This window comes from Macaca fascicularis, chromosome 1 (assembly GCF_037993035.2).
Source record: "Macaca fascicularis isolate 582-1 chromosome 1, T2T-MFA8v1.1".
Lineage (NCBI taxonomy): Eukaryota > Metazoa > Chordata > Mammalia > Primates > Cercopithecidae > Macaca > Macaca fascicularis.
The window spans coordinates 166,210,283-166,282,371 of NC_088375.1; the positions used below are offsets into that span (position 1 = coordinate 166,210,283).

The following is a 72,089-nucleotide window of genomic DNA, read 5'->3' on the forward strand; positions in this document are numbered from 1 at the left end:
CAGGCTCATTATCCTCACTGCCTGAAAGTCATGTATATCTCATCTCATCTTTCTCTTGTCTGCTGTTCCTTCTCCACACCAGCAGAGATCCACTCTTTACTAAACATTCTTACCAACTCAAGATTAAAACTATTTCCCCTTCTCTTCCCCTGCTTCTTCCTCTCCTAATTAACTGATAAACCGTTTCAGTGATACTCACATGTTCAATTAACATTTCTTAAACCCTTAACTGTGTGCAGGTATTTTGCTAAGTGATGGGGCTAGAAAAATGAATGACACCTTCCCTGCCCTCAAATAGCTTTTTAACTAATGGAGCAAGACAGGCAACACCTAAACGGATCTATATAGTGTGATGAAGTTGGTGGTAGAGGCAGGCACAGAGTCTTTTGAGAGTAAATGGGAGAGGCCCCATTTCTTAGACAAGGTGATGCCCTAGCTGAATATTTTCCCAGACAAAGGGTGTAGAGATGTAGGGAAGAGGAATGTGGGTGTATGGCCTGGCAGACAGCTGGAAATCACGAGGGTGAGAAATAGCAGAGGTGTTCTGAGTTGGGGAGGATAATAGAAGAAGGTCAGGATGCTGAACTATGTATTTGTAGTAGAGAATTACTAGAGATAGGGCTAGGAAGAAAGAACATCACAGAAATTCATTTGAGTCATATTCAAGAACTTCAACTTTATTCTGTACAGATGAGCTTTATGGCCAGGTGCGGTGGCTCACACCTGTATTCCCAGCACTTCGGGAGGCCAAGGCAGGTGGATCACCTGAGGTCAGGAGTTCAAGACCAACCTGGCCACCATGACAAAACCTCGTCTCTACTAAAAATACAAAAATTAGCCCAGTGGGGTGGCATATGCCTGTAGTCTCAGCTACTGGGGAGGCCGAGGCAGAAGAAACACTTGAATCTGGGAGGGGGAGGTTGCAGTGAGCCGAGAACACGCCTCTGCACTCCAGCCTGGGTGACAGAGAGACTCCACAAAAAAAAAAAAAGAAAGAAAAGAAAAATGAGCTTTACTAAAATATAACCTCCTTTGGTAGGTAGAATAATGGGCCCCCAAATCAGTCCACATCCTAATGTCCAAAACCTGTGATTCTGTTACCTTATGTGATAAAATAAAACTTTGCAGAAGTGATTAAAGTGAGAATTCTGAGATGAGGAAATTATCCTGGATTATCTGGATGTACTCAATATAATCACAAGGGTCCTTATAAGAAGAGGACAGGAGGATCAGTCAAAGAGAGAAGGTGTGGAGATGGAAGCAGAAATCAGAGAGGACAGAAGATGCTGTGCTGCTGATTTAACAGAGGGAGGAGGGTGCCACAAGCCAAGGACTATAAGCAGCCTCTAGAAACTGGAACCAGCAAGGGAACATCTTATCCCCCAGGGGCTTCAGAAGGAGTTTGTTGTGACAGCTGCTGGGAATTTGCCAGATGGACAAGGGAAGGAAGGGAGGTCCAAGAAAAGGTCTCGATGGGCTAAAGAAAGGGAAGTCTGAAACTATTTTAGACTTCTGAACCCCAGAACTATAACATAATAAATCTGTGTTGTTTTGAGCCGCTTAAATGTGTGGCAATTTGTTACAGCAGCAATTGGAAACTAATAACATTCTTTGCGAGCAAGAGTTTTTGTTTTTTTCGCTGCTGTATCTCTAGTGCCTAAACAGTGTCCGGCACATAGAAGACACTCAATAAACGTTTGTGAATTGAATGAGCGAGGGAGGACTCACAATGAGGAACCACAGAGAAAACCTGAGACCTAACTACTGAGTCCTCAGTGCATAGCATGTGACTGTTTTGCCCCACCATCTTGATCTAATGTGCTTTTCCATTAGCATTCAAGGTCATATGCCAGGGAGTAAGTGAACACACAGGACAGAAAGGACCCATCTTTCTGCAGAATCAATTTATCATAACATTTTAGAGAAGAAAAAGTGTGTACTCATATAAACATAGTATTTTATGTGGTAGGCTATATGAATTTTTAAGAAACTTCAAAGAAATGTGGTCCCTCCGGCCAGTAGCCTCTGGCTATGGCCTTAAACATGGAGCATATTTTGGTGAAGAGAGTTGAGAAGCACATGAACACTGTTAAAGATGGGAAAATCCCCACTCAGGCAGAGCTGCTCTCTTAAGCTCTCCACGTATCATTCTCTTCTGTCTCATGAGAGGAGTTTCTGAGCGTTTTTCTTTACTGTGTTTCCAAAATTGACATTCATTTGCTATGGTTTGCCTTTTTTATTATTCTGCTACCACCCTGTAAATCAAGGTTTACAATGATCTATATGATCTTTTACAAATCACTTAACCTCTTTGGGTCTCAGTGTCTTTACCTGTAAACGGAGTATTTTCCACCAAGAGACCTTTAAGGTCTACTTCAAATTTTATTATATGATAATATGTTCTATAGGATTAGTTAACTGCTAATAAGAGGTGACTCACAGCAAATAAGCAAATATTTATTACTTAATGCCTGTCCCTTATTTTTAATTATAGCTTGTATCAGGTAAGTATTTTTGCATTAAACAGCCATCCCCAAATTTAGAGACTTAAAAATAATGAGCACTTATTTAGTTCACAATTCTGTAGGTGATCAATTTCATCTGGAGTCTGAAGGGCAAGTTTTCTGGTCTTGGCTGCTGTAGAATGGTCTCAGCTGAAATGTCTCATTTCTGCCTCATGTGGTCTGTTATTCTCTAGCAGGTTACCCTGGGCTTTTTCTCAAGATAGAGGCAAAGTCTCAAAAGACAGAGTGGAATTGTTCAAGGCCTGCAGAAGATTAGGCCCGGAACTGGTGCACCGTCCCTTCCACTGCATTTTACTGGCCTAAGGAAGTCACATGGACAGCCCAGATTTAAGAGTTGGAAAAATAGATTTATCTCTTGATAAGAGGAGTTGCCCAGACACATTGCAGAAAGCATGGAAACAGGGAAAACATAAATTTGGGTCACCATTGTTGTCAATCTTCCCCATTGTCCAATGATTTTTTCTTTCTTCCCCTTAGTATCTTAGATTGCTTAACCAACAATAATAATAATAATAGCTAACGATTTACTGAGAACTTGTTGCCAGACACTATTTTTAGCACTTTATATTCATAATTTATTTTTTACAAGAATTCTTTGAGGTAGGTACAATTATTCTTGCTATATTACAGTGAAGAAACTGAGGCACAGGAAGGTAAAACAATTTACTAAGACCTTTGCACCAGGAAACAAAAGGCCTCAGAGGATAAACTATGTGATGGTAATGATAATTTCATAGCAATCTCTGGATCATCTGAGAACATGAACACTTTACAGAGCTCCTGTCACACCAAAAGGCATATCTTTTCCACAAGATTCAGAGGCTAAAGTACTTGAGGAAGTGAAGTTTTCCTATCATTGTTAAAGAGATATTTGTACATTTACCATCTCAGCCAGAAAACAAAAACAAAATAACAACAACAACAAGAAAACCTTTTCAATCATTTGTAATGGGAAGAATTCCTCTGCATAAGATTTCCTCACCATCTTTATGGAATCTGTTTTATTTTAATTTCAGCAATATGTATCAAGTGACAATGGTGTCGGGCACTGGGCATATTAAGATCCACAGGGACTTTGGGTTTGATATATTAAACTCAACTGATTAGACAATTCTAGAGGAAGCACCAAATAGGAAAGTCGAGAGCAGTGAGCCTGTCCTCAGAGCCACTAACGTCACTCAACAACCTCAACTTTGAAGTCCTCACTGTCCAATAAGTCTAAGATCCTCTACCTTTATGTCTGTTCTGCTTCTGTTTAGAGCTTGCCTTTTAAACTTTTCCTTCTTTGAAACAGCCATCTATACACTCTACTCTGTCTGCCTTGTTTCAGTTAGCTCACATATCCTATTCTAGTGTTTTTCAACCTTGCATAACATATTAAAACACACCTAAGGAGTCACAATCTTCAGGAGAGAACCTGTATCTCTAACAAGTGCCCCTGGTGAGTCTTATAATCATGTAGATTTGGTAAATCCTGCCATACCTATTAACTAGATTGACTTTAAATACAGTCTAATTCTGATGGACTTAACTGAGTCCTAAAAGCTGGGTTCATGAAAATTGGTTTCGTGGTGAGAAATAAACTTTGCCTGGAAACTCAGTCTGGGCATTCTGTTTCAACATGTTGGGTATAGCCCAAACAGGAGGCAAGACCTAGGGTTCCCATTCCTAATAATTAAATGTGATGTGGAAAATTGCTATCTAGTATCCATATGGGCTACACATCAGCTGTTGGAAATAAACATTCTCTGGTGGCAGAAAAGAATAAGACTGATAAATAGAAAAACAAATATGCTCTAACATGCCTAAAATCAAGTTGCTATATGCTGTAACAATGCCATTTCAATTTTGACTGAATTGAAAGTAAAAGTAATGATACCCCTCAGGTTTTTACTAATAGGTTAGATTACTATTCTTTTTGAAATTTAATTTCCCAATATGTACAATGGGAGGTTTGGATGAGATTATCTCTAAACTCCTTTAAAGACAAGAATCTTGGATTCTTAGAGTCAGTTTAGTCAAACAAAATATAACAAGTCATGGATATGACTGAAACGTTTATTGAATTGATTGCAGTTTTACTATACTGATTGATTAATATGATAAAGACCAATAAATAATGTGTTTCTACAAGCCCAGCTAGTATTTTTCTTTAATCCAAGTTTGGATATGGAAGTGGAAAGAAGAAGGAATTCCTTGTCATTCCTTTACTTCTTGTTCCAGACCTGAAATGGTCCCATGCTCCAACGATTGTTGAAATAGTGCTCACTGATTTCAAAGTGCAGAAATTCCCTTAATGCCCTTCAGAAAATAGGCTGGGCATGTTGGTTCATGACTGTAATCCCAGGACTTTGGGATGCTGAAGTGGGAGGATCATCTGAAGCCAGAAATTCCAGATCCGCCTGGACAACATAGAGAGATCCCCATCTCTACAAAAATAAAAATAAACAAATTAGCTAGACATGATGGCATGTGCCTTTAATCCTAGTTACTGGGGAGGGTGAGTCAGAGGGATTGCTTGATTCCAGTAGTTTGAAGCTGCCATGAGTTATGATCACCACTGTGCTCCAGCATGGGCAAAAGGGCAAAATTCTGTCAGAAGAAAGAAAGGAAGAGAGGAAGACGGGAAGAGAGAAAGACAGGAAGAGAGGAAGACAGGAAGGGAGGAAGGAAGGGAGGGAGGAAGGGAGGAAGGAAAAGAAGGAAGGAAGGGAGGGAGGAAGGGAGGGAAGGAAGAAAGGAGCCACCCTGCTTCTTCTTCTACCCCATTTCAAATTTTAACTTTACTGATTCTTCCAAATCTGTTATCATCTGCTAATTATGAATTTTGCAGCCATAATAATCTAAGGTAGATTTTTTTAATGTAACAGTTGAAATGTAATTTAAGTGCAATTGGAACCTTTCTAAATCCAGTTGTTAAAAAAATTCCTAGTTAAACAAAACATCTCTAATTAATGAATGCAAAAAATAATAATTTTGGTATTCAAAAACTTGTCCTCACAAAGAGAAATGAAATGTGAACTTAATACTAGATTATTCAGACAAGAAATAAAGTGTTCATTTAGAAGTATGAACATTAGCGATCAAAGTGTTTTTTAAGGCCAAGATTCTTTGGGTAATTACCTTAACTGCACACAGCCTGTGCAGATATGATTAACTTAGCTAAAGAAAGATTATGAAGGATTTACAGTGGAAAAAAAAATTGCTAGCAGATCTGATTGAGTGTGAATTTCTGCGTTTACAGATTGATGTCAGAGAATGACATTGTAGCGGTTTCATGAAATACTTCACAGCTTTAATGCACATATCAGCAGCTGCAAACTAATCATCACAGCTTGCATGGTAAACTATTAGAATCTACTAATCTGCCCACCATCAAGCTTTTTGAAGTCTCCATATGCAAGATAAGCAGATTCTGGAAATAACTAATTTAACAAGTCTGATTTAGGCATCTTTAATGGATTATTGTCTGCTATTTTACCTTTTCATAATTACATTTGATGTCTTATCAAATGTTTGACCAAATGTTTAATTATAAAATAAGATTAAAGCCTAATAACTTATGCATAACCTTACCACATTTTCTCTTATATGTGACTTTTCTCCTTCTCTTCTCCTGTGTGTTCTTGTCCTATTTTATTGTTTGCATACAAGGACCTTCAAGATACAACTAATTCTGGCAGAGGTTTTCAAATCGAACTCTCTTTTATAAACTTGATTGAAATTTAAGGTATTGAACATGACTTGAATAGCTTGGCCTGAGCTAAAACATTTTATTCCACAGATTTTTTTTTAAAAATAGCCTGCTTGCCCATTCTCTATATAGTAGCCCAAGTCCATCCATTTGGTTATAAAATACCCACTTTGCTGAACAGGCAGTTTTAGAGGACACCTGTTGGGAAATGGGAATTGTCTTTATAAACCATGATAAAAGCATCCTCATCAGATGTAGATATTTCTATGGAAAATGGCTTACCCTTCCTTTTTCCAGCTAGCCTTTCAGACTCATTTTACTGACGGTGAATTAGCCTTGAGAAGGATACCTGAGGTACTGTCCATTCATCTAATTATTCATTCATTTCGAAACATTATTTGAGATCCTAGAGACAGGTTCAAGGATCCTGCTGCCATGGACATGGTACACAATTAGTTGCTGTCCTTTTTTGCCTTAGCATTTTTTGCCACATAGCTGTCTTGACCATATTGTGAAGTAAGTACTGAATAATACACAAGTAGACACATAATTAGCTTCTGTCTTCTTTGAATTTAGTGGATTCAAACAAGTGAATAACTGTTCACTTGTTTAAATGTGAAGGCAAAAGAACTAGAAAAACAAAGTCGTCACTAGAAGATTATTATTAGAACTTTAGAAAACATATACAGAGACTTAACATATTACAACACACCACCCTCAGTGGGGGTTGAGAATGAATGCATTGGCCATTCAACTCTGAGATGTCAGGGCAATTAGCTAAAAGCAACCAAAAGACCATTTATCCAAAATAACTTCCTTGACCATCAATTTTGATACAAAAAATTCGTACTGTCCATTTACCTATTCATTCACTGATACCTACTATACGCTCTGTACTGTGCTAGACAATGGGGATAAAAGACTAGATAGGATTCCCTGGTCCTGACTCTAGAGAAGTATACAGACTGGTTGGAGAAAGAGATGAATACATTGCCAGTTACAAAATAATGTAACAAGTGCTATAACAGGGGCAGCATAAGGCTATAATGTAACATAAGTCATATGTTGTGTATTTTTTGGTTATATTGTCTGTTGCCTGACTAGGATGAAGTTTGATTTTAAAAAAGGACTTTGTCTTCTAATTCACTGCCATATACACAGTATATGACAGGAAACTTTTATAATTTATGAGTCTAACAGTAGTCTTTCTTAGGTTTCTTGCCTCCTATATTATTGAACTTCCACTACCACCATATCATACCTAATGGTTTTAGTCATGAAACTTTATCATCTCATTTTCTCATATCTAAAGATTCACAACATAAATGCTTCCCAACCCAACCCACTGTTCTATATGAAGGTCAGACAGTTCTCTGAAATTATTTCAAAACAAGTACTTATCAATTTATGAACTTCAGCTTCCAACTAAGATTGAGCCCTAGGGACCATAGTTGGCCTCTGCCTAAAATAATTTAAAAATAAAACAACAGTGTTTAAGATACAAGACATCAGCGAATAAAGAACAATAATCACTAAACAAGGTGAAAGCCATCCAATTGCAACATCTTAGTGTTATAAAAAGTTTCCAGGCTGTGATATGCAAGAAGTGAGCGTAGATAAAGCCAGGCAACACACTTTCTGAGTCGAGGAGATGAAACTGAGAATCTAGAAAGAATGGGATGACTAGGATTTACTTTTTAACTAATGGGTTCTACAATACAGTGACAAATTAACAGGGACACTACTCTCAAGAAACTCTCTAGGTAGGGAGTCAAACATAAAAACAGATAATAAATACATGCTGGTAGAAAGAAAAATAAATATAAGTGTGGATATTCAGTCAATTTATTAATAACTATCTCCTATTAGGAAGCCTATTGTTTATTGTCTGAGAAGGCCCCCCCCAAGCAATCTAATAATTCCAAAAAATTCCATAAACTGGCTCAGCATAACCAGAATTCCTAATGCTATTAGAATAGCTCTTTGTCTGATACCTACAGTCAGAGGTTAAGTGGTTTTAATCTACACTTGAGGTTCTTTGATCAAATAAACCAGTTCTCTGGTCCAAAGAGTCAGGGAGAAGGGTCTCTTTTCCTAGAAGATTTCAGCTGCCCATTCTTCTTTGCATTTGCACCGACTGTCATGACCTGAGAACTTCAATAGCTGAGGTACCACAGGCCTTCAATAGCTGAGCCACCATTAATCCAACAGGGCTGACCCAGAATCCTCTTTTGTGCTTTTTTTTTTTGGTGGGTGTGAATCAAGAGCTGATTAACTAAAATCAGAGTACAATCAAGATTTTAAGTAAAATATTTCAAATTCTCTAAAAAAAAAAAAAAAAAAAAAAAAATCCTTAAGCACTCACTTATAAACAAAATTTTTACTCTTGCCTGCTCAGTTCACTCAGGCAGCTCTTCTAGTGGCCTCTACTAACTTAGTCAACCATCGACAAGTTTTAAGCTCTTTAAGTACTGATGCCCTGAGCGTAATGCTCTACATTTTCAAGATATCAAATGTCAATACATATCACACCCAAGCCAGAGACCACAAGTAATTTTGATGTTTATTACACACACAGGCATGTGGAAGGCAAGAAGGATTCTCTAAATGAGGGATGAAACCCACCAGCAAGAGGGCACTCTGATATCCACTAGAGGAGGGGAGATAGAAAGATACGTGGCCGGGGCTATCCCTAGGTCCCTCTTCCCCATGACATTTTTGAATCATGCCAGGAGAGACTAAGTTCTGGCAGTGGTGGGGAGACAAGAGGAGCAAGGAAGGTTGCCTTGCGTGTGATTTATAGGTGTAAAGCAGAAGTGAGTGCAAAGCTTTGTTAGTCTGTCCATTTTCCCCTGGGGGAACAGGTGGCTGTCTCCAGTTTCCAGCATGGCAGATATTGAACAATTTAGCCAACTATCAATGTGCTAGGGATGACAATTCTATTTCTCTACAATAAGCAAGAACAGCAAGACAGACATGCTTACAAGTGAAATAATATAATGGGATCTATACAAAAATAGGCATATATGAGTTTCAGAAAAAGAACAAAGGATACCATCCTGTCTGAGGCATCCCAGCAAGGTTGTACTCTATCAGGGTTGTGACAGACACTGGGAATTTGACAGATAGACAAGAGAAGGAAGTGAGGCCCAAGCAAAGGGCTAGACAGAGTGAAGGGAAGCCTGAAACAATATGCACTCCATGAGAGACAGTGGCCAGCTTGGTCCTTCTGGAGCACAAAGGAAAGGGGAAAATGGCAGATGATGGCACTAAGAAGCCAGCAGGGGACAAGATGGGCAGGATCTTATAGCTGTGCTTTATCGAGTAAGTTCTGTAGAGCTCTTAAAAACCTCAAGGAAGGAAGATGGTCAGATTTTCCTTTAAAAGAATGCCTCTGGCAGTATGGTTGGGAAAGGGTTGAAAAGAGATTTCAGCCCTTCCCAGCTAACTTCCCAGCAAGACAGCTGGGAAGCCTCCAGGATCATCTGTCTATAAGGAGTACTAAAGTATCATTGAGCAGGTAATGAAACCAAGAAAATTATATTTGCTAGAATTTCTATATGTGGATGGAAGAAATACTTACAAAATATAGGCTCAGACTACTTTGGGTCAAATCCTACCTCTACTGAGAAAATTCCTTCAGGGAAGGGAGGATGAGGGCTGCTATCAGGGAAGGAGCAAGAGGGACAAGTAAGTGTCTTGGAAAAGATGAATGTCTTACAGGCTTCTCGCATCTGGTGTTTGACCGAGAATTCGTAATATACCTATTTCCGCTCTGCCATTTCTCCCCTAGTCCTGGAGAGTAGTGTGACAGTCATTCTATTGCTCATTCTAAAACCTAGAAATCAAATTTGGGTCTCCCATGTGCTAAGCTGAAACAAATGCTTTCAATTCTACATCCTTCCCTATTTTCATGACCTCTGCAGTGTGACACTGTAGTTCTTCTCACTAAAGACTACCAAGCTAGAAGCTATTTTCACCCACCTCAAAGTCTAAGCTGGCCGCATGACTTGTTTTGGCTGGTAGAAAGTGGTGGAAGTGACAGTAGATTAGTTCTGAGCCTAGGCCTTAAACGGCTTCTCCTGTTTTCACTTGCTCTTTCATCTGTCATTGCTAGGAGAATAAGCCCAGGCTGGCCTGCTGGAGAGGAGAGGTATAGCAGAGCCAAATAACCTCACTTATCTCAGCCAGTATCTAGACAGCAAGGTAAACTCCAGTTATGAAAGTAAATCAAGACACATTGCAGATATACCTCGCCAACCACCCCAGAAACTTACTCTTGTGTGACACTGAGGTTTGCTGTCTGGCTTTTATGCTACAATATTAGCAATAGATACATGATGACCTTTAACTCATTTTCTTATATCCCAGATATATCAACCTATCCCATGTGTCCTGTAATTTCTACCTACAAAACGTATCTCAAATCTTTCCATCTTTTTTCCATATGCATTGCTCTACTCTAATCCAAGCACCATCATCATCTCACCTGAAATGAACTGCCAGTTCCCTACTTCCTCTCTAGACACTTATAATCCATTCTGCAAATATCAGTGGGAGTGATTTTTTTCCAAAACATAAATCAGATCCCTCAGTCATTCCCCTGTTTAAATCCCTGAATATCTTCCCATAGCTCTCAGAACTCAATCCAAACTCCTCACCATGACCTGCAGGCCCCAGCTGATCTGCCTAATATCAGGATGAAAAAGCAGCTTTTATAATACCCTCAAAACCAGTTTCTTCAAAGAAATGTGGAATCCATTTCTATTTAGAAACCTCTGTAGAAAGGTGTTTTGCTATTTTAATTCATGGAATATTATTTTGGTAAATGTACCAAAGTATATCAAAATGTACCAAAGTATATCAAAAACAGTTTCTTAGGCAGACACAGAAATTGGACATAAAGATCTGATTTTACCAAAAGGCAAAAAATTAAGGTGGGGAAGGAATAAAAGGAGAGGATGAAAGGAAAAGTAACAATACATTGGGGATCCAGTGAATCACACTGAAACCACTGAAAGATAAAGTAAGACCTAGAAAAGAGGTCTACATTTGAGGCTATAGGAGCAAAGAGGTCAAAATCATGCTTTGAAAGGATGTGGATATCTGATCTTTAACTTCACACCAATGGCAGAATACGAAAAAAAAATGGGTTACTTCTGAGGTAGGAAGTATAAGCCAGAAGATTAGACACTCCCAAACTTCCTGAGAATTGACATTAATAAGCATTACTTAATATTTGTATGGAATACTTCTGGCTAAAGAATGCTTTTGCATATTTTCCCTGCCTAATACCTGAGGAACTCAGGGTTCAATGAAATTTAATACACAGAAATTAGTTTTCATCCTGAATTTCTCCAAGCATACTAATTTGATGATTCATAAGGCCTATGAGTTTGTGAGCCTTCCTAGAATGAATTGCCATGATTTGCACTTTTGAAAGAAATATCCTTCAAGAAGCTGACTTCTAGGATCTATACGTTGAAGCATAAAGGATACCACAGATGCAAAACAATGCAAAAAGTGCTAAAACTGGTTGCTGTCGTTAAACAATGTGTTTACAGCCCCAGAATACCAAAGGCAGCACAGAGATATCTAAGAAAGGCACTTGGTGCAGTCATGGACACCAGTAAGACAGGATTCTCATCTCCCAGGAAGTGATGTTAAATGCAGTTTGTTAATGCTCTATCGCTCAACTAATAGACGCTTTCTTTCCGACAGAGCCTTCTCTTTCAGCCTCTTGTAATGGGAGGGGAGAGGTGAAAATTTTAAAAAGCTGCTGGATCTGGATATTAGTGGAATTTCTCTCCAATGAACTGACAATGTACAGGTATGACAACATGGCCTGTAGCTCTTCTCGAAGAGAAGAGACTCTGCTGAGAAAATAAAATACAACAAAAATGCTGCAGGAGAGTCTTTCTAACATGCTCATTCCTCTGCCTTCTCTCACTCTGCATCTTTCCCTAGGAATGCCACCTCCATCTTTTTTCTGTGTCAACATTGAGCTTATCCTTCAGATGCTAACTCATTCAGCCTCCCTATTAGGCTCTCAAATGATTACAGGCCCCGAGGATTTTCTCCTTTAATAAATAAGTTCAAATCACAATCATAATTCATTTTCTCTGTATCCCTGAAACATCACACACACACACACACACACAAACACACACACACACACACACACAGTGTGCATTATCTCAATGAATTGTACCAGAAACTGGAAACCTACTGGTAATCCTTTTTTATGCCTTTTATTTCCCCAACACATTTACCAGTGCCAGAGTTAGATTAGGCTTCCTCTGAAGTATCTCTTGAGTTTGACTATTCCTATCCATCCCTCAGTGTACCTGCTTATAACAGCTATCTCCACTTGTTTGATCTGTGCCTCCCTTTAAAGTGTCTTGCCCAAATCTCCCATTCCAGTATATTATCCACAATGCAGTCTAAGTGGTCTTACTAAAATGCAAATCAGATCACGTCACTTCTCTGAATAAAATATTTCAGTGATTCCCCTCTTCTCATGACAAGGGTCTGGATTTCTGTACGTGGTTTATGATGTTCTACACAATCTGGCCTATGATTATCTCTAGTCCAGTTTCATCTCTAGCTATTTTCCCACCTTACGTTAGCCTCTAGACTTTTGTAAATTCTACAAGCTGTGCCTGAACTCTTCTACCTGCCCTTTGACTGGCTAACTTTTATATATTTATCCTGTCTCAGCTTAGATACTTCCTTTTTTTCCTGGAGCTTCCTAATGCTAGTATCAATATTCTTCCTGGGTGGTACCACAGCATCCTACAGTGATGAGGAGGAGGTGGCCTAGATCCTTCCTTTTCTGGGTAAAGGGTGGAAGCAGTGTGGATTGTTACCATGGTGTGTTCTAATATCCATGTGTCACTATGCCCTTGTTCTGTGTGTCTTCACATCTCCTCCTGTTGCCTTTTAAAGCACTTTCATAGTATGTGGTTTTGCCTAATAAAGCATTCTCATAGCAAAAAAATGTATATATGGTATTGTGCAAATAAATGCTCACTCCAAATTAGCAATATATTTATTGAAGTTTAATATTGTGTTTATGATACAGAAGTATTTGCTTTAATTATAAATAAAAATTTATTTTTTTATTGCTGTTTAAGAAGATTTGGATTATCCTTGTACTTTGAGGAGAAGTTTCTTATTTGAAGTATTTTGGAAATAGGTCTTTTAACGTGCAAAGATAGATATTAATCTCCCCTTCTAGCTCTCCAAGACTCAACAAAAGTGATTATACCCCCCAAAAAAGTGATGGTAGTATTTTATACTACCATCATTTTATAGGTATAGGGTTCTTAGCTGCAAATAATGGAACTAACTCTAATAAAGCAGAATGCAAATATTTTAAATATTAGGGAGGTAACAGAATCTCTGGGATGGCTAAAGGATGGAGCTTGGAGGCTACCCAGCCAGTAACAATTTTCTAGGCTCCACGGTGGAATGGAGACACTACAATTTCCCTGGGTGGGCAGAGATATTATGGAAGCTGATCCCCAGGTGCTACCACTAGGACTTCTACCACTCTCCCTAATGGGTGGAGCCCATCACATGACTATGCCCTCACTGTAAGGAAATGAAGTATTGTTTTATATCTTGGGAAGCACTTGGATTAATTGTTATACAGTTTTGTTGAAGAAGACCCCTAGGGTAAGTAGCCATAACTACTAACTGAATTTAAAATTGTTAATGAGTTTCTCAAAAAATATTAAGGTTGTCAGCTGGCATAGTATATATCTTGCCTGTTTTCCAAGGACTTCTTTGGGCAGCACCATGTCTGTGCTGGCAAACAACTGAGACTTAATGAAAGAGTGTGGGGATATGAATGAATTAGTGCTGCATACTCTCTGAGTGCCAAATATATACCAATGGACAATAAGGTCAGGCAGAGAACAGACAGGCATAAGTGACAAGCAAAGATATGCAGAATTTCATTCTCAGCAAATCAAAAGTCCTCAACCTGGTTGGAAGAATATTGGTACTGAATGCTATCAATAAGGTGGCCAGAGAGGGTTAGAGGTGCACAATGTGCTTCCATAACATTCTATACTTCTCCAATCTCAGCACTAATCAAAAGTTGTTGAATAGTTTGTTTCCTGTAACTCTTACAGAGTTATAAGACCTGTGAAGACAGGGACAGGCACAATACCCATCTCTGTCTGGTTCATAGATAGTATGTTTATAGATATTTTTAAACATAAGTGAGTGAATGAATGAGGGTGAGAATGAAGGCACAGAGGCATTACAGGGAGGTGGGCCCCAGAGAACGGTGCCAAGGTCCAGTGGGGTGACTGGGATCAGCTCAGGCCTGATGCTGGCCACTCCCACCCGGGTCCTTTCTTTCTAATCTGTTCTCATTCTCCTTGGGAAGGATTGAGGTCTCTGGAAAACAGCCAAATAACTGTTATGGGAACAGCAAGCCCAAATAAAGCTCAAGTATCAGGAGGATCTGAGAGCTGAAAGCAACTTCTGTTCCCCCTCCCTCAGCTGAAGGGGTGGGAAAGGGCTCCCAAAGCCATAGCTCCTTTTAGGGGATTTAGAAGGCATAAAAAGGCCCCTGGCTGGGAACTTGCTTCTTCATTCTGCAGTTGGTGCCAGAACTCTGGATCCTGAACTGGAAGAAAATGTCTATCCAGTAAGTATTTCTGGGAGACTTTTTAAAAACACCTTAGTGGATTCATGATAAATGCGCTATATCAAGAGCTCCTGAAGAGAAGGCATTGATTCACGACCTGTTTAGGAAAGACCCTTAAAATTTGGTGGGGACATTTTTTCCTGCTTATGTATTAAAGCAACTCTCTAGAATTCAGGTCCAAATTATGGGGGATTTGTGTGACTTAGCCCAGGGTTTGGAAGCAGTCTTGAGTATGGGGATTTCAGACAGACTCGGGCTCCACTTCTTGCCCAGTCATTTCCTAGCATGTGACTTTGGACAAATTACCTAACTTTTTAAGTCTAGCTTTTCCCGTATATAGAAAGATGTCACAATAGCTTTTACTCCATTATGTTACTGTGAGATTTAAAAGAGCTAATACCATGCAAAGTTCTTTTTATGGTATGCAGGACATAGTAATTGCTGAGTAAAAGGTAATTATTATAATTGAGTCTGGTCAGAGATTCCACTTTTTTAAGTTATAAAATAAAACTGAACAGAGGAGGTAGAAAATAAACAAAAATAAAGAACCTGAATCTCCTGGTCTGACTATGATGAAAAAGTACTGTAGGTCTTGGGGACTGGTAGAAAAATGAGATCATGGGGAAAAATTGTGGTATAATATGAGTGAATAATGAAAGATGAGGTACCCGACCCAAAAAGCTGTCATCTCCCAACCCCTAGGAAGGAGATAAATGAGTCTCTCCTTGAGGCAAGAAAATGAATGACGCAGTGAGCTGAGCATGTTGATAGGGTGAGAGAATACTGTGGGAAGGACCCTGTTTAGTAACAAATTTTAGGAAGTGAAGTGATGGCAGTAGGATTGATTGATTTGTCTTCCGAAGTAAGGAAAAACTGCAGAGGACAGGATTAAGTTCACTGTGACCATTGACATTAAAAGAGAGATCATTTCTCTTGACATCAGAGCAGTGATCTGGGACCCCCTTCCATACCTGAGTAGTCTTCCTCACCCCTAGCCTCATGTGCTCCTCCCTCCCCCGTCCCCCCTTCCCCGGCTCCCATGCCTCCGTCCCCTCCACCGACCGACCGGCTGAAACTAGACTGGCAGAAGAGAACGGGCTTTGAGCCAGCCCTAGAGTGCCTTGTCTCCTGCAGCTCTGCCTCTATCTCTGCAGACTTGGAGCGTCAACATGGGCTTCTTCCTTATTCTTCCACTATTTCAGGGTCGAGCATCCTGCTGGTGGTTACAAGAAACTGTTTGAAACTGTGGAGGAACTGTCCTCGCCGCTCACGGCTCATGTAACAGGTTGGTCTCGCCCATCTTTAAACCATCCTCTTTTATGTCAAAGTCTCTCTTCTCTGGCTTCCTATTCCTTGGCATCTCTCAATGCAGACTCCCCCTGTGGGTCACAGGGAGAGAGATCAGGTGGTTTGGGCTTTTTATAGCAAGAACCCATTTTCTTTCATTTGCCTTTACTTTATTTCTCTAAGGTAGAAAAACGCTACCTAATTGGAATTCCGTAAGGATCAGGATTACACCTTTGTCATCTTCAAACTGTCAGTGCCTAGTTCAGTGCCTGGCACATAGTAAATGTCCTATAAATATCTGTTCCATAGGTGTCTGAATAAATGAAGGTCCAGTGACAAGCACCTGGGAATGTGAAAGGGTGGTGGGTTTCATGCCCATTTTATTAGAGAAATGTTGGTTCTGCTGGGAGGCAGATGTAGATGCAAACCTAACTATCATTTCACTGTCTGTGAATCCTCTAAGTTACTTCAACATTCTGAGCCTCAATTCCCTTATCTACAAAAGCTAAGGATTTTGTGAAAATTAAGTGGAGTAATGTAAATAGAATGATTCATGCAATATCCAACACAAAGTGATCAATAGACAGTAATTATTACTATCAGTATCATTATTAGCTATAGGAAATAATCCATTTGCTTGAAAAAATTCACTGGTAAGAATCAAGGAAACACTGTCAAGCACTGCCCCTCTCAAAGGATAAATCTACCTGGGTTTTTAGGGACAAACCTAACTGTGAAAGCTGAGAGGCCTTAAGGACTCTCTTGGGTACCCCACATTTTGCAGATGAGGACACTGAGGTCCAGAGATGACATGTGAGCTGATCCTAAACCAGAAGTCAGGTCCCTGACATCCAACCCTGTGGACTTCCTGCTACAGCAGATTGACTTTCATCCAGGCAGTAGCTCACACTCACAGAGGGATATAGCTCTAGATTTTAAAGAGCCAGGATTCCTGTTTATTCTTTTTTTTTTTTTTTTTTGAGACGGAGTCTCGCTCTGTCGCCCAGGCTGGAGTGCAGTGGCTGGATCTCAGCTCACTGCAAGCTCCGCCTCCCAGGTTCACGCCATTCTCCTGCCTCAGCCTCCGGAGTAGCTGGGACTACAGGCGCCCGCCGCCTCGCCCGGCTAGTTTTTTGTATTTTTTAGTAGAGACGGGGTTTCACCGTGTTAGCCAGGATGGTCTCGATCTCCTGACCTCGTGATCCACCCGTCTCGGCCTCCCAAAGTGCTGGGATTACAGGCTTGAGCCACCGCGCCCGGCCCTGTTTATTCATTTAAAAGTTTTTTTTCTACAGACACATCTTTTTAAAATATATTTATTCCCGTTCTTAATCCATCCTTCTACTCCTCACTCTACTAAAATATATCAAGAAATTTGAAAATCCTCTTAAAAATGAGATGGCAAAAGGCAAATGGATTGGTGTTTGGGGATATCTAGGTGGAGAGTCCCTGTCCTCTCAAGATGCTTCTCCCTCACTCCTTCCAATCCTTTAACCACACTCTGGGGCCTCGCCACATTTCCCACGGTGTGGTCTCCTAGTGAAGGAGAGTCAAGTCAGCAGACATTTTCTCAGTGCTGTCCAGCGCGAGGGCTGGGAATGAAAATCACTGCCAGCACTATGAGGAAGAAGCTGCCCAATCAGGCTGCGGATACACTCTGCCTTACCAAGGACAAGCCCAGCCCAAGGCAGGGATAAGAAGCAACGTTCTGTCTCCCCTCATCACAGGCAGGATCCCCCTGTGGCTCACCGGCAGTCTCCTTCGATGTGGGCCAGGACTCTTTGAAGTTGGATCTGAGCCATTTTACCACCTGTTTGATGGGCAAGCCCTCCTGCACAAGTTTGACTTCAAAGAAGGACACGTCACATACCACAGAAGGTAAAGCAGCACTCCGTGCCCCTCCTCCTCCCCTAAGTAGGGCCTAGCTCAGCTCCTCCTCCCATGTGAGTTTTAACCTCTGGACCCAGGAGGCAACCTATATACGCACTTTCTCAGAATGTACCTGGGCCAGTGTGTCTGCCTGGACACGAGGGAACACTATCATGGAATAAAGGAGAAGCTAAAGCCTAGGGCTTTGGGGTCCAACATGCATGGCTTTATACCCTGTATTCAACAGACATGACTTGCCTGGGGTAACCTTTGGCAAGATGTTGACCTCCAATTCTTGGTTTTATAATTAGTAAAATGGGAGAAATAATAGAATCTACCTCATACGTTCATTACAAGCATTAAATGAGAGCACAGTGTCTAGCACACACAAAGCACTTCATAATAATAGCTATTGTGATGCTTGTTATTATTATTAAACTATTGGCCATCTTGATTCCTTTTTCTTTTTATAAAATTGGAAAGGCCACTGGTAAGAGGGTGGGAGGCTGCCACGAAGTAGTGAAGGACAGAGCATGTCACAATGATACCAGAAAGAGAAGTTTTCTGAAAACAAGAGATTATTGAAGCCCTAAATCGTCATTCCAGGAAACCCCTGTTAACGAAGTATTAACAAATACTTTGTCTTCTGCTTTCACGTTCAAGCCTATTAGTGGCTTTGTTGATCACCACAGATTTCAGGCATTTTGACAAGACCTATAAAGAAACAGTGAAAGGGGACTTGAAGCAGGACAAGTTGTGTGATAATAGAAGAGAAACAGATGATGCCAAGCAGAAACGTAGCCAGGAGAGCTTAGTGTGGAGTTCAGATAAAGCTTCATATACCTTCGACAGACCAGGGCACTCTTTCTTCTTCATAAAAGTGTGACTGGGCGTGTTGGCTCACATCTGTAATCCCAGCACTTTGGGAGGCCGAGGCAGCTGGATCACTTCAGGTCAGGAGTTCAAGACCAGCCTGGCTAGCATGGTAAAACCCTGTCTCTACTACAAATACAGAAAAATTAGCCAGGCGTGACGGTGCATGCCTGTAGTCCCAGCTACCTGGCAGGCTGAGGCAAGAGAATAGCTTGAAACCAGGAGACAGAGGTTGCAGTGAGCAGAGATTGCGCCACGGCACTCCAGCCTGGGTGACAGAGTAAGACTCTGTCTCAAATAAATAAATAAAAGTACAAAATCAGATTGTAACTGGCTGTCCACATGAGAAATCCTGGACAAGGTATGCTATCTACTCTAAGACCTGTCTGGGCAAGAGATAGAATTCAAGAACACTTAATTTTTAAAACAAAATAAATGTTAAAATTGAAGAAAAACATAAAAGAGACAGAGAGAGATTGAGAAGAATATAATTCAGCACACCATGTGTGGAATTTCCCCAGTAAGTTTAGGTTGACAGGTTGTAGGTGACGGGGGTGGGGGTCCTATGTGAACTTCCCCCAGGGCTGCATGATGTGATACAGAAAGTTCATGCTGTCCAGCTCTGACCAACTAGGATTCTAAACCAGCTTGGCTACATATGCCAACCACTTAACTCCTCTGAACCTCAATTTCCTCATATGTGAGGTTTAGAAGACAGAAATGTAAACTCGTGGGACATTGTGTCTGCCCTGCTTGGTCACCCCAAGAAAGTGAGCTAATAAAACCCTTTATTCTTCATGTTGTGCATTTATGATTGTGACTTGATGAAGACACATAGAATGGCCATTCGAAGCTCCACATGGGCTGTACGGATTGCTCCTGTCTATACCCTTCCTTATGTTTCAATGTCCTTCAGGTTCATCCGCACTGATGCTTACGTACGGGCAATGACTGAGAAAAGGATCGTCATAACAGAATTTGGCACCTGTGCTTTCCCAGATCCCTGCAAGAATATATTTTCCAGGTTACTGAACCCAAACTGAATGTTACTCAAGACATTTTACATTAGCCCTTTTTCTCTCATGGCTTGAAAATTACTGGACTGAAAAATTCATTTGCTTCTACAGGTTTTTTTCTTACTTTCGAGGAGTGGAGGTTACCGACAATGCCCTTGTTAATGTCTACCCAGTGGGGGAAGATTACTACGCTTGCACAGAGACCAACTTTATTACAAAGATTAATCCAGAGACCTTGGAGACAATTAAGCAGGTAGGACACAGTGCTAGGTGATGTTCAGGAATTTAGAATTTGTAACTTAAAATTAAATCAACATAAATTATTCATGCTGTGAATGTTTGATTCTGACTTGATGAGGACACACAGAATGACCATTCTAAGCTCCAAATGGACTGCACTGATTGCCTCTGTCTATGATGCTTTCCTGCAATTGGTGCAATTTGGTGAAAAGAACATGAGAGCCAGATTAAGTTTCAAATCCTAGCGTTGTCAACAATGACTAGCTATTTGACATAGGACAAACATCGTTTCTTCATCTATAAATTTTTAAACACTTACATGGATTGGAGAAAACCCATATAAAATGCCTAATATATTCATTCATTCATTCATGACATAAATATTTATTGAGTGCTTTCCATATTCAGAATTTATGCTAGATGCAAGGGATAGATCAATGAGTAGGATAACATGGTCCCTGTCTTTCATAGCTTTTATAAGCTAGCATGAACCTGGTAAATACTGGGTGCTCAAGAAATTATAGCTACTGATACTGAAAATCATGCTATTTATGGTTCTAGGCAAGTATGTTGCACTAATTTGCCCCTTCTTATAGATACTTCTTATGAGAAATAAAGCTGTATCTTGAATGAAATAGCATAGAACAAAATTTCAGCAATATTAGGAAGTGACAAATTTTACTGAGAACTTAGGGAATCTCAATGCAGCAGTCCTTAGATACACATTTTGAACCAATATTTATTAAGATACACCTACTTACAAGGCATTGCTCTTATCATCAGGTGATTTAATGTCTAGGTGGAGAAATGAAATATATAACTGTAATAGGACAAAGAATATGATGAGTCTTTTAAGAAGGAAAATCTTTTAAGAAAGCACAAATACTCAAGGAATAACTTCTGGAAATAGTTGGTGATGCAAGGTGGGACAGGTGAAAGACGGTTTAAAGGGAAAGGTTTTGGGCTGGAAGTTGAACGAGAGGTATGACTTCAGGGAATTTAGGGGAAGGATATGCTAGATGGAGGGGGTAAGGTGATCAAAGGCATAGAGGTAGAAGGTGTTCGTGAAAACTGGAGAACAATGTCCTTTGACTAGACTTGCAGCATTTCTCAGTGGAGGTACTAGTATGACATTAGGCAGGGGGTGACTCATCATTATGGGGACATCCTCACACATGGGAGAGGTTTGGCACCCCTGACCTCATCCACTAAACACCAGTCATGTTTTCAATCATTGTACTAACCCAAAATGCTCCTGACATTTCCATATCTTCCCCTAGCAGGCAATAACACTCCCAGTGGAGAACTGGTTGCCTAGAGTAGTTAATGTCAGGGGAATAATGAGACACAGGGTAGGATGAAACTAAAAGCTTGAATAATTGGCTAAACATTTGGAATATGTTGTTTAGCTAATGGGAAGCTACTGAAAGTTTTTGCTCAAAGAAGTAGTATGAGTAGGGCTATACTTCAAGATGTTTATTTGGGGAGCCATGTGTGAGCTATATGGGAAGGTAAAAGAGATACAGTATAGCTGGGAGACCAAGAGGTGAAATTGAAGGCCAGAACCACAAACGCAGTACTGGTAAAAATAAGAAGAAAAAAAATAGTCTCAACATTGAGTCTCAATAGCACAAGTTGATCTATAATTCTCAACAGACTATTTACTGCGTCTTAACATATACTCCCCTTTCTTGTTTATACTGTGTATGTAACCATGCACAAGTGTGAGTGTAGCTCCTTTAGAGAAGAACAAAACCTGAGTTTCTAAGTCATTCCTTTGACTTTAACAGGGAATCTGTATTACAATTACATGGTATTTTAATTAGAAATATAGAAGCTATGGTATGGCTCCAGAGTAGACTTTATTAGGAAGGGGTCAGGTTCCATTGTTACTAGCAGTGTAAAATGTAATTTTTAAAATGTGAAATTTTTTATTGTTTACTCTTATTAACCAGTGCCTTTGCCTCCAGACTGATTCCCTTAAATACAATTTATTTAAGGCAGCAGTAGGAAATTTTAAAATGTAAATATGAAATTATTACTCCACCTAGGGAATCCATAACTTCCCAAATAAAGTCCAAGTGAAGGTCTTTGTGTCTGGCCCACTCTTATTTCCCCTCCTCTATGCATGCTCTTCATGGTAGCCAGGTTAAATGACTAGTAATTGCCAAACAGCACACATTATTTCACAAGTCTATGCATTTACAGTAGGCATTTACGTTAGGATTCCCACTCCCCGGAACACACTGTCATCCTGCTCCACTTGGCTAACTCTACTCACCTTTCAAACATTAGTTGGAGTCATGTTTCTCAGGAAAACTGCCTAATCCCTCGGTCTGGACTACATGGTGCTTCTCTATGACGCCATTGCACACTCGCAGTGCTTTATGCCAGCTTATTGGTCTAATGCAGTGCTGCCAATAGAACTTTCTGCAATAATGGAAATGCTCTATAACTGTGCTATCCCGGTGTTATTAAGCACTTGAGATGTAGCTAATGTGACTGAGGAGCTGAATTTGAAGTTCTATCTAAAAATTAGTGGTCACTATATTAATAGAACAGCACAAGTCTAGAATGAAGTTCTTGAAAGCAAAGATCTTCTCTTTCCTGGGCCCTGGTACAGTACAGTACCTGGCACATAGTGAAAGCCCAGAGCATTTGATAAATGATTGATTGAATAAATGAGTATCTTGCTTATTATTTAAATAAGTGTGCTAAAATGTCCTATGCTTTAAAAAAATCCCCCAAATTAATTGGAAATAATTTATAAATATATATTCCATTAATTATTCATTCAATAAATCTTTACCAAGTAGGTCCCAGGTAGAAATCTAGTGCTGATTTATGTAGTTCTTTATCCTTAAACAGGACACTTGATCTCTCTGAGACCTCAATTTATCCTTCTGCAAACAGAGATTTGTGTTACATTTGCAGTTCTAAACTTCTTATGAGACATAAAATTGAATTAAATGCTGAATGTTTTGCCTGAAATGTTTATATTTAATTAAAAGAGATCCATGGTTCTCCTAAAGTCTATTTAAATTAAGACTTTCTATACTACATGAAGCTTGAAGTCCCTTTCAGTTCCAAACTCATATAGTACTGCGTGCAAGACACATAGTTGGTATTTACACAGTATCATACAAAATTGCCATTTTTTGAAATCAACAATTTTTGGATATTAGCAATTTTATACAATTAAATCTAATACAATAATAAGTGTATAAAAAAGTCTGAAGACTCAAACTTATGGCTTGAGGTCAATCTGCATATACTAAAAGTAACTAACCAGAGCCTTGTATAGTACACATCAGATAAAGAGATGTCACAGGTAACTCCAGATTCAGACACATGAGGGGCAGTGTGCTCTGCATGAAGGTGGGAACTCAAGGTGAAAGAGGGTAGAATCCAGAGAGATGAGAAGAAAGAGAAAGTGCACTTAGGGTGAGAGTTCAAGGGGGTAGTGGTGACCTCAGACCTAGGGACAAAGGTATAATGTATCTTCCTTCTCTCAATGAGAGGACATTCACTTTACTTCCGTAGGTTGATCTTTGCAACTACGTCTCCGTCAATGGAGCCACTGCTCACCCCCACATTGAAAATGATGGAACCGTTTACAATATTGGTAATTGCTTTGGAAAAAATTTTTCAATTGCCTACAACATTGTAAAGATCCCACCACTGCAAGCAGGTGAGTTTACCAATCTGTCCTCTTCTGAAAACAAGTATCTGTATTGTGAGAAGGTTACTGTGTTGTGAGAAAGATCAGAATATCAGAATAGCATTTTGTGCATACTTAAATTACTCTCAGATTTCAGAAATATTGCCCTCACCCCTACCCTATAAGGGTCCTAATGCCCAAGGGCATCATATCAAAGGATGACAACTTGAAAATATAGAAAGCAAGTGTCCAAGTTCTCTTCTAGAATTTAAAAATGTAGTGCGTATATATACATATATATACATACATAATATATATATATGGATTTGATCATATACAATTTGGATTCAAACTTAGCAAACATTTATTGAGCACTTATCCATGTGCTAGGCAAAACTAAATTAAATAAGCATGTATGTGTGCATAATAGCATACATACACGTATGAGAGTGTACTAAGTATGTTGTGCTTACTTCCCAAAACTACAAACAAATCTGTTAACTCATATAAATACTATAGAAAAAAAAACTACAGCAAAAAGGAGTGTACCCAAGAATTCTCCATTCATTTTCCATTTATTGCCAGGTTCATTGTTCACCACCTTGATGATGGAATTATTTGAATGTATATGGATTTTTGTTTAGTATTATTTAGTACAGTTCTTAAAGTATAGTTCTCAGACCAAGACCATCACCTAGGAAACCGTTAGAAATGCAAATCTTGAGCCCTGTCCAGGGCAGACTGAATGAGAAATTGGGGGAGTGGAGCCTGCAGTCAGTATTTTAAGAAGCTCTTTATGTGATTCTGATGCACACTAAAGTTTGAGGACATTCACTTACTAGTGAGTACATTTTAATGTGTGTTAAGAATTACTGCACAGCGCTATTGACACAAACCCATCTAAACTATATCCTTTGGGCATCTTAAGATGTTGCAAAAGGCATTTTGCCCATTCTGAGGTTTTTTCCCTACTCCCCTGACTTAAAACCCACCTCCAGCTATTACAAGATGTGACTCCACTATACTCCGCTTGCCACACCCTATTTGAATGCACGTTTCCAAATCTGCTGCTATTTGGATTTTCCTGGGTGATTTTGAAGCGTCACATGAAATTTCACTAAGAAGTGCAAATGATGGAGAAAACGAAAATAACCTCTCTAAAACAATCAAAATGTGTTTCTTTGCCTGTATAAGCTGTTCTAAATGCTTTGTATTAAAAAAAATAAGAGGCTGTTCCAAAGCCTTTTAAAACCACTTTATTTCAGACAAGGAAGATCCAATAAGCAAGTCAGAGATCGTTGTACAATTCCCCTGCAGTGACCGATTCAAGCCATCTTACGTTCATAGGTAACTTGAAGGCCTGCTATGAATCTTCAGGAAAACTCAAGTTTAAAGATTTGCTTTGCCTACCTTTGATATCAATCCTGATCACAATTTTTTTTTCAGAAAACTAAATTTAAACATAATTAATTCATGTAGGCACTGTTGATTCTTGTAACTGAGCATACCGCATGTATACAAATTTGTTTGTGACTTAAGAATCAGCCCTTTCATTCACAAGCCCGTTTGTGTTTCTGAACAGTTTTGGTCTGACTCCCAACTACATCGTTTTTGTGGAGACACCAGTCAAAATTAACCTGTTCAAGTTCCTTTCTTCATGGAGTCTTTGGGGAGCCAACTACATGGATTGCTTTGAGTCCAATGAAACCATGGGGGTAAGTCTTAGATATATTTGTTGAGCTTGTGATTCTGAAGAAGGTGTGTTTAATAATGTACACTTTTTTCCTTTTTAAATGCATCAAAATATTTTCCTCATTTTTCAAGGTTTGGCTTCATATTGCTGACAAAAAAAGGAAAAAGTACCTCAATAATAAATACAGGACTTCTCCTTTCAACCTCTTCCATCACATCAACACCTATGAAGACAATGGGTTTCTGATTGTGGATCTCTGCTGCTGGAAAGGGTAAGAAAGGATACTGGATAAATGCGACATCTCCCATTGTTCCTGGAAATTAGGGGCTTTTATGGGGATGCTGCTCTCAATCGGAATCACATCTAAAATAGCAAGAGGTATGCAAGAGTCAAAAATGTAATTGAGAAAGTAGCAGGGAGTTTAGGTAATCTGAACATCAAAACTATGGTTAATGATTGAAAACTAATTGGGTCCACGAACCCCACCTGAAAACAAAAGATTCCGTGACCTCAGAGGTGAACTTAAACTTGACAAAATCACTGGGGAAACTTGAGCCCCATCCTCTCTGAGAAGGGAGAAAAAGGCTTGCGTTTCCCAGACTGGCCAAGTCACTAAAAAGACAACAGCCCCTAAAGACACAAACAGAATGGTGACAGGAAAGCAGAACAGAAAATATCTCAAAGCTGCTGTTACTTAAACAAATCCATTAAGCCGGTTTCTTTATTTTCATCCAGTGTGGGCAGGAGGAAATGATCTAATACACCTGGCTCAATAGCAGTTTCTGGGTTGTAGAATAAAGAACAGGCAGGCACTTGTGCTTAAAAAGGCATGAATCATCTCTCTAAAATTATTTGTAATTGCCTGTGCTCATGTTTGACTTTTTATTTTTGCAGATTTGAGTTTGTTTATAATTACTTATATTTAGCCAATTTACGTGAGAACTGGGAAGAAGTGAAAAAAAATGCCAGAAAGGCTCCCCAACCTGAAGTTAGGAGATATGTACTTCCTTTGAATATTGACAAGGTAACCTGCTTCTCCATAGATTTCAGATTTAACCAGAATGTTTCATCTCTCTCAGGAATTGTCCTCCTGCCTCATGTTTATACATAAAGTCTTGAAATTTGAGAGCTAGAAGGAGCTTTAAAAATAATTAAACTTCCTTCATTTTACAAATGAAACTAAAGCTCTGAAGAGTAATGTGACTTAGCAAAAGCAACTACAGCAGAGCCAGGATAAGAACCAGGTTTTTTGATTCTAAATCTGCTGTTCTTGTATCAACAAAATTGTCTTTAAAATATACTTCCTCGCTGAATAGTGCAGATCCACTGATTCCTATGATACTTTATCAATAATATAAATACTTTAAATAATTTTGAGATGAAGCATCAAAAAGTACCCTCGTAGGGAAATCAGTTCATTGTTTTGGTTTTCTATAAATCTTCTGAAAAATAATGCTAGAGGTTAAAAATCATTACTAACAATAGACAGTCATCTCTTTATTTCTACTTTTTTCTTCCCTGTATTTAGAGACTATCTTTTTAGAATAACCAGAGTAACATCTAGAATTTGCAGTGTGATGGAAATACCAGTAAAAATCAATAAAATATAATTCTAACATATAGATATGTGAACATATGCTTTCTTTTATATCTATTTGCTCCCTGGTTGCACAAAAGGGGTTATTGAAACAGCTACATGGAATGTAAAACTTTGTACCAAAGGCTTAGGTATGGTGTCGTAGAAAATAAACTCAATTTAGAACCAAACACCACTGCTCTTAAGCAAGTTTGTAAGCTCTGTGAAGAATGAGAAAGAGGGAGGAGATTGAGGTTGAGTTACAGACAGGCAAAAGGGCTTCTATAAAGGCAAGAAGGAGTTAAAAATGCAAGATTTCATCTATAAATATGAAGTAGTTGCTGAGGTTGGTTTATTTAGGGGTGTAGGGAAGATGGGTATTGGGCAGAGAGACTGGAAAGATAGGTTGGAGCAATATTGCAATGGGCTACATAAGCCTTTGAGTGTTATATAAATAAAGGGAGCCATTTAAATATTTTAAGTGTGTATTTTAAGTGTATTTTAGGACATGATTAGATCTGTGATTCAGAAAGTTTACTCTGGCAGCATCATGGACGACAGACTGGAAAGTGAGGAGTCTAGAGTAGAGGCTAGAAGCCCTATTACAGGATTAATGCAATGAGGCAAATAAAAGGGAATAAGTATCTGAGTTAAGAAAATGGTGACTGAGAGATGAAGATGCAAAGCTGAGAAATATTTAGGCAGCAAAATCAACAGCAGTTGGTGTCTAATTACATGTGAGGGGTAAGAGAGAGGAAGGAGTTCAGGATGCCTTCAAGATTTCCACCCTGAGCAGTTGAGTGAACGATGGTATAATTCATTGAACTGAAAACACAGAAGTAAGAGGAGCCGGCCAGGCACGGTGGCTCACGCCTGTAATCCCAGCAGTTCAGGAGGCTGAGGCGGGTGGATCACCTGAGGTTGGGAGTACAAGACCAGTCTTATCAACATGGAGAAACCTCGTCTTTACTAAAAGTACAAAATTAGCTGGTCATGGTGGTGCATGCCTGTAATCCCAGCTACTCAGGAGGCTGAGGCAAGAGAATCACTTGAACCCAGGAGGCAGAGGTTGAGGTGAGCTGATATCATGCCATTGCACTCCAGCCTGGGCAACAAAAGCGAAACTCCATCTCAAATAAATAAATAGAAGTAAGAGGAGCTAGCTTGTAGAAAAAAGAGTACATTTTACTTTACAGATGTTAATTTGAAAGTACCCAATAGCCTTAGCAAAGCATTCCATAGGCAGCTGCTATACATGGGTCTGGAGCTCCAAAGAAAGGTCATGGAGAGAGATCAATCTAGGTACCTTAAGGATTTTTGCTTTTCCCTTAGGAAGCATATCACTGACATGTAGTTGAGTGTCCCCAAAATACTCGCCAAATGGATGAGTCAGTTTTTCAGTAAACTCTTATTTTGTTAGTAATGGTAAAAATCAAAATCTTCTTTAAATTAAGGGAATAAAAAAGGATCACTTAACTTAAATATTCACATTTCAAAATAAAGAAAAAGGAAGGATTTTTCTAACTGTATGGTTATCATTGCCCGAAGAAATATTACCCAATTACAGAATAGGGAACTGTAATAATGATAACAAATGTCTAACATCATTTAATCTGTCTCCTCTTTCTTCTAATAGTTATTGAGTAGCCACTACAACAGGCATCACACTCTTTGTTTCAGTGGATACATAAAAGAATACACTTCTGGTTCTCATGGAGCCCATTACCTAGTGTATCACAGAGAAAGAAGGCGAATCGGGAATAGCCATGCATGTCAGCACAGGGGTAGTACTCTCAGGAGGGATAAATTGATGTATTAATAGCTAGTCAGATGATAGTGCAGGGGAGATTCATGGAACATAGTTATTTGCAATGGGCAGTAATATGGCAGGTGGAGATGGGATTGAGGCAAAACAACTGAAGACAGAGAGAACGGTTTGAGGACAGACAGAGAAGTGGAGAGGGAGACACGCAGAGAGAATTGGCTATTATAATTGGTGGGAACATAGGCAAAAGTAGTAGAGTAAATGGGATAAAAAGTTATAAAAGTACATTGTAATCTTAGAAGGCTTTAAGGCCAGGCTAAGAAATCTGCACTTTATTGAACTGGTAATGGGGAGACAGTGAAGGTTTTTAAACAAAAGTAAAGCCTATAATTATTGGTATTGAAATGATAATAAAATATATAAAAATAGAGAGATGAGACTGCTAGTGGGGAGAAAATCATACTTTAGAATAGGTTTTTGAAAAGAAACATTTAAAATTTGCTTATTTAAAAAATAAGGAATTTGAAAGCCAGAGAATACTGAGAGAGAAGATAGCCAAGCATAGTAGCTCCAGAAAATACCCACGTGTAGAAAATGGTAGAAACAAGAGAAGCCAGAAAAAGAAACAAGAGCCACCAGAAGGCCCTAGTTCCCACTAAGAGAGAGTAATGTCACAAAGATGAGGGCAGGTGAGGGTTATATGGTGCTCACTGCTACAGACAAGTTGAAAAGGCTGAAGACTAAGAATGAAGCATTAGGTTTGGTGATCTCTAAGGGAATAGAGTGAGAGAGACAGAAGTCAGGTTTCAGGGCTCTTAAGGTAAACAGTTGAGTATCTGGAAGCAGTTACTGAATGTACATTTTTTAAAGTTTGGCAATGAAGAGAGAAATAGAAAGGTCTTATGTCCCAGCTACTTGGAAGGCTGAGGCAGGAGGATTGCTTGAGTCCAGGAGTTTAAAGTTACAGTGAGCTGCATGCCATTGCAGTCCAGCCTGGGGAACAGAACAAGACCCTGTCTCAACAAACAAACAAACAAAACAGAACAAGACCCCGTCTCATGAAACAAACAAACAGGAAATCTAATTTAACAAGAAAAATAAGCAAAATAGAGCAAAGTAAACAAATTCAACTTGAAACCACATAAATAATATATTAAACAGAGACATAGACATTTGTACTTATTGTATGCATGTACATAAATATGCATACATGTGCACACCCCTCACTTCTTCCCAGCATCATCACTAAGTACCTCGAGTCCCTTATTTCACAAAATCTTGCAGAATCTTCTCCTCTATTGGCTCCCACCTCCTATCCTTTCCCTATTCTGAAAATCTTCCACTATTTACTTTTAATTCTTAGTCCACCACCAGAAAAATCTCCTGTCTTCTCTTCTTAGAATGTTCCCTTCACCTTCTTTTTTTAACCAAAATCTGGCTCTCTCCCCTAAGGACACCAGTCTCCCCAACAGTAATTTCCAGTGGAAGCAGTTTCTCCTCTGCACAGGGTACAGCCCTTTTACCACTTAGCCTGGAGTTGGGGTAGGTGTCCTTCCTCTTTGCTGCTTTCAGATCATTGTTCCCTCTATTCACGCTTAAAATTCCCCAAGTTTTCATCTCATTTTATCTAATCATATAGCCAAGTGATGTGTGTGTGTGTGTGTGTGTGTATATATATATATATATATATATCCTTCATACCCTCGACCTTGCCAGTACTTAAGACTATACTCCTTCCATAATCTCAGTTTCAAGCATGACACACTCTGACCTTTTATCTTTCAACATCACTTGCCCTACTGCAATTTCCACCAGGAACTTCCAATCCATTGAACACAGTACTTTCTCATTCTCTCTCACTCCGTTGAGGATTTACCTTCTCTCCTCACTCAATTTAAGCTTTACGGTCAACAATTACATCACTTTCTCATGTAGACCTTCGTTTCCCTTGCCTTTTTCTTACTTTATCAAAGTCACTTGTCAAAACCACAACTCTAGTTAAAGTCAACTCTCCACCCCCTCCATACTTATACCTCTGAGGCCCAAGTAAGTGCAGACAAGGCACAATCATGTTAATTGGTCCAATTTTAGATGCATGACCACAAATCTTTCTGCTACATTTCCCTGCTTCACTTACTCTCTCACTTTGCTAGTTAAATATTCCACACCTTCTTTCTTTAAACTTTTACCATCTCCCACTTCCCGCCTCCACACTCAGATGCAGCTGATGACTATGTTTCCTTTTTCTCTGAAACAAATGAAAGAAATCAGAAAGGAACCATAGACTTGCCACCACGTCTAGCCACCCACCAGCAGCTGTACTCATACACTGAGTTATCCATCTTCCTATCCAGAATTGATCTCTTTCATCCTCCTTCACCCTCTCAGGGAGATCACTCTCCCAATTCTCCCCATCTTTCCTAGATTACCACTCTCCTACCCTTTTCAATGGATCAGTTTTATCAGGCTCTTAAAAAATCCTTCTCTTGACATTTTTGCCCCAACCAGCTACCTTCTCATTCCTCATCTTGTTGGAAGGCCTTGGTTCTCCTATCTTCCATTTCTACACTCACTTGTTGTTAAATATTCATGCCTTATGCATTTACATTTTTAGCTTTTTCTTAAACTCAAGGTTCGTACCTGCTAGTGCCAGCTCCACATCTGCATTTGGATGTCCAATAGACATCTCAAGTCTAATAAGACAAGACCTGAACTTCTCATCTTCCCCCACCAAAAATTTACTCTACCTGTAGTTCCCATCTTTGTTGTGACATCAATCTTGCTTTGTTCAGGTCAAACACCTTGGTGTTATGCTTGATGCCTCTCTTACTTTCATGCCTCTTCCTCGTCCCATATCTTATTTAATAGGAAATCTTCTTGACTGTGTCCTCCCCTTCTTCCACTTCTCACTAACTGCAATGCTACTGGCCTAGTATGAACCCTTGTTTTCTTTCAACTAGATTACTACAAGACAAACTGGTTTTCCTGATTCCACTCTTGGATCCTCCCTACTAACAAGTCTACCCTAAAAATAAATCATAGCATCTCACTCCTGTGCTGGAAACCCTCCAATGGCTTCCCATCACTCACTCACAGAGAAAGATCAAGTCCTCATAATGACCTACAAGGCTTTGTATAGCCTGGCTCATGACCTCTACACCTTCCTTTCTTATTCTCTCCCCTTGCCCAGTCGATAGGATCCACACTGGACTCTCTGATGCTCCTCAAACAAACTCAGCATCCTCCTCCCTCAGGCCTTCACACAATTTGTTCTCTCAGCTTGAATGCTCTTCCCCAGATATGTGCATTGCTAAATTTCTCATCTTCTAAGAGTCTTGTCTCCACTGCCACCTGTTCAGAGACCTACCCTAACCATCTATTCAAATTTTAACCCATTTACCCTTCACATTTCTGATCTTCTTTCCTCTATTCTATTTTTTCTCACCACATTTGTGGTATGTTACAAAATTTATTAATTACATTTATTTTATATCTCCTTGAACTAGAATGTAGGCTTCAAGAGGACAGGGACTTCACTCTCCAAAATATCCTGAATGCCAAGAATAGAGTCTAGAACAAAATATCTAGTCAAGTATTTGATGAGATTATTAAAAAGTAGATATGTGCTTAGAAAAATCTCATAGTGTCCATTGTTTTTATAAAACAATCAGAAAAATCATGTGTGTGTGACAAGAGATCCTAGTAAACATATGGTCCAGTGGGTTTTTTTTTTTTCTTTTTGTCAACATAACTGTAAGGATTTTTTTTTTCAAGCAAAATCAAAACATATTCTAACTGTGAAAGAGATATACATTCTTTCATCACTCAGGCAGTTGAAGTCTTTGTTGTTCTGCAGAAAAACATTAACTATTATTATTATTATTGGTTTTGAGATTTTTGTTTGGTTTTTGTTTTTTTTGTTTTGCAGAGGCCTTTCTTGGGAGCCCTAAATTTTCTTCAAGGATGGTCTCATTTTACAGAAGAGAAATTGATGGCCTAAGAGGTTATGTGACTTTCCCAGTGATACATAGCCAGTGACTGACACAGGCACAGATAGCTTTCCCAGTCACATCCCAGGGTCCCTCATCTATAGCTTCCTGCAGTTCCTCCCTGCACGTTGACCTAAAAAAGAACTCAGGAGCCAAGGCTTAGGAAGTCTGCGTTTCTGGCTGTTTGAATTCTTTCCTGCTCACTGAGGTTTCTGTTATCTTCTCTCCTAGGCTGACACTGGCAAGAATTTAATCACGCTCCCCAATACAACTGCCACTGCAATTCTGTGCAGTGACGAGACAATCTGGCTGGAGCCTGAGGTTCTCTTTTCAGGGCCTCGCCAAGGTGAGATGATCTAGAGGAAACCTCACACGGGAGTGAGCAAATGTTTCCTTCAAAGAGATTAAGAGTTTTCCTATGCATGTGCTCTATTTCGTAGCGTTTGAGTTTCCTCAAATCAATTACCAGAAGTATTGTGGGAAACCTTACACATACGCGTATGGACTTGGCTTGAATCACTTTGTTCCAGATAGGGTAATTAATCCTTCTTACTAATATTCGAACAGTGCTTTGAGTATATGCTAGTCAGGTAGAGCATATTGACTGATTGCTTGATTGATTTTTTTTCTTTCTCACAAACAGCTCTGTAAGCTGAATGTCAAAACTAAAGAAACTTGGGTTTGGCAAGAGCCTGATTCATACCCATCAGAACCCATCTTTGTTTCTCACCCAGATGCCTTGGAAGAAGATGATGGTAATGAAAGCAATTGTTGTGTCTGAATATTCTTCTTACTGCAGTTCTGTATGTTAGTTCATTAGGAAAGGAGTAAGGTTGATTATTCCGTAATACTAAAAAATGATCCTAGGCCGGGCCCGGTGGCTCACGCCTGTGATCCCAGCACTTTGGGAGGCCAAGACGAGCGGATCACGAGGTCAGGAGATCGAGACCATCCTGACTAACACGGTGAAACCCCATCTCTACTAAAAATACAAAAATTGGCCGGGCGCAGTGGCAGGTGCCTGTAGTCCCAGGTACACAGGAGGCTGAGGCAGGAGAATGGCGTGAACCCGGGAGGCGGAGCCTGAAGTGAGTGGAGATAGTGCCACCGCACTCCAGCCTGGGCGACAAAGCGAGACTCCCTCTCAAAAAAAAAAAAAAAAAAGATCCTTAATACTATAAATAGAACAGTACCGAATAATTAAACTTATTTGAAAAGAATTTTCATCTTTTGATCAGGTCTTGTTGATTACCAGTAGAAAAAAAATGTCGAAGCACCATTTGGTGTCAGGATGGAGCATCACTGTCTGCTCTAGATGAGGGAGAGAAGGAAGAAAAAATGGCAACATGAATTCTAGCTTTTTGCCTTTCCTGATGAAGACATATTTCTAAAAAATAGTAATTCTAAGAAGAGAAGCTATAATTCTAAGTATTATAGCAGATACAAGAGAATGAGAAGGAAGCTCTGTAAATCATTTTCATCCATTCTTTCAGTAAGCTAGGGCTTGAAAAAGACCCAGAGCCACACCAGCAACTCAAATACAGTAACTCAAATTGCAAATCATCAGTGTTAGTTAACTGCTTCTCGGCTGGGACAGGGAGATAGATTACAGTCTATGGGATTAAAATATGGAAAACTATTTATCTTATTTAGATAAGATGCAAACTCATTTCACACTAAATGACTTTATATATCCAGTCAAAACTATAAAAAATTTATTCTCATTTTGTTTGAAGGAAGTCAGCTTCCAGATCAATCTTAGAAACCATACATATGATATATCTTACTACTTTCAAAGTCTTTTAATACACACTTTTCATTTGATCATCACAGTTTTTACAGTATGTACAGCAGGTGCTATATTTTTATGTTACAGATAAGAACAGATCCATTTATTCAGTAAGTATTTAATGAGTACCTACTATGCTGTAGTCATTGTCATAGAATATTGAGATATAGCAGTGAGCAAGACAGACATGACACTCCCTTCTTAGAGCTTACAGTTTAGATAGGGTACATAAAGAGTTTAAAAGACCTCTTTAGGTGGTCTCATGCCAGGTGGTACAAGAGTCAGAAAAAGAACTCAGGTCATATGGCTTTCTGTATTTGTCAATGTAATACCTCCTATATTATTTCAGTGACATTTAATCTATAGCTTGGGCTTTTAAAAACTCAATATTGCCTTATTTACTTCTGATAAACAGGTGTAGTTCTGAGTGTGGTGGTGAGCCCAGGAGCAGGACAAAAGCCTGCTTATCTCCTGATTCTGAATGCCAAGGACTTAAGTGAAGTTGCCCGGGCTGAAGTGGAGATTAACATCCCTGTCACCTTTCATGGACTGTTCAAAAAATCTTGAACATACTCTAGCAAGATATGGTTTTGGTAGCAAAACCAAGAAAATCAGCTTCAGGTCTGCAATCAAATTCTGTTCTATTTTAGCCTGCTATATGTCATGGTTTTAATTAGCAGATGCACACAATTTTGCAATGTTTTACAGAAAGCAGAGTTGAGCAAGCAATTCCTTTATCAAAAAAAAAAAAGCACATATTTAGATAATCATACTTCCTCTGTGAGACAGGCCATAACTGAAAAACTCTTAAATATTTAGTAATGAAATAGGAAATGAATGTGGACTTACTAAATGGCTTTTAATTCCTATTATAAGAGCATATTTTAGGTACCTATCTGCTCCAATTATATTTTTAACATTTAAAAACCAAAGTCCTCTACACTTGATTTATATTGTATGTGACTTTGCTGAGTCAAGGAAGTATCATGCAATAAGGCTTAATTACTAAATGTCAAACCAAACTTTTTCTCAAACCAAGGACTATCATCTAAGAGTAATTGCGGTAATTATTTTGCATATATGTAACTACTCAAAGATTATGAAGCTTATGAATGTTAACCTTTCCACTTATTACAAGCAAGTACTATCATTTCTGATTTTATAATAAGAAAATCTATGTTTAATCAACTGAGGCCTCTCAACTAAATAATATCTCAGAGATTAAGTTACATATTAAAAGCTATGTAACATAAAAGCAAGTACATATAGTAGTGACTATATTTAAAAAAAAGAGCATAAAATACTTACAAATGTAATATTTACTTAAAATCAGATTATGGGATAATGTTGGGGGATTATACTTTATTGCATCTTTTTTGTTTAATTATATTTAAGCATTGTGCAATCATTCAGGAAAAATATTAAATTATTAACATGCAAGTATTAATGCATTTTAAGCCTTTTGTTTTTAAATTTCTTTTGTTCTAGAGATTATTTAAAAATAAATATTGACAAAAATAATGTTCTATATCTGAATTCTAGTATCTGTTTTAAGCTCGAAAGCATTACATACCACGATGCCTAAGATGATCGGCATGGTGTTTGACGAGGTAAAAACAGGTTGAAGGAACAAGCTAACCAGGTTACCTGATGTATCCATTTGGTCTTTATTTAGATAAGATGCAAACTCATTTTTTAAATTACAAATACTCAGTAAAGCATACTTTTCAAAGAATACCTAAAAATACAAAAAAGTAGAAATTGTAAAGTAAAATCATCCAGAGCTCATCTAGTTCAATTGCTCTTAAGATTTGGGTACTTTTTCTTCTTTTTCTTCTTTTCTATTCCTGTAGATTTTTTATGTAATCATTATTTTTCCATCAGTAATTACTAGATAGAACTAAAAATCTCAAAAAGAAAGAAAATGCCAGGGAACTGCATGGAATATGTCACTGTAGATAAATATCAATCCATTGGTTTCTGTGATATATGATATATGAACAGAATTCCACAAAGAAAACTATTTTTCTATTTTTTAAAAAATGTAGAAAATTAATTACTGAAAAATTACTAAGTTTTAGACTTAAAGTCTTCAAATTACAAAAAAAAAAAAAAAAAAAATCCTACAATTCCACTTCCTACCCTTGCCAATCAGTGATTCCCTGGCTTCTTCCCATTCATTTTTCATGAAGCAAGTCTCACAATTCAAGGTGACCATATCTCCTCCTGCTGTACAATCCCCTTTAGAGGTAACCAGTGTGTGAAGAAAGGAAAGAGGCAAATCTACGATAACATTCTGCTAATACCATTTCACCATCATTGGCATTCTCAATTACAATTATCACTAAGATTAGAGCAAGGAGACTTAGGAGCTACTTTTCAAGTGCAAGATAGACTATAAGCTTTAAAAACTTAAATTAGAATAAGAGATATTTAAGTCATGCAAGAGAGATTAACTTGTAAATTTGGACTTTCTAGGAAACACCTACTCCTCTGAGGGATCTAGAGAATCATGTCCCATCTATAAAAAACAAAACCCGTTTTAAGAAAAATAACTCAATTGAATTAATATAAATTAACCTGTGAATAAGTAGTTATTTTAAAATAACAAGCTGTTTGAAGGTTATGTTTTCTTCCATTTTTGGTGCCTTATATTTGCCACAGCCAAGGCGAAAAGATAATAAAATCTTTGACATAATATCATCAAGGGGTAATCAGTAACTGATAACTGCCTCATGGCAGATAATCTAGACAGTCCCTGTCCTATATTCTAAAGCAGAAAAGACCAACAGACATCAAAGGGAGTCTGTCTTCCAAGGATTCTATGGCAGTATTATTCCACTATCCCACTGTCTGGCCGAGGAGCTAAATGCAGTATTTTCTTCCGTTCAACCTAATAGGAAGAGTATCAATGATTAAAGATTGTAAACACATCTCCTAAGGAATACCAAATCTGGTACAATGCAATCTCAATGGGAAAACAATCTCTGAAAGACAAGAGAAAAAAAAAAACTCATTTATCCAGTTTTTTAAGATAAAAAACTTAAATTACTAAGCATTTTTATTCCTCATACTACACCCATCATGGTATTATTTTCACCATTTTAAAGAAAAGGGAGGCCAAGTTACTTTCCTAATGAGCAATAAAACCTACAATTTTGTAGAATTCTGTGAATTTCATAGTAGGAACAGATAATAAGTGTTAATATATATTCACCTAATAGATCCCTAAAATACATGAAGCAAAAACTGAGAGAATGCAAGGGAGAAAGAGATAATTCAACAATCATAGTTGGAGCCTATTTAATGCCTCATTTTCAATATTGGACAGAGGAACTATGCTGAATATCAAAAAGGAAAGAGAACTTTAACACTATGAACCAAACAGGTCTAACAGACATCTATAGAGGAATCCACCTAACAATAGCAGAATAGTCATTTTTCCCAAGCACACATGGAAACATTCTCCAGGCTAGACCATATGTTAGACCATAAAACAAGTCTAAATAAATTTATTCAGATCATGCTTAAAATGTTACCTGTCCACAGTTGGGATACATTAGAAGTCAGTAATGCAAGAAATTTTGGCAAATTCACAAATATGTGGAAATTAAACTGCACATTCTTGAATATCCAAGGGGTCAAAGAAGAAATCATAAGAGAAATTACAAAATCCTTTATATAAATGAAAACAAACACAACATAACAAAACTTATGGAATGCAGCTAATGCAGGGCTTACAGTAAAAGTTATAGCTGCAAGACACATATATTAAAAATACATACCTTTATTAGAAACAATAAGCACCTCAAATCAATAATTTAAACGTCCACCTTAAGAACTAAAAAAGAACAAACCACAAATAACCAAAAAGAAATAATAAAGATTAGAGTGCAAACAAATGAAACAGAAAACAGAAAATATGAGAGAAGATTAATAAACCCAAAAATTGATTTTCTTTTTTTTTTTAATATCAGTATGGGCGCAGTGGCTCATGCCTATAATCCCAGCACTTTGGGAGACCAAGGTAGGTGGATCACTTGAGGTCAGGAGTTCGAGGCCAACCTGGCCAACATGGTAAAACCCTGTCTCTACTAAAAATACAAAACTTAGCTGGGCATAGTGGTGGGTGCCTGTAATAATCCCAGCTACTCGGGAGGCTGAGGCAGAAGAATCGCTTGAACCCGGGAGGTGGAGGTTGCAGTGATCTGAGATCGTGCCACTGCACTCCAGCCTGGGCAACAGACTGAGACTCCATCTTAAAAATAAAAAAGAAAAGAAAATATCAACAAAATTAACAAAAGTTTTAGCTAGAGTGACCGAGGAAAAACATAAAAACTTAAATTACTAAAATCAGAAATAAAAGAAGGGGTATCACTAATAACCTTAAAGATAGAGATATATATGGGAATACTATGAACAACAGTATGCCAATAAATTAGATGATTGATGTGCAATAGACAAATTCCTAGGAAGACATGACCAGCAAAAATTGACTCAAAAATAAACAGAAAATCTGAATAGACTAATTAAAGAGATTGAATTAGTCATGTTAAAACTTCTCAAAATAAAAGCTTACCAGTAGCTTCACTGGTAAATGGTACCAAACATTTAAAGAGTTAATACCAATCCTTCACAAACTTCTCCAAGAAGTAGACATGAATAAAATACTTTCCAACTGATTCTATGAGGCATTTTACCCTCATAACAAAAACAGACAATGACATAATAAGAAAAGAAAATAAAGAAAACTACAGAAAAACATCACTTATGAGGTCATAAACGAAAGAAAAGGATTCTCAAATTCAAAAATACATAAATATATAAAAAGGCTTCTACACCATGACAAAATGGGATTTCTCCTAGGAATTTAAGGTTGGTCTAACATCCAAAAATCAATATTAATAGAATAATATAATATAATAATCAACATTAACAGAATAAAGGACAAAGTCCATACAATCATCTCAGTAGGTGAAAATATAACATTTGAAAAACATTCAATAATCATTCATGATAAAAGATAAACATTAGAAATAAAAGGGAATTTCCTAATTCTGATAAAGAGTATCTATTTTAAAATCCACAGTTAACATTATGCTTTACAATGAAAGGCTGAAGTTTTCACCCAAATCAGGAATAATACAAGGATGTCTGCTCTCATCACAACTCTTTAGCATTGTACAAGAGGTTCTAGTCATAACTATTAAGCCAAAAAGAAAAGATATAATATGTATATGATTGGGAAGAAAGAGTAAGACTATATCTATTCACAGATTATATAATTTGTATATAGAAGCTTCTAAGGAATTCACTTTTAAATGTGTGTATACAAATAGATAGATAGATAGATAGATAGATAGATAGATAGATAGATAGATAGATAGACAGACCAATAAACAACTTCAGCCAAGTTGCTGATACAAGATCAGTATACAAAAATCAGTTATATTTATCTTCACCACAAATGAACAACCTAAAAACAAAATTGAGAAAGCAATTCTGTTTATAATTCAATTTGAAAGAATGAAACAACGTCTCTACTAAAAAATACAAAAAACTAGCCGGGCGAGGTGGCGGGCGCCTGTAGTCCCAGCTACTCAGGAGGCTGAGGCGGGAGAATGCGGTAAACCCGGGAGGCGGAGCTTGCAGTGAGCTGAGATCCGGCCACTGCACTTCAGCCCGGGCAACAGAGCGAGACTCCGTCTCAAAAAAAAAAAAAAAAGAAAGAAAGAATGAAACAAGTAGAAATAACCTTAAAAGAAGTTCAAGACCTGCATACAAAAACTACAAAACACAGTTGGAAAAAAAATAAAGAATTCCTAAATAAAGGAAAAAGCATTCCATGCTCATGAATTGGAAGATTTAAAATTATTAAGATGCCAATACAACTCGAATTTACCTACAGACTCAGCCCAATCTTGATCAAAACACTAGCTTCTTTTAAGCAGAAATTGACAAGCCAACTCTAAAATCCATATGAAAATACAAGAGACCAAGAGTAGCCAGAACAATTTTGAAAAGGAAGAGCAAAGTTGAAGAACTCACATGTTCTCATTTCAAAGTCTACTACAAGGCAACAGTAATCAACAAAGTGTGGTACTGGCATAAGGATAAACATATACATTAAGTGAATAAAAGTAAGACTCCATAAATTAACCTTCACATTTTTAGTCAGTTGATTTTCAACAGAAGTGCTAAGAAAATTCAATTGGAATTTTTTTATGTTAGCCTTAGATAACAGGTATATTCAAAATATGTAAACCACAATATCAAAAACAGCCCAGTAATAAAGAATAACTAAGATACCAAAATTTATAGTCTTAAAAATTGAATAGAATCATAATCTCAGAAACTATAAATATACTTAGTGTCATGTAAGTGAGATTTGTCAAATGAGCAAACTTAATTTTTTCCTGACTTCAAGGGAGTTCATTTGCAACCAGCAGACTTTGTATTTAAGAAAAATATTCATAAATTAAAATTATGGTGTTAATAGCTAGAGTTTTAGATGAAGTTATGTAAGTCTTAAGGTAAACATTGAACATAGAGGTTACTACAAGACATGTAATAAAGGAACTTGGCAAGATTCTGTTGCCATCCATAGGGGTATGGACAAGTCTCGTCACCTCTGTTCTTCAGTATCCTCAACATCAGAGTAACTGAATGATGTATTAGTCCATTTTCACACTGTTATAAAGATACTACCTGAGAAGGGGGATTTTTGAAGAAAAGGGGTTTAACTGACTCACAGTTCGGCGTGGGTGAGGAGACCTCAGGAAACTTAACAATCATGGCAGAAGGTGAAGGGAAAGCAAGGCATGTCTTCTCATGGCAGCAGGAGAGAGAGAGCAAAGGAGAAAGTGCCACTTTTAAAACCATCAGACCTAGTGAGAACTCAATAACTATCATGAGAACAGCATGGGGAAAGCTGCCTCTATGATCCAATCACCTTCCACCAGAACCCTCCCTCAACATGTGGGGATTACAACTCAAGATGAGATTTGGGTGGGGACACAGAGTCAAACCATATTAGATGATACAATCTTTATGGTTCTTTCTAGCTTTGAACATTATGTATAAGACAGTAAGACCTAAGGGTTATGAGTTCTACATGCATTTAGAATTAGATAATATCCTCAGTATTGACTGATTATCTACTGTGTGCCAGGCTCTATTGCAAGCACCGTGGTGAAAGAAACAGACAAATATTCCTATCCTCATGAAGTGTACCTTCTAGTGGGTGAAGCAGGTAATAAACAATATAAGTAAGTAAAAATAAGTATGTTAGATAATGGTTAGTGTTAAGGAGAGAAAATAAAGTAGGGAAGGGGGATGTTGGGAGAAGGGTGAAATTTTATGAAATGTTGGGAGAAGGGTGAAATTTTAGATAGGATGGCCAGGGAAGATCTTTCTGAGAAGGTGACATTTAGTCATGTATAAGGAAAGAATCCACAATGAAAGAAGGAGTATGGAGACTGAGGGCAGAGAGGTAGAGAGCTCTTAGGAACTGGGAGGATATGTGATGACATGCTGACTTGAAAACTGCAAAACATGAAAGAGTTGTGAGCAGAGATGTAAGATGATCCTGTTTACATTTTAATAGCATCTTTTGGGTACCATTCTCAGACTATATTGCAGAAGTAGGGGAAGCTGTTAGGAAACAATCGCAGTAATCCAGGTGAAAGAGGATGAAGATTTGGACTAAAAAAATGGAATGAAAGTGATAAGAAATAAAATTCTGAATATACTTTGAGGAGAGAGCCAACACAATTTGCTGACAGACTCGGGTGAGAGGAGAATGTAAGGAGTCACAGATAACTCCAAAATCTTTCTACTGAGCATCTCGAAGAATGGAATTACCATTTATGGGAAAGTTGGCATGAGGATAGTTTAATAATTGTTTAGAGATGAATATTAGGGATTGTTTTGAACATGTTAAGTTTGAGATGTCTGTAACTATCCACATGACATATCAAGTAAGTTGCTGGATACAGGTTTCTGGAAGTGATGAGGGGTCAGAGCTGCAGATATAAATTTGGGAGTCATCACCACATAGTATGGCTTTAGTAGTTAAAGCCATAAAACTAAATGAGATCACCTAAGGAAGAGGTAGAGACAGAGGAAGAAGGGGGTTCAAAGACTGAACTCTAAGTCACTCTAACATTTACCACTCAGGCAGATAAGAATGAATTAGCAAAGAAAGAGCAAAAAATACATAGGAGAAAAAGAAAACAGACAGGGTGGGTGTTATGGAAGCAGTGTTTCAAAAACAAGTGAATGATCAAGTATGCTAAATAATGCAACAGATCAATTTAGAAGAGGATTGGAATTGACCTCTTACCTAGCAATGTGGAAGTCATTGGTTTAACTTTAAGAGAAGCGTCTGTGGAATGGTGGTAAAAAAATACTTGATTGGCATGGATTCAAGAAAAAATGAGAGGAGGAAATGGGAAATACAAAATAAAGCACAAAAAATGCCTTAAACAAGTTTTTCTGTAAAAGAAGGGAGAATAGTGAGAAGATAACATGGGATGATTGAGACAGACTGGGATCCAAAAGGTGGGTTTTTATAATTGAATACATTACAGAATATTTGTGTGCTAATAAGAATGATCTAGCAAAGAAAAAAATGATGATTTAGTAGGGAAATTCTAGGATAATATCAATAGACAAAGGATGGAATTGAAAAGGAAAATTTCTGGGAAAATATCAATCGGCAAAGGTTGGAATCTAGAGCACATGTACATTAGATAGCTTAATAAAGTATAGAATCTATGCCACAAAGTTATCATGACAGTCATGGAATTTAAGCAGAGTAAGATTGGAAAATAGAACATTATAGTGGTTACAGTGAGTGGATTATTGGTCATGTCAGACCAAATTATTTTTGAAATCAGGGAAAACAAGAGGTGGTGGTTGCAAAGTAGAATGTCTGCAATTGAGAGTTTACAGTAAGGAATATGATAAGATCAAGGATGGAACATGGGATTGAGTGGCTAAGGAGGAGTTAAAGAGAGGAGGTCAAGCAATTTATCACATCAAAGCATGAAAAATTACCTAAGGGAACATTGAAATTCTCCAGAATTATGATGAGAATGAAGTTGGATGGAATGAGTGACCCAAGAGGTAAAATGTTCAAGGAATGAAAGTTAGCAATCTGGGAGGTATTAAACTAATTACATTAGGTGGGATGATGGATGTAGAGTACAGTCTGAGAACATGAGATTCAAGCTGGGTGTTGTTTTTCATGGAGGAGAAAGGGAGAAGGGCCTAGAAATCCCAGGATAGGAGCGGTCTGGGAAATAAAACACTCTACATTAGAAAAGGCAGTAGAAATATAGTATTATCAGGATAGAGCCAGATTTTGGTTACAGCAAAAAGAAGAAGAGAAAGTTGACAAATGAAATTTAAGATAAGATTTTATTGCTGATTCACTGAGAATTCTAGGGTTTCAGCAAATGGAGGAGGAGGAGATTGGGACAGAAAAGACAATGTCTAGTGTCTTACAGAATTCAAGTCCAGAGTATGAGACAGACCAGGAAATATATGAACAGTGATGCAGGGCATCATGATATTATTTCTGGTGTACCAGAAACATAAAATGGCAGAGAGGCTATGAATGTTTGAGGGAGAAAGATGTGGGGGTGTCTTGCCAGAGCAGGAATTGTTCAGAGCCTCATACCTGGTTCCCACAGACGGAGATAAGATACCTGCAGAAGGGAAGGCTTATTCTGAAGATGCAGGCATTGTCTTGAGCCTTACTGATGTTGGGTGCAGAGCATGGTCTTACTCGACGGCTGGACACTCCCTTGCCCTCTTCCAAATGGCAACCTGAAGAGGGGGTCATCATAGTTACTTACTCATTCACTCACTCACTTTCTGTGTACTCAGCACTCTTCCAAGCATTTTCCATTCATTAACTCATTTAATCCTCATAACAACTTTCTGAAGTTGATACTACTTATCTGTTTACAAATAAGGAAACTGAGACACAAAGAGGTTAATTAACTTGCTCAATACCTGGTAAATAGGAAAAGAAAAGAAAAAGAATTATGCTACAAGGTCTACTCATCTAGGAAGTCATCACAGGTATCACCAATTGGCCAAAGGCTAACTAAACTAAATAGAGAAAATCAAGAGCAGAAAATTAAATTTAAAAAATCATCCTCAACAGCAACAACAACAAAACTGAAGAATGCAATAAACAAGGGTTAGAGATATGATTTCAAAAGTCTCTGTAACAATAGAGGATTGTAGAAGGGAGGCCACTTAGGGGCCGTTCCTGGAGTATACAATATATGATTAACTTAATGTACAGTGTCATAAATAACTATGACAATTATAAAATCTGAAATAGACACTATTTACTGTGCTCTTCCTATATGCCATGCTAAGAATTTTACATGGCTTTGCATGCTTAATTTTCCTACCAAGCTAGAAAGGTTGGTTTCATTATTATTTTTATTTTACAGCTGAGAGAATCAAAGCTCAGAGAGGCCAGATAACCTCCCAGTGATGAAATCAGGATTTGAAACCTGGTCTGTCTAGTTCTAAATCCTGGTTCCAGATCCTGTGGGGACTTCATTTTTTAAAGGGGAAAAATCTAAAGCTTTAATATAACAGTGCTATCATGATTTTTTTAAAACTATTAGATAGGAACATATTTAATTCTTCCAGAGACTAAGTAACAAAGTGACTTCACTATTTTATTGCTGGAGTTAATAAAAAGAAACATGAAATATAAGTATTAGGTCTGCTTTTGAAAACAAACCCATCAGGGACTTTTTCTCTAAGAACCTATCAAAGAAAATTAAACTGTGCTTTCAAAGGGAATAGAAATGTCAGTTTTGCTTATTGTTTATCTCCACTTCGGACACAAGCTGAGCACATTAAACCCACTCAAGAAATATAATATTTGTTGAAGGAATGATTGCTAAAAGATTTCATTGATGCCAGGTCAAAAAGTATCAGAAGCACTTATTCTGCTGAACTTTTCAACAACAACAACAACAAAAATACAGAAAGCCCATTTATTTACAAGACTCAAGCCTTTTTTGACAGCATTTAAAAATCTCCCTCCAAAGTGACATGTCTGTGAGAGGTTTGTTCTGTGTTGACACTGTAGGATGGTGTTCAGGAGAAACAGGATTGGGATTTTCCTGTAACTACACAAATTGACAAAGTGGCTCTCTTTAAGTGGCCTGGTATGTTAACTCACCATTATTTCCCACTATTCCAAGCAGATATCTGCTAAAAGAAAAATACAAAGTCACCACGTAGTCTTGTTTTTTGTTTTGTTTGTTTTTGAGACGGAGTCTCGCTCTGTCGCCCAGGCTGGAGTGCAGTGGCCGGATCTCAGCTCACTGCAAGCTCCGCCTCCCAGGTTTACGCCATTCTCCTGCCTCAGCCTCCCGAGTAGCTGGGACTACAGGCGCCTGCCACCTCGCCCGGCTAGTTTTTTTTTTTTTTTTGTATTTTTTAGTAGAGACGGGGTTTCACCGTGTTAGTCAGGATGGTCTCGATCTCCTGACCTCGTGATCCGCCCGCCTCGGCCTCCCAAAGTGCTGGGATTACAGGCTTGAGCCACCGCGCCCGGCACACCACGTAGTCTTATGCGTTCTCTAATTCTGTTCTAACCATTGCAGAGGTTTCTTTTTGTTTTTGTTTTGAGACGGAGTCTCTCTGTGTCGCCCAGGCTGGAGTGAAGTGGCTCGACCTCGGCTCACTGCAAGCTCCGCCTCCTGGGTTCTTGCCATTCTCCTGCCTCAGTGCCCAGAGTAGCTGGGACTACAGGGGCCTGCCATCACACCCAGCTAATTTTTTGTATTTTTAGTAGAGACGGGGTTTCACCATGTTAGCCAGTATGGTCTCGATTTCCTGACCTCGTGATCCGCCCGCCTCCGCCTTCCAAAGTGCTGCGATTACAGGCGTGAGCCACCGCGCCTGGCCTAACCATTGCAAAGTTTTTTAAAGTCCTTGATGAGTCTTCACTCAAGAACATGACTGTGGAAATCTGCATGTTGCTTTTCTGTCACTTACAGAAAAGCAACAAAGAGAACAACAACAATAACAAAAACCCTGCATACTGCATTTGCAATAACATATATAATCTAAACACTTCAAAACAAGCATAGGGCTATGAAAGTAACTGAGAAAGGACAGAAGGAATAATGGAAGAGGTTTAGAGAAAAAAAAAAAAAAAGCAAAGAGAGTAGAGAAAGATCCTGAGGTTAAAACAATGTACTTTTATTACCATGGTTTGCATGACAAGCACAAAGCTTAGAAAAATGGGTGCAAGAGGCAAGAAGAGCTGGTGGACTAATTCTTCCTGAATTTATTTGGTAAGGACAAGCTGAAACGATAGGGCTGCACAGAGATCCACACAGCCGAACCATATTTGCAGGAAGCAATCTGTGTCTAAAGGAGCAGCACAGAAGACAGTCATTAGGGTGTGAAGCTGGAATACAGCCCTGGTTCCCCATTGACCCTCCCCAAACACACAAAAATAAATCCCCTGAAAATTGCTGACCCAGAAAAATTCAACTCAATAATTGATAGATAAATAAGTTTCCTACCAATGTCATAACGAATATCATAAATAGAGTGGCTTAAAATAACAAAAATTAATTGTCTCACAGTTCTGGAGCCTAGAAGTCTGAAATTAAGCTGTTGGCAGGGCTGTGTTCCCTCTGAAACCTATGAAGGAATCCTTTCCCACCTTTCCTACTTTCTGGTGGCCCCGGCATGGTTTGGTTTATGGCAGCATTCTTCCAATTCTCAGTCTTTAGACGGCATTTCCCCTGCGTATCATCCTATCATCTTCCCTATGCATTTTTGTCTCTGTATCCAGATTTCCCATTTTTTAACTTTTATTTTAGGTTCAGGGGTTCATGTGACATGTGTAGGTTTGTTGTATAGGTAAACTAATGGCACAGGGGTTTGTTTTTCCGACTATTTCATCACCCAGGTACTAATCCTAGTACCCAATAGCTACTTTTCCTGCTCCTCTCCCTCCTCCCACCCTTCACTGTCAAGTAGGCCCTAGTGTCTCTCATTCCCTTCTTTCTGTACATGAGTACTCACCATTTAGCTCCCACTTACAAGTGAGAACAAGTGATATTTGGTTTTCTGTTTCTGCATTAGTTTGCTAAGGATAATGGCTTCCAACTCCATCCATGTTCCTGCAAAATGCATGATCTCATCGTTTTTATGGTTGCATAGTATTTCATGGTGTATATGTACCACATTTTCTGTATCCAATCTGTCACTGATGGGTTTTTAGGTTGATTTCATGTCTTTGCTATTGTGAATAGTGCTGCAATGAATACTCACATGCATGTGTCTTTATGGTAGAAAGACTTATATCCCTCTGGATATTTACTCAGTAATGGGATAAATTTGACCTCTTAATAAAGACATCAGTCATATTGGATCAGCACCCACCCTAATGACCTCACTTTAACTTGATTACTTTATAAATACCCTATTTTCAAAGAACGTAGCTTTCTGAACTACTTCGGAATAGGGCTTCACTGTTTTTTTGAGAACTACCCATAACGATGAGTAGTAAGAAGAAACTAGCATGACGTTGATAAAAGGCAAAAAAAAGTGGAAAGTGCTGCAAAACTTTGCAGAGAAATAAAAAACTCACCACAAAAGGACCACAGGAATAAATGACAATTAACAAGAAATGTGTGAGATATTTATAAAGCTGACTTTAAAACACTACTGAAACTTAAGAAGAAATCAAAGGAAAGCTGCAGGACAGACTAATGGAGAGAATCATGTTAATAAATCTGTGTATCAGAGACTCCATGTTAGAGGTGTATGATAATGACAACAATTATCAGCTTCCACTGCATCTTGGTGTAACTTCTGAACACTAAGATGTAAGTACAGTTATGAAATTGGGACTTCTCCTTAACAATAGGGGCTGATATCTTCCACTACTTCTTTTCCCGTTCATGCTAGCTGGAGTGAGGATGTGTTAGGGAGTCACTTTGGGCCCTGTAGATAAAGGCAAAAGACCAGTCCTGGTGGACGAATCGGATGGAAAAAGAGTGAGAATAATGCTGAAATCCAAAAATTGTAGACAAAAAACTACAGTCCAACCTGACTAGCATATTGCTATGAAATTTTTAAATAAAATACTAACAAATGAAACCCAGCAACACATTAAAAGAATGATGTGTCTTGAGCCATGTGGGGTTTATTCAGGGTTGCAAAGATGGCTCAATATTAGAAAATTTATTACATTAAATAATTATACTAGTATATCTAAGAAAAATTGTATAATCATCTCCAAAAATGCTAAAAAGCATTTGGAAAAATTCAACAATCATTCTTAGTGGAAATACTCAATGAACTATGCATATGTGGCTATTTCCACAACATAATTAAACATATCTACTTTAGTCCAAATGCCAACATCATGCTTAATAGAGAAAAACAATATATTCCCTCTAATGTGAAAAACATCAGGATACCCAATATTTCCAATGTTAATATTTTTTGTAAATATGCCAACCACATCAATTAGATGAGACAAAGCCTTTAAAGTATTGGAAAAGAAAAGGTAAAACTAACACTATTTATGGATGATATGACTAAATACTCAAAACAATCAATTTTTAAAAACACTAAAAACAATTTGAGAATCCAAAAGTATGGTGGATACAAGCTTAAAACATAGAAAGTATTAATAAACTTGTTACCATTAATAACCAGTTAGAATGTAGTAGAGAAAAAAGTCCTTTATAATGAGATCAAAGATGAAATGCTTCAGAGCAAGTTTAATGTGTGAAATTTATATGAAAACTACTTTAAAACGTGATTGCTATTATCTTGACTGTAGTGATGTAGTGATGGATACACAAACCTGCACATACGATAAAACCATACGTAATTACACACACACAAATGAGTGCAAGTAAATTTGGATAAATCTGAATAAAATAAGCAGATTATATCAATGTGAATATCCTGGTTGTGCAGGTGTACTATAGAAATGTTACAGATTTACAAAATGTTACCATTGGGGGAAACTACACAACTTTTATATCCATCTCTCTGTATTTTTTTGTTGTTGTTGTTTAAGACGGAGTCTCCTCACTCTGTTGCCCAGGCTGGAATGCAATGGATCCTGGCTCACTGCAACCTCCACGTCCCAGGTTCAAGTGATTCTCCCTGCCTCAGCCTCCTGAGTAGCTGGGATTACAGGCGCCTGCCACCAGCCTGGCTAATTATACACACACACACACACACACACAAACACACATATATACACATACATATATACACGTGTATATATATACACACACACATACACATATACACACACACGTATACACGTATATATATACACACACACACACACATATATGTATATATTTTTTTTTTTAGTAGAGACGGAGTTTCACCATGTTTGTCAGGCTGGTCTCAAACTCCTGACCTCAGGTGATCTGCCCATCTTTCGGCCTCCCAAAGTGCTGGGATTACAGGCGTGAGCCACCTTGCCTGGCCTCTCTGTGTTATTTTTTACACTGAATGTGAATCTTCAATTATATCATTAAAATGTCATTTAATAAAACACTACTGAAGGACAAGTAGATTTAGATAAATATTACACAAATATATACCATTAAAGAAAAAAATACACATACCACGCTCTGTGGCAGGAAGACCCATCAATATGTTTATTATCCCCAAATCACTTTAAAGTTTAACATCCTTCGAATTAATATGCTGAACATTTTTTAATCAGACAAATTGATTCCAAAGTTCAAATGAAAAAATAAACAAATTAGTGTGCCAGGAAAACTTTGAAAAAGCAGAGCAATTAGAGAGGACTTGCTGTTCCAGATATTAAAACAAATATAGGCTTCAATAATTAAACAGTGTGCTACTGGCACATGACTCAATAGCTAATCCAATGCAGCAGAATAAAATTGCAGAATTAGCATAAATATATACAGTACTCTTAAAAAATCTTAATTCAGTAGAGAAAATTTGAACTTCAAAACCAATATCATAGCAAATATCATTTCTCAGAAACAAAAGCTTGATTCATATCACACCATGTCCACCAGGATAAATTTTGGATCTATCAATTATTTATTGTGTAAAAAAAAAACCCATAAAAGTAGTGAAAGAAAAACATATGAAGTCCTCTATAAGTTGCAGTAGGGAAGGCATTTCTAACTATAACTCATAAAAGAAAAAATATGAAAAATTTGGCTCTTAAAAAGTACTCTGCATGTCTAAAAAAAATCACCATTAAGAAAATCACAGAAAAATATTTGTAAGTTCTATCAGAGATCTTCAAGAGATAAAATATAAATCCTCCTGGGAATTAATTAGCAAATGGCCAAGAATTCAATAGAATAACAGGTAAGGAATACAAATAGACAATTGACATTTAATAATATAGAAATGGTCCTCAAAGATATTTTTAAATGCTCAACCTCTTCCATATTAAGTGAAATGAAAATTAAAAGCATTAAAAAACACCATTTCTCACATATAAGATTGGAAGGAAAATCCAAGTTTGATATATACATTCTATTGTCAATACTGCGGGGAAGCAGAAACTCTCAGTACTGATGAGAATACAAATCAACAGAAGCCTCATGGAGGGCAATTTAGCAATAACTATTGCACTTCATCTTTTCAAAAGGCACTTTTGAAGATGCTTTTCACTTTTTACCATGTGAAATCAAGATGCACCTTACAATCAATAACATTGCACAGTTATAATTGACAGTTTGTTTATTAATGGAACATAAAATAATTATGCTTCTGGAAATAAATGTCATCTTAGATTTAATGAAATACAGTATCAAAATCCAATTCCACAAATTTATCCTACAGATATATCTGCATATATGTAAAATGACACATGTATGGATAGACATTGCAATACTATTTGTAATAACAAAATATTGAAAATAGCATAAACATTCATCAATATGGAATTGGTTGAATAAATTGTGGTGCATCCACACATTGGAATACTAGGTAGCTATAAAAAAATGCAATATTAAATGAAAAAATAAGTTGCAGAAGAACATACATCCGTAGAGAGAGGAAGAAAGGGAGGGAGAGAGAGGTGTTTTGAGTTAAAAAAAACAATGAGGAATGGAATGTATTTATATGCGTGTGTTAATGGTTAAAGAAACTGGAAGGATAGACTAGAAACTACCATTATTAAGTGAGAGTAAGGCAGATGGAAATTGAATAGAAAGGATATTTTTCACTGTGTAACTTCATGTATTTCTTAGTTTTGTCTTTCAAATAAAGTAAATATACTATTCATTTAAAATTAAAAATGAAATATTTCATATCAATTACAAAAGCTAAATAATGATTTCACATATAAAATTCAAAGAAACATATGACCAAAGCCAAAAGAAATATAGAAGAAATACCTTCATTATCTTTAAATTATTAATCTGTGTGGCTCCCCAAAGGTGTTCACATCCTAATTGCTTAAGCCCTTGTGAATATGGTACATTATACAGAAAAAGGGATTTTACAGATGTTATTCAAGTAAGAATTTTTAAATGGGGAGATTATTGTGGATTATCTGGATGCACCCAGTGTAATCCCAGACAGTCTTTATAAGGGAGACAAAAGAGTCAGAATCAGAGGGAAATAGACACATGAGATTATTATTATTAGAAAGGAAACAATCAACAGAGTGAAGAGACAACATGCAGAATGGGAGAAAATATTTGCAAACTATGCATTTGACAAGTAGTTAATATCCAAACTGTATAAGGAACTCAAACAACTCAACAGCCAAAAATAAGTGAATAATCCAATTTAAAATGGGCAAAAGATTTGAACAGACATTCCTCAAAAGAAGACACACAAATTGCCAACAGGCATATGAAAAAATGCTCAGCATCACTAATCATTAGAGAAATGGAAGTCAAAACCACAATAAGATATTAGTATAGCCATTATGGAAAACAGTATTGAGGCTCTTCAAAAAATTAAAAATACAGCTACCATATGATCCAGCAATCCCACCACTGGGCATATATATCCAAAGGAAAGAAAATCAGGATGTCAAAGAGGTATCTGTACTCTCAAGTTTTTTGCAGAACTATTCACAATAGTCTATATCAACTCAACCTAAGTATCCATCAGTGGATGAATGGATAAGAAAAATGTGATATAAACAATGGATTATGACTCAGCCATAAAAAGAATGAAATTATATCATTTGCAGCAACTTAATGAACCTGGAAGACATTATGTTAAGTGAAATAAGCCACACACAGAAAGACAAATACTGCGTGATCTCACTCATTTGCAGAATTTGTAAAAGCTGATCTCCTGGAAGTACAAGAGTACAGTAGAGATTACCAGAAGCTGGGGAGGGTAGTGGAGAGGGAGGGATGCAGAGAGATTGGTCAACAGGTACAAAATTGCAGATAGATAGGAGGAGTAAGTTCTGGTGTTCCATTGTTCCATTGCTTAGTAGGATGAGTATGGTTAAAAATATCGTAATATATATTTCAAAATAACTGGAAAAAAAAGAATTTTGCCAGTTTTCTTGCAATTCAGGGGTCAATTTATACAAAGAATAACCCTGTATTCTTTAAGGCTTCAAATATCCTGCCAGACACAGGTAGATGAAATAATCTGTCCACAATTTTTAAAGCCTAGAGTATAACTCAGTTTTATAGAATAAAAAACAAGCACTTTTTTATTTTAATGTACATAAAATTTTTTTGTAATATATATAAAAATATATAGTCATGTATTTCTGAAAATATGAGGGAAGATTATACTGTATTGGTTTGAAATTTTGGTTTATTACCATTTCATATCATTGTGTTACTGACGGCAAAACAACTTTGAGTTGCCAATACAGCAGAACTAGATTAATCTATATTTTCAGCTGCTACAGTAATGGTGATTTCCCATGACGGTGCAGGTATCTGAGTATTCATTCTGTATTCTGTTTTTGCTTTATTATTATTATTATTTTTCTTTTTTTGAGACAGAGTTTCACTCTTGTTGCCCAGGCTGGAGTGCAATGGTGTAATCTCGGCTCACTGCAACCTCTGCCACCCGGGTTCAAGCGATTCTCCTTCCTCTGCCTCCCAAATAGCTGAGATTATAGGCACCCACCACCACGCCCAGCTAATTTTTGTATTTGTAATAGAGACAGGGTTTCACCATGTTGGTCAGGCTGGTTGCCAACTCCTGATCTCAGGTGATCCACCCGCCTCCGCCTCTCAAAGTCCTGGGATTACAGGCATGAGCCACCGTGCCTGGCCTTCATTCTGTATTCTAATGAAGTTGTGCCCCTGTATTTACTATTAAAATTCATATTATTTCAGTAAAATTTGGTTTTCATTTCTTCTCCCTCATATTATAATAGAATATTATCTTGTTTTTTAAAATTATATATACAGTTAGATTATATCATCTACATATTTTACTTCATGTTAAAAAGGCGAAGCCATTGTCCATGTTATAGAAATCAGGCTTTGAGACTGCTAAGGTAAGAAATTCTACTCTAGGGCACAACTGTCCTATAGAACTTCTTGCAATGATGTAAGTGTTCTATATTTGCACTGTCTTATATGATACACACCAGTCAGTGTAGCTACTGATCATTTGAAATGTGGCTAGTGTAACAGAGGAACTGAATATTTAATTTAATTTTTAACTTATAGAAATTTAAATTACTATGCACCTAGGGCTAGTGACTTCCATATGGATCACATAGCTTTAGAGTCTCTGCACACATCTGGCGCTATGGTTGAAACAGGTAATTTGAACTAGCACTAGATTCAGAGCCATTCAGATGTTAACTGAGCAGACACAGTCCGTGTCATAATGTCATACACTCCACAAGTAAGTCTGCAAAGTACTACCCTCATTTTAAAATCAATTCACCATAACATTAGCACTTTACATTGTATTTAACTATATTTTCTTATTTAAGCCTTGATAAACACCAAAAGATCAGTGGTATCATTCCCATTTTGCAGACAAATACGTCTGCAGAAGTCACAAAGTTAGTAAGTAGCAGAATGGAGATTCAAATCCATGTCTATCTAGTGCCAAAATAATTGTATTTGAATGTAAATGGCACAGTTGTCCAGAAAAAGGAGACGTCAGTAGGGGCTGAAGCTCTGGGAGAAGGCATTATAGAGTAGCATCATTTTGAACAGCTTTCGAAGAAGAGGGAATAGAGAGATTTTGAGGAATAAGGACAAGCACACCAAACAAAGGAATACAGACAAATCCAGCTAGGGCATGGTATGAGCCTCTTGATACTGAGAAGGATAAATGGGGTTTGTGACAGAGAAAAGTATGGCTATGTTTGAACCAATTCGGAGAGGCCTGGGTGAGGGTTTGGGGTTTGATCTGCTAGGATATGAGAAACCATTGTTGATCTTTAAACACATGAATCAAATTATTTGTATAGTATCTGGCCAAGTTCAGCCTATTCTCTCTTTCATTATGGTTGGAATGATTACCAAATAGTTTACTTTTAACAGAAAAAAATATATAGATAACATTTCTTAGTAGAATCTGTCCTATGCTATAAATCATTGAAAATTCTCATTTCTATAAATAAAGAACATATATTCATAATTGAAGCCTGGTTAGGAAATAAACATTGCTTCATTTGCTGGTGATATGGATTTTTATCACGTATAAAAATACTGGCTTTGTGTTGAATGCTTTGATCAGCTGCATCATTTAAATCTCCTGGGTAGTTGCTACATACAGCTTTTACTTGTTATCTAAAAGAGTAAGAATCAAATGTAAATGAGAAAAGTCATTATTCACACAAAGTCTTCGTGAACTAGAATGTGAGGGAGCTGTTTCTCCACATGCAGACAGTGGTGGGAAGACCAGGGCAGTTTTTCTGCCTGCAAGTGGTAGACAGCATTTGGAGATGGATTTGAGTTTGAATCCCGGCTCTTCCATTCCTGAGCTAATTCTAGTGCCCCATTGGAAGAAAGGGATCGATGAGAGTACCTACTTCTTTCTCAACGTTACTGTGAGGATGAAAGGAAAGAAAGTTCCTAAAATGTTAAGCACAGTATCTGGCACTGAGTGAATCTAAATAAAGTGTTGATGTGGTGATGGCAGTTCATGGTGGTGGTAGCTGTTTTGGGATGATGTCAGATTTTCTCTCAAGCAGGAGAAAGGACTTTAGAGTCAGGTGGACCTGGATGAGAATCCATGTTCCTCCACTTACTATTTTTGTGAACTTTAGGATAGTTCATTTAATATGGGAATAATATTCTATAAAATGGGAATAATAACGGTAAATACCTTATTTCCTTCTCCTAACAGCTTATCCTTCTTTATATGATTCTTGACATGCTGCCAGACTCTTGGGTTCTCAATAAAGTGTATTTTATCACTAATTGATAGACTATACTCAAAACATCAAAGAACAGGAGTACAGGGGCTATATTCGAAGGAGCCTTGCATAACCCATTTTCAGGCACATGGTAGATGTTTAATAAATACTTATTAATTTTAGTGGAATTTTACTCACTCTAAATGTTCACTCTGTAAGATCTTTCCAGAGCATGTGATTGCCTAAATACTCTCTGAAATATGTCATTCACTGTTTAGCTCTAAGAAGGTAAAACAATTACTGTTTTATAGCTAGCTAGATTTCAAAATATAATTGATTGTCACACTATACACTGGTAAGGTAGGTAGTATTCCTGATTTGCATATTTGCTTTTTAGCTCTTTTTTTTTTTAAAGAGTAAACTAAAGTTCAGAAAATGTGACTTGCTCAAATATCCTCATGTTGTAAGTAGTGGACAAGAGACCAAACCTCGTGTAAAGTCAAATTCCATCCTTTTTTTTTTTTTTTTTTTTTGAAACTGAGTTTCGCTCTTGTTGCCCAGGCTGGAGTGCAGTGGTGTGATCTTGGCTCACTGCAACCTCCGCCTCCCGGTTTCAAGGCTTCTGTCTCAGCCTTCCTGAGTAGCTGGGATTACACGCATGCACCACCATGCCTGGCTAATTTTGTATTTTTAGTAGAGACAGGATTTCTCCCTGTTGGTCAGGCTGGTCTCAAACTCCCAATCTCAGATGATCTGCCCACCTTGGCCTCCCAAAGTGCTGGGATTACAGGCGTGAGACACTGCACCCGGCCCATCCTTTTTTGCCATTGTTCACTGCCTCTAAATCAAGCAAAAATTTTAAAAGGCAACACCACAGCCCAGTTGGAGGTGTAGAAAAAGCTGAAGCAGGCTCATGTTAATGTCTATATCTGTTGCTACCTATCAATGACTGCATCCCCCTTCAAAGTAAATTTGATAGATCTCAGCAGAGTGAAAAGGAATCATAGAAATCCTGGGTTCTAGCCCTGTTTTGCATTTCACAAGCTATATAATCTGATGTGAGTCACCTATACAAATGCTCTGATTTGAAGCTTGTCCACATAGTTGGGATAATTATATCTGCCCTATCAGTCTTCCAAGATTGTTGTAAGACATGTAAGATGACATATATAAACATCTTTGGTAAATTGAGAGGAAGGATTCAAATGCAAGACACTAATTCAAATAATGTAACTGTTAGTTATGAGAATAACAAATGAACCAATTAGCAGTCATGTTTAAAAATCAAAAGCTAAAGAAACAAGTTAAAGGCAGATGCCAAAGAAAAAGTAAGGTCACTTTCACTTCTATTATTGAAAGCAGTGTTTTGTCATCCACACAGGTTGCTCGGGAAACCATTGCCAGTGGATTATAAATCCCTTGACTACTGGCTCTGCTCTCCAACACACACACACACACACACACACACACACACACACACACACAATTCACATTGTTCTCTTAATACAGACTCACTTCACAAAATGCCTTAGGAGTAGTCCCAATGCGGTTTGGGAATGGAGAATAAAAAAATCAGAAAGTTAGAGTGACCTTCTTGGGGAAAGGAGGAAAAACAAACAGGGTCATAAGTTATGTCAAGTTCCCCCTGTTTCCTGCAATCAAAAGGGAAGGTCTGTGTATCTGCAAGAACAGAAGCCACCAGGAAACACCATCCTCAGCATATGACCAGCATTAAAAATTCACAGTGCATCCATAGAACACAAGGTCCCCCATGTAACTATTTGGAAGCCATAAGGCAAATAAAAGCTCTTCAACATGTTCAGGCCATTCACCATTTGAAAACAGTTTTTGATTCTCAAAAAAAAATGCTATGAGGTATACAAGGCAAGTATTCTTTGTTCTTTCAAGTATTTCACTCAGCTAGTATTTATTGAACAACCACTGTGTACCAAGTACTGTCTAGACCAGTAGAACGTTCTGTGATGATGGAAACGTTCTATTTTGTGCTGTCTAGTGCCATAAATGAGGGCCACATCTTTACTGTGCACTTTAAATGTGGCTAGTGTGACTGAGGAACTGAAGTTTTTTGTTTGTTTGATTGTTTGTTTGATACAAGGTCTTGCTCCTGTCACTCAGGCTGGAGTGCAATGGTGCAATCATGGCTCATTGCAGTCTCAACCTCCTGACTGAAACAATCATCCTGCCTCAGCCTCCTGAGGAGCTGGGACCATGGGTGAATGCCAACATGTCCAACTAATTTGTTTTGGTTTTTTTTTTTTTTCCAATTTTTTTGGAGAGACGGGATCTCCCTATGTTTACCCAGGCTGTTCTCAAACTCCTGGGCTCAAGTGATCCTCCCACTCAGCCTCCCACAGTGCTGGGATTATAAGCATGAGCCCCTGAGCCCAGCTAGAAGTTTTAATTGATATTTTCATAAACAAGGAAAGCCAGTCTCAATAAGCATGTTACTGCTGTCACCAAGATGTTCCTTCCCCACCCATACTCCTCCTTCTCAAGGATAAAGGCCCAGCGCTAAAGCTGCTCTCTTTGCTTGGGCCTTGGCCCTGACCCTCTAAGTGCCCGTGTGGATGGCCAGCCTGCTCTAACTATCTGAGAAGACTCCCTCCACAGACCTCCAGGATAGGCTTCGCCACAGCCCCAGGTGCATGCCTTAGTTTCCTTATCCTGGTCGCCTGGATTTTCTCATCACCTACCGAGCTCAATATTTCTAAGGTGTCGCTGCCTCTGCTCTGGAGAAGTTTATAATATATCCAAACAGGTAAGATATATCTCCAGGAGCCAGCAAAAAAAATTTTCTTGAAAAATGCATCCTAGGATGCCGAGAAAAAGAAAGACACTAAGCTGAGCAAGGATCATGTGATGGAGATGTTAAAGATGAATGCAGTAAAAAGAAAAGGATTTCTCATTCATGTCTTTGCAATTCATTTTAAGGGTACAGAACAGATAGTAATAATATCAATATTGACAGCTAACATATATTGAGCACTTACTATGTGCCAGGGTCCAGTTTAAGTACTTACATGTGTTATAGCATTTCATCCTTCCCAATCCCTATTTTACTGATAAGAAAGCTGAGGTACAAAGAGGTTATGGGACTTGCCCAAAATCTCACTTCTTATTAGGATTATAGTTAGGATTTGGACCAAGGTTATCTGGTTCCAGAGTTTCCACTCTTTATCACCAGCTCTGGGCTGCTCCTCAGTATTAAGCTGCTATCACTCTACTACTAATCCTACTTCTAATTACTTCCTAATTATTCTCCGTCTCTTCCTGCTTCTCCTTTCCTCTCCTCTTCCTCTCTCCTTCGTTTTGCTCATTCCCATATTGCTGCTGCTGCTGCTGCTACTACGACTACTACTATCACTACTACTACTACTAGTACATCATACTGGTTAAAAGCACAGTTTCTGAGATCAGATTGTCGAGGTTTAAAATTTAGCTTCACCAGTCACAATTAGTGACTTGGCAGGTTTCTTAACTACTCTGTGGCTTAATCTCACCCATAAAATGAGGGTGATTACGTACCTATTTCACAGAATTATTCTGATGATCAAATAAAGTAATATATGTAAAGCAATTAGAACAGGTCCTGGCACATAGTGAAAGCTCAAAACACGGTATTTTGTTACCACTTCAGCTTAGTTGGAACAATTCACATAGTTATTGGTTTGTTTGTAGTTTACTATAATTATGTCTGTTTAAATTATTTCCTAGAACACCTGGTCAAGGAATGCCATTCATTTCTGGTCCAACAGGCTTTCGGTGTCATTCCAAAATAATGAAAATAATGAAACATGTAGACAATAATACTGAATTTATTAAGCCAGTTGTTCTCACTTTTCTCCAGAAATTCAAAATTCATGACTGTGCCCAGCAAGTTTAAACACACCCAGTGGATATTCATTAACTATCTGTGATGATGATATATAATACAGCATAATTTGCCTCTTAATTATCTTGAAAATTTTTAACTCAAGAACTAAAAGATGAGCTTTCCCTGGAGAAAATGAATTTGCCTGACATAAGCAAAGTGAAAGTAAGTTAAAATAACTGGAATAGGATTCATTTTTACTTTGAGCTGTTGAAGGTTTCAATGCTAAAACAAGTTTCCCACTGCAGAACTGTCTCAGTCCCTGGGAATGGAACCAATACTCACAGAGTATCATTCTCTCTGATGCAACTTAACTTGAAGTTTTGCTTCACCCATAAAGGTGCTTAGTTCTCTCATGTTATTGACAGAAGTGAAGGCTTGAGTTATGAGTGAAAAGATTCGCCTTGGCAGGGAGGCTCTTGTAACTTAGCTTTACAAGAAAGATGAGTTCATGCAAAATAAACCCCTCCAGATGAGCCAAACCTGTTACAAGCATTGTTCTACATTCTGCTTTGAACTCATGGACTCAACTTCCATCTGTCAACTGACTCAAAATCTACAAAAGCCATGTGACATAGGCATGCACGACTCAACTGATTAAAATGTCCTCATGAGGCACTTTGCAGAAACTTATCAGTTAGAGTTTTAAATTTGCATTTGAGTTTATTTAATTAATATCTGTCTCTTCCACTTCCATGTAAGTTCATCTGGCACATAGGAGGTAATCAATGATTATTTGCTGAATAAATCAGTGACTGAATGAACAAACAGTTTAAAAACTGATTATATCCAGACATTCATTTATTTGTTCACTCAACAAATATGTATGTGTCAGTCATTCCAAGGAATACAAATCCTGGTAAAGCATTAAAATAATGGCCAGACCCTTTTCTTTTTAGTGTTGTCAAATAATAGCAATTTCTGCTACAAGTTTTGGCACCTACGTAACAGCCAATAATAATAGCTATCATTTTTTAACATGAGCCAGACAATTTACATGAATACCTGGTTAAATTTGTATTATAATATTATGACAAAAGATGTTATGAATGTGCTCATTTTAGATAAAGAAACTGAGACATACAGAGTAAATAACTTACTCAAAATCACATTTTTAGAAGTAGTCGAAAGGGAACTCAAAATCGGGATCATCAAATTCCAAAGGCTATTTTGTGACTACCACTGTTACTCTGTTTTATAAGAGCTCACTCTTGACACTTTTTTGAAAACTTCCTTAATTGAAATATACTTTTCCTAATTCCATAGGATCCTGGGATTGGGCACTCACACATTCTCAAACATTTCTAGCATTTTCCTTTGCTCGCATATATAAAATATGCTCACTGAGTTTGAAGAGGAAAAAATCAAATTTCAACAGGAGTCATCAAGTCCCATTAAATTGGCATCAGCCTGAAAAAGCATCACACTTAGAATATAACTCATTAGTCTCTAGATGATCAATCATGTTTAAAATTTATTTATGCCATGTCTTTATAAAAGAGATAAGTATTCTTTGTCACTAAGCTTTAACTTTTGTTGTCACATTTTATAATTTATGTAAATATTTTGCATAAGTGTACCAAGATTTTAGTAGAAAAGATTAATTATTTGTCCAGGCAATCCATTTGGAAGCAAATGGATTCTTTTTTTTCTTTACCCATTTAACATCTAGATGAGACTCAAATTCTTGAGGGGCCAGTTCATTTAGCTCTTCTAGGCTGTATAAGGGGTCATTATATTTCACAGGCTCTTCAGGTAGAAATCTATAATTTATTGTGAGAAAAATATTTCTAACCTGGTTGTAGGCTTTTTTTCCAGAATATGGAAGATAGTCAACACCACCACTGACTCTAAATGGAAACAAATTAGGGTATAAACATGGAAATTTTCCATTCAAAATATAAAGTTATAGATAAAAATTTAAGCCCAGATGAGAGAAAATAATTATGTTCTCACAAGTCCAGTGGATATTTTGTCTATATTTTTTATCAAAAAATAATCTTACCTGACCTTGGCATTAGAAAGGGTTATATTTCTCTTAGGCAACTGGAATATTTTAATCTCATATGATTTGTAAAATTGATTGGAATTCATTTTGCTGATAGTTGCTAGAAAGGTTAGCATCAGATTTGTGTCCCACTGATTGGACAAATGTACGATGTTGTGGTACATGTCTTTTAGAGTCTCACCCCTGATTCTATTTTATGTATAGAATCATAAAATAATTTTATTTTTTATGTAACTCTGCTATCTTGTTTTTTATGTACATTTAATTTTAATTACTTTTTTGCGCTTCAGGTAACTTAATAAACTGCTTTGAAATCCTTAAAATAGTAATTTATTTCTTCATTTTCCATTCTTATTTTTTAAAACCTTATTACACTGGCTAGGACCACCAGGATAAGGCTGACATGATGACAACGAGCATACTTGACTTGTTCATAACCTCAGATGGATGGCTTTCAGCAGGTTTTTGTTTGTTTGTTTTTTCTTTTTTAAAATACTTTTTACTAAATTAGGGATGTTCTTTTCTATTTCAGATTTTCTAAGAGCTTTTATTGTGAATGGATGTTGATTGTTATCAAATTATTTTTCTTTTCTAAGGAGATTTAATGAGTTTTCTAGCGTCTGTTGATGTGATGAATTCCATTAATTTTCCATTGAAAGGCCAAATTTGCATTACCAGAAATAAACCAGGTTGATTTTGTTCTATTATTCTTTTTAGAAAATTCCTGGATTTGGTGTGCCAATATTTTATATAAGATTTATTATCTAGGTATGTGAAAAAAAAAGATTGATCTGAGATTTTCCCTTTTTTTTTTTTTAAGCTCCTGTCAGATTTCATTATTAAGGTTACGTAGATCTCACAAAAAAGTTAGGAAGCATTCTCTATTTTCCTGTTTTTTAGAAAAGCTCATGTAAGATGCATTACTTCTTCCTTTATATACATTCATATGCTGCACAACAATGTTTCAGTCAACAACACACGGCATACACAATGGTGGCCTCATAAGATTATATTGTATTATACTGTACCTTTTCTATGTATCTGTGTGTATATATATGTATATATATATATGTATATGTGTGTGTATAAAATGTATGTGTGTGTGTGTGTATATACACACATATACATATACATATACATATACATGTTTACATACACAAATACTTGCCATCGTGTGACAATCACCTACAATCACCTACAGTAGGTCACTACAGGAGCTTGCTATACAGGTTTGTGGCCTGTAGCCTACATGTATAGTAGTCTATACCATCCAGGTTTGTGTAAGTAAATTCTCTGATATTCACACAATGACAAAAATCTCCCAATACATTTCTCAACGTCAAGTTTCTTTAGAAGTTATAACATTTCTCAGATATTGTATTTTCTCTTCTGCCACTTTTGCCAAGTTTTTATTTTCCCAGAAATTTGTCTATTATATTTAAATTTTTAAATTTACTGACAAAAATGTATTGATAATATATTTTTATGGTCTTTTTAATGTCTCCATTTTCATTCCTTCTCACTTTTTGTAACTTCTCACTTTTTGTCTTGATAATTTTCACCTGAGACTTATCAATTTTATTAATCTTTTCTAAGAGACAATTTTTGATTCTGTTGTTTTTTATTGAATACTTGTTTTTCATTTCAATATGTTCTGCTTTTATTTCATTTTCCTTGTGAGCATCTTTGCACATGGCTTTTGGTGGCAGAGATGCTCATTGCTCTTGGGATGGCTAAGTCATAGAGCTGGAATACCTTTAGCTTCAATAATTATTTACACTTTGCCAAAGTGTTTTATCAATTTACATTCTCACAAACAATGTATGAGAGTTCCAATTGCTCTGCATCCTATATCCTTCTCAATATTTGGTTTTGCCAGTCTTTTTAATTTTAGCCATTCTGGGTGGTATCTCCTTGTGACTATAATTTGCATTTTCCAAATGAGTAACGATGTCAAGTACTTTTTCATATGTTTATTGCCATTTGAATATCTCCTTTTGTGAACTGTTTCTAATAAAACTTGAAATACACATATACCTTACCCAATACTTCCACTTCTAGGAATCTATTCCACAAAAATATTCACCCTATTTATGCAAGAAATATGTATATTGAAGCATTGCTTATAAAACCAAAACACTGGAAACAACCCACATGTTTTGTTTAGGGAAACATTATGAGAAACTAGGCAGTTATCTTTAGTGATGCAAATTCATGAAAAACAGTTTGAACACTTTTTTTGCCCTTAGGGATATACAGGGCAGAACCAGAGAGGAAATGTCCTACCAGATAGGAGACTTTCTATACCTTTTTAAAGAGCTGCCACTTTCTGCATATATGACAGGCTCCAAAATAGATAATAGTATCTTTCCTATCAATAGCACTGATTTTTAAACATAATAAAATGAGATGAACTATGTGAATGTATTTTTAGAATGATATGAATGGTGTGCTATACGAATGTTTTTCTTAATTCTCCAAATACCCAATAAATCTGTCAAAATTTTAACTGTTAAGAATTTAGTAGAAGATTTAAAGATATACTAGTAACTTCTTATAATTGCACAATGCTTTCCAATTTAGGTTACATATTAACATATTTTCTATTGTAATAACTGTTGAGTAGAAAAAAGACAGATACCGTTGTTTTTGTTACTAGTGGTGGTGGTGGTAATATTACTATCACCAGTACCATGACTAGTAACAACTAGTAGGACTAGCAGTGGTAGAAGTAATAGTGGTAGTAGTTCTATTTAGGTTTATTTACTATAATCATCCTTAACATAGGAAGCCAGGTTTGAAAAGTTTCAGAAGGCCAAATAGTCAAAGGTAGATCCAGGATTAAAATCCAGACATAGTAACTCCAAATAGGAAAAAATTCTGTCTGAAAGAGTAAAGTGCCTCACTCACACAGCTGATATAAAAAAAGAGCTAAAACCCAGATCAAGGCACTCTGCCTTCAAAGTCCATGCACTGAAATCCTGACTTTTTTTTTTACACAAACCTTGTATCAAAGTTTGGTACCCTTGTTTTCCATCGTGTACGTACTAAAAGGAAATAAATTAGAAAAGACACGGGCAGATAGTCTCTGCTGCAATAAACTTGTAAAACCAAACAACAGAATTAGGAAAGCACAACTGTAAGAGATATTTAAAGTTTGGATAAGAAGTATTATTTAAATAGCTACCAAACTTGTATCTGCCTTATTACCCTTCACGTCCTTTGGTTAAGCATCAAAAAACCTGATTATCAAAATAAGCATGTATACAACTAATCTTAAGTGTGATTTTGGGGGGGGAAATATTAAATTACCAATATTAGTGTAATAAAGGGACTAGCCTTTGAAATAGGAAAACTGTGAAACAGTCTTCATTCTTCCTTGATGACAGATAAAGGAAAAGCTCCCATCTTGTGGGACTAGGTGTGTCCCAAATTCCTGCAGATGTAATTGGCTGTTACTGTTATAATAACAAACGTTTAAAGATTTTTTAATATTTTATGAAAATATTTCTAAAATACACTACATGTCTTCTTAAGTAGCTAATACTGACCAGTCGGCTTTCTCTGTATGCTTTGCCTTTTCTATGGTCTTTCAAGGTTCAGTTAAAATACATTCATTTGTTAAGTATATTTATCTTTTACCACCAACAAAACAAAAACAAAAAAATAAACAAAAACAAAGAAAAGGAAAGGTAAATGACAACACCAAAAAAAAACTATGAAAATGAGATAACAAAGCTTTTGAAAGCGTGTAAATAAAATGTAAACTAAATTACACACATGGGAATTCTTTTATGAGTAAAATAAATGCATAAATTTGGGACTGTGGCTTTATCACAGATATAATAAATTTAGACTGCTTGGAAGCATTTGCTATTTATTGCTGGTTTTTGACTATTGAGTTTCTAAAGAGATGATTATAGAATAATATTTCACAAAAGAAATCTGATTGTCATCTTTCTGCTTAAAACTCTTTAGTTATTTCTATCCATCCACAGGATAATGTCTCAAATCCATTGTATGGTTCACAGTCCTGCCACTTTCTGACCTTCCAGTCTCATTGTCTCACATTTCCCCTTGCACCCTCTGATCCAGTTACATTGAACTATTCTCAGTTTGTCAAACATATGTCCACTTTTGTGCCTACAGGCCTGTCCAGCTCTATTTCCATCTACCTGGAAAGCTCATCCCCACACCTACACCTTGCCCTCAACCTAGCTAAATCCTATCCAAGCTTCAAGTTATAGCTGAAGTATCACTTCTTCAGCAAGGATATCCCTGACTCCTAGACCAAGGTAAACACCCCAGTACATGCTCCCATAGCTGATTTAGCTGAAACACTTGGCATATTTACAACTAGTTATTTAATATATGTCTTCCCTGCCAGAATGTAAATTCCGTCAGGGTCCTAAATATGACTACTTTATCCATCATTATATCCAGCCTCCAGCACAATGCCTATCACAAATCATGGCCTCAGAAAATATTTGTTGAGCTGAAATAACCTGATTGCAGAATTACGAGTAGGTAAATTATTACTGCATTATTATTAGTTACCACATATGAGCTTAGTGACATCCTTAAACAAAAAAAAAAAAAGAAAGAAATCAATTGGTGTCATAGCTAGGAATCAGCACAGCTGACAGAGAATATCATCAGTGTTTCAGAGACCAAAGATTGGGAACTCCTGCCAGGAGTAAAGATTATCAGTGTGCTCTTAAGAAGTTTATATTCTGATAGAGAAATCAACAACAAACAAGAAAATTAAAAATTGCTTTCCGGCTGGGCGCAGTGGATCACACCTGTAATTACAGCACTTTGGGAGGCCAAGGCCGGCAGATTACAAGGTCAAGAGATCGAGACCATCCTCGCCAACATGGTGAAACCCTGTCTCTACCAAAAATACAAAAATTAGCTGGGCGTGGTGGCAGGCGCCTATAGCCCCAGCTACTCAGGAGGCTGAGGCAGGAGAATCGCTTGAACCCCAGAGGAAGAGGTTGCAGTGAGCCGAGATCACGCCACTGCACTTTAGCCTGGTGACAGAGTCAGACTCTGTCTCAAAAAAAAAAAAAAAAAAAAAAATGCTTTTCTTTTCTCAGTGAAATAGCAATTGGAGGAAGAGATAGCCCCACATCGCATCAGGAAAGACACCTGTAATCTGGACAGTGCTAGAGAAAGTCATGGCCTGTAAGGGTGACAGCTCCAGAAAGTCCTCATCATCCAGAAGTAACCTGAGTCACTTATGCACTAATATGGTTTGGCTCTGTGTCCCCACCCACATCTCATCTTATATTGTACTCTCGTAATTCCCACATGTTGTGGGAAGGACCCGGTGGGAGATAATTTGAATCATGGGGAAGAGGGTGGTTCCCCCATACTGTTCTCGTGGTAGTGAATAAGTCTCATGAGTTCTGATGGTTTTATCGGAGGTTTCTGCTTTTGTATTCTTCTCATTTTCTCTTGATACCACCACGTAAGAAGTGTCTTTCTCCTCCCACCATGATTGTGAGTCCTCCCCAGCCATGTGGAATTGTAAGTCCAACTAAACCTCTTTTTCTTCTCAGTCTCAGGCACGTCTTTATCAGCAGTGTGAAAATGGATTAATACAGTCAATTAGTACCAGTAGAGTGGGGTGTTCCTGAAAAGATATCCAAAAATGTGGAAGTGACTTTGGAACTGGGTAACAGGCAGAGGTTAGAACAGTTTGGAGAGCTCAGAAGAAGACAGGAAAATGTGGGAAAGTTTGGAACTTCCTAGAGACTTGTTGAATGGCTTTGCCCAAAATGCTGATAGCAATATGAACAATAAGTTCCAGGCTGAGGTGGTCTCAGATGAGGTAAAGAACTTGTTGGGAACTGGAGCAAAGGTGACTCACATTATGTTTTAGCAAAGAGACTGGTGACATTTTGTCCCTGCCCTAGAGATTTGTGGTACTTTGAATTTGAGAGACATGGTTTAGGGTATCTGGTGGAAGAAATTTCTAAGCAGCAAAGCATTCAGATGGTAACTTGGGTGCTATTAAAGGCATTCAGTTTTATAAGGGAAGCAGGTCATAAAAGTTCAGAAAATATGCAGCCTGACTATGTAATAGAAAAGAAAACCCCATTTTCTGTGGAGAAATTCAAGCCAGGTGCAGAAATTTGCATAAGTAACAAGGAGCTGAATGTTAATCCACAAGACAATGTGGAAAATGTCTCCAGGGCATGTCAGAGGTCTTCATGGCAGCCTCTCCCATCACAGACCTGGAGGCCTAGGAGAAAATGGTTTCATGGGCCAGACACAGTGTGCCTGTGCTATGTGCAGTCTAGGGACTTGGCGCCCTGCGTCCCAGCCACTCTAGTCATGACTTAAAGGGACCAAGGTACAGCTCGGGCTGTTGCTTCACAGGGTGGAAACCCCAAGCCTTGGCGGCTTCCATGTAATGTTGAGCCAGCAGATGCACAGAAGTCAAGAATTGAGGTTTGGGAACCTCTGCCTAGATTTCAGATGTATGGAAACACCTGGATGCCCAGGCAAAAGTTTGCTGCAGGGGCAGGGCCCTCATGGAGAACATTTGCTAAGGCAGTGCAGACGGGAACAGTGGGTCAGAGCCCCCACACAGAGTCTCTACTGAGGCACCACTTAGTGGAGCTGTGAGAAGAGGGCCACCATCCTCCAGACCCCAGAATGGTAGATCCACCAACAACTTACACCATGTACCTGGAAAAGCCACAGACACTCAATGCCAGCTCGTGAAAACAGCCAGAAGTGGGGGCTGTACCCTACAAAGTCACAGGAGCGGAGCTGCCCAAGACCTTGGGAACCCACCTCTTGCATCAGTGTGACCTGGATGTGAGATCTGGAGTCAAAGGAGATCATTTTGGAGATTTAAAATTTGACTGCCCCACTGGATTTCGGACTTGCCTGGGCCCTGTAACCCCTATGTTTTGGCCAATTTCTCCCCTTGGGAATGGCTGTATTTACCCAATACCTGTACCTCCATTGTACCTAGGAAAGAAGTAGCTCATAGGCAGAAGGGATTGCCTTGTCTCAGATGAGACTTTGGACCGTGGAAATGAGTTAAGACTTTGGGGGAATGTTGGGAAGGCATGACTGGTTTTGAAATGAGAAGACATGAGATTTGGAGGGGCCAGGGGCAGGATGATATGATTTGGCTCTGTGTCTCCAGCCAAATCTCATCTTGAATTGTATCTCCCATAATTCCCACGTGTTGTGGGAGGGACCCAGTAGGAGATAATTTGAATCGTGGGGTCGGTTTCCCCCATACTGTTCTCGTGGTAGTGAATAAGTCTCACTAGACCTGATGGTTTTATCAGGGGTTTCCGCTTTTGCATCCTTGTCACTTTCTGTTGCCTCTGCCCCGTAAGAAGTGCCTTTTACCTCCCGCCATGATTCTGAGGCCTCCCCAGCCATGTGGAACTGAAAGTCCAATTAAATCTCTTTTTCTTCCCAGTCTCGAGTATGTCTTCAGCAGCAGTGTGAAAACAGACTAATACATGCACTCACAGCGTGTGATTTTTGTCCTTGTGGCTAAAGATGTCCTTTTCCTTTCTTTGTCTGGATGCTAGCTATCACTCTTAATATCTGGGTTAAAAACAAAAAAGATGAATAAGCACAAATGATAATTTTTAAATTGATACATTCCATTAACTTGTAAGTCCAAGATAATTTTGTTTGATAACAGCTTTTTAATATTTTCATTTAATTGCTCATGAGAGATGAAGTATCCCCTGTCCATATTCCAGGATCATTTTCTGTCTCCTTATACCTTGTACTTTAGGGCTACAGAATACCCCCAATTCATTGTAATTCACCATGCATAATATTTGTTTCACACCTCTGAGCCCTTGTTTGTCTTGTTTCTTTTAATTAGAAGGCCCTTTTCACCCACTTTTAGCTTCAGTAGCTCCTGTTTTGTCAAAAGTCAGCTCAGAATCATTCTCTCCAGAAACTCTAAGAACCCCTCTTCTACACACCCATGCACTTTTTCGCATTGTATTAAAATTACCTGTGTTTCGTCTTCAAGACTAAAGGCATTGACTTCATTAAAAAAATGTATATCTATTATTGGACAGGCATTCATTTATAAATTCATTCATTGAACAAATATTTGTTGAGTGCCTACTATGAGCCAGGTGCTTGTTCTCACTGCTCTAGGCACAACAGTGACAAAGGCAATAAATTTCCTACCATCATGAAGGTGACATTTAGTGTAATTTCAGATAGCAATAAGTGCTATGAAGTGGGGAATGGGCGATTCAGGGACTGGAAATGAGTAGGGTGTAATAGAAAAGGTGATTTTAAAAGGCTCCTTTTAGAAGGTGATATTGGAGAAGATTCAGCAAAGAAGCAAAGCGAATGCCAAAAAAGGAATCTCACTGGCACAGAGAACAGCAATTTTCCCACTCTTGGAGCTGGAAGGAGTTGTTGTGCAGTAGGGGCATCAAGAAGAATAATGGAGCTGGAAGGGAGCGAGCAAGGCAGAAAACAATAAAGATGAGGTTTCTGCATAGGCAGTGACCACTTTATACTGTGCTTCACAGGAGTCCGGATTTTATTCTAAGTGAGACTGGCAGTTACTGGGGGTTTTGACAAGGATAGTAACTTGGTATAATGGTTTTAAAACATTACTTTGGTAGCTGCATCAAGAATAGACCACAATGGGGCAAACAAGAAAGCTGAGTGGCCAGACATGATACCCAGTACTAGGGATGTGATGATGGGCAAGAAAGAGACTTACAGAGAGCTCACAGGAGGATGACGAAGAACATGAACTCTTGAGCTGGTCTACCTGGGTCTGAACTCTGTCTCCCTCAACTTTGTTGGGTTACTTTGTGCAATTCACTTAAATTCTCTGTGCTTCAATGCATGTTTATAGCAGCACAATTCACAATTGCAAAGATATGGAACCAACCTAAGTGCTCATCGACCAACGAGTAGATAAAGAAAATGTGGTATATATGCATTATGAAATACTACTCAGCCATAAAAAGAAATGAAATCTGGTCAGGCGCAGTAGTTCACGTCTGTAATCCCAGCACTTTGAGAGGCCGAGGTGGGCGGTTCACGAAGTCCAGAGTTCGAGACCAGCCTGGCCAATATGGTGAAACCCCGTCTCTACTAAAAATACAAAAATTAACCAAGCATGGTGGCATGCGCCTGTTGTCCCAGCTACCTGGGAGGCTGAGGCAGAAGAATCGCTTGAACCCAGGAGGTGGAGGTTGCAGTGAGCTGAGATCGTGCCACTGCACTCCAGCCTAGGTGACAGAGCAAGATTCCATCTCAAAAAAAAAAAAGAAATAATATATTTTACAGCAACTTGAATGGAGCTGGAGACCATTATACTAACTGAAGTAACTCAGGAATGGAAAACCAAATATCGTATGTTCTCACTTGTAAATGGGAACTAAGCTATGAGGATGCAAAGGTTTAAGAATGATATAATAGACTTTGAGGATTTGGTGGGGGAAGGTTGGGAGGGGATTGAGGAATAAAAGACCACACATTGGGTGGAGTGTACATAGCTTAGGTGAAGGGTGCACTAAAATCTCAGAAATCACCACTAAAGAACTTATCCATGTAATCAAAAACCACCTGTACCCAAACAAAACTATTGAAATAAAAATAAAATTTAAAAAAATAAAGAACTACGTGTCACAACATTGTATGTACCTCATGATTATGAAAATAAGTTAATTTCATTTTTATGTACTAGAGAAAAGTCTCTATGTGACAGACAGGACTAGCTGGATTTCCTAACAATTCCTAAGCCTAGCTATGGAAGGTGACCACACCCACCTTTAAACGGGGCTTGTAACTCAGCTCACACCTGACCAATCAAGTAGTAAAGAGGGCTCACTAAAATACAAATTAGGCTAAGGCAGGAGGTAAAGAAATAGTGAGCTCATATATTGCCTGAGAGCACGGGGGAGAGACAATGATAGGGATATAAACCCAGGCATTCCAGCAGGGAGTGGCAACCCTCTTTGGGTTCCCTCCCATTTTATGGGAGCTCTGTTTTCACTCTATTAAATCTTGCAACTGCACTCTCCTGGTCTGTGTTTGTTAAGGCTCCATCTGAGCTTTTCCTCGCGGTCCACTGCTGCCGTTTGCTGCCTTGGCAAACTTCCACCCCTCCAGATCCCGCGGGGTGTCCGCTGCACTTCTGGTCCAGCGAGGCAGCGCCCATTGCAGCTCCCAA

General features: G+C 37.9%; 1 protein-coding gene across 3 annotated transcripts; it reads left to right on the forward strand.

The window, feature by feature from the left end:
* The first annotated feature begins 14,828 nt into the window (after positions 1-14,828).
* RPE65 (retinoid isomerohydrolase RPE65) lies at positions 14,829-36,160 on the forward strand. Of its 3 annotated transcripts, XM_045369072.3 has the most exons (14): positions 14,829-14,884; positions 16,087-16,169; positions 17,899-18,049; positions 19,830-19,937; positions 20,041-20,182; positions 23,713-23,860; positions 25,096-25,177; positions 25,413-25,545; positions 25,655-25,794; positions 26,418-26,547; positions 33,085-33,199; positions 33,294-33,388; positions 33,497-33,608; positions 35,058-36,160. In XM_045369072.3, exons 1-14 carry the CDS (start codon positions 14,874-14,876, stop codon positions 35,207-35,209), a joined length of 1,602 nt encoding a protein of 533 aa, XP_045225007.1. In that variant the 5' UTR covers positions 14,829-14,873; the 3' UTR covers positions 35,210-36,160. The 3 variants fall into 3 exon arrangements, with proteins under 3 accessions (XP_045225007.1, XP_015307538.1, XP_073883874.1); XM_015452052.4 differs by lacking the exon at positions 19,830-19,937; XM_074027773.1 differs by lacking the exons at positions 33,294-33,388; positions 33,497-33,608; positions 35,058-36,160 and adding an exon at positions 32,793-32,867 and having other exon boundaries at positions 33,085-33,187.
* The last annotated feature ends 35,929 nt before the right edge of the window (positions 36,161-72,089 follow it).

Excerpts from the sequence above, each read along its gene's own strand:
- RPE65 (XM_045369072.3), top strand. Across the intron at positions 16,170-17,898 it reads GCTCACGGCTCATGTAACAG|GCAGGATCCCCCTGTGGCTC; the intron begins GTTGGTCTCGCC and ends CCCTCATCACAG. Across the intron at positions 23,861-25,095 it reads GATCCCACCACTGCAAGCAG|ACAAGGAAGATCCAATAAGC; the intron begins GTGAGTTTACCA and ends ACTTTATTTCAG.